The sequence below is a fragment of the Helianthus annuus genome, chromosome 1 (genome assembly GCF_002127325.2).
Source record: "Helianthus annuus cultivar XRQ/B chromosome 1, HanXRQr2.0-SUNRISE, whole genome shotgun sequence".
In the NCBI taxonomy this organism is placed as follows: Eukaryota; Viridiplantae; Streptophyta; class Magnoliopsida; order Asterales; family Asteraceae; genus Helianthus; species Helianthus annuus.
The window spans coordinates 83466501-83538589 of NC_035433.2; the positions used below are offsets into that span (position 1 = coordinate 83466501).

Genomic DNA, 72089 nt, shown 5'->3' on the forward strand with positions numbered 1-72089 from the left:
CCTTGGGATTATCCCCAGTTTCCGCCAGCAGCGCACGATGATCCTGATATAGTTCACGTCTTTGGGACCAGTACCCACTTCCGGGCTGACAACCTCATCGTACTGGCTATACCCAGGATCCTACGTATAATGGTAGACGTACCATACATCCGTTCATAAGGTTTCTAACGTTTTCACGTTAGCTAAGGTTTTGACATTTTCATGTCACTAAGTTTGGATAGTCGCCAGTAAGGGCCATACTCCAGTTTACATACGATCCTTTGGGCTTGTCCCCAGTTATCCTTTGGGCTTGTCCCCAGTTATCCTTTGGGCTTGTCCCCAGTGATCCTTTGGGATCATCCCCAGCTACTAATTTATCTTTTACATTGGCTTAGTCCCAAGATATGTTCCATTTTTCAGGTTCTCGAAGATTAACAAATAAGGATCCTTGATCCTTATCATCCATTAAAATTTCACTTACGGTTATCTTGATTAAAGGTTAGGATCCTAGCTTGGATCCTCAGGTATGATCCTTGACTATTTTGATTATACTAACCAACCCCTACACTTTGACAACTAAAACTATGATCCTTGAAAATTTTCAATGATAGGATATTTGATCTAGGATCATATCCTAAATTTATTAAACATGGTTTGCTCAACTCTTGTTACTCTAACAAATATGTTTCTAAAAACTGGGAAATAAGAAGATAAATAAAGGATAACAACACGAGATAAGCCAGAAAAGTTAGAGTTATATTATTAACAAAAGGATCTTAAACCCTTTCAAAAAGTTGTCAAAATTGCCAACCCACATTTCTACCAGCAAAACGTGGCCCGTCCACATGGGTTGGCAAAGGGTGTCCATTGTCTATGCGGTCTTAGCAGGTGCAGGAAATTAAAGGCGGCAGGATCACAAAGGCTTCATCCCCCAAACAGAGGATCCCTCCACCTTTTGTGATCCTACCTATTGTTCAAAGGATCCAGGATCCTTAACCCTAAAAACTATTGTTCAAAGATTACAAACCATAATTGTTTCAAACCACAAACAAACCACTGCCAAACTCAAAAAATTGGGCTCCGGCCTAGTCTCGAAATATCCATCATCGCCCAATCCAGCAGCTCACACCTTTGCTGCTCCATCACCACCAGCTTCTCCACCCTGATCCTTGTCAGCATCACCGCCCTCTAGCATTGGGATCTCCTCTGCTTCGTCCTCATCCTCCAGCTCTGCCAATCTTGCCTTCCAACCCTCCACGTCCCATGAGCTCTTGTCAAAGGCAGGATCCTGAGCCTCCGCAGCCATTTGTAGTTGTATCTTGTACATAGCAGTTGCGGCAGAGACCTTGGCATCCTGGATGATCTCCTGCTTCTCGCCATCCATGTCAATTAGCCTTTGAGCAGCCTCATCCTTTGTAGCCCGGAGTTCCTTCTCAAGATCGGCTATCTTGAGATCCTTTAACACGCCCATTTGCTGGAGGTCGGCGATTTGGCTCTCCTGATCCTCGACATGGCCAAGATAGGTCTCAATCTCAGCAAGTTTCTGCAGAAGAGAAAAAAGGTAAGTTCAGGATCAGGTGATCCTCAAAAAAGCAGGATATACAGGCAGAATATACAAGCAGGATATTCGAGGAGGATAACCAACAGGGGCAATGATCCTTACCTCATTGACATAGTCAAGGAACTGTTGGCGGATCAGGGGAAATCCTTGGAGATCCTCAGAAGTCTTCCTCTTCTTCCCCTTACCTCTAACAGGTGCTTTAGGAGCTGAAGCAGAGGGACTGGCAACAGAAGCCTTCTTTCGTGAAGACTTGACGTTGGCAAGTTCATCAATCCCGAACTTGGAGGCAGACTTGGCAGACTTAGCAGGTTTCCCAGCGCCTACACAACCAAAACAAGATAAGTTCCCTTACTAACTAAACAGTCTTACATATAACTTACTTTTTAATAAGGATACTTACTTGACATAGTGGCAGATGCGGAGGATACTTCTTGTGAATCTTGGACGGTGACTTGAAAACTTCTGATTTCAGGATCAAGCTTCTTGAAAGCAAGAACCCTCTCTCTGGCAGCAGGGGTTAACTTGAGATGAGCAATGGAGATAGCTGCACAATAAACAAAAAACAAGACATTAGTGATCCTCATCATAAGAGACAAGTCTGATGGTGATCCTACCAGGATCCTCTATCCTACCATGGGTGGCCCACTCCTTGGGCAGATCATTCCCATCAGGGAGGGAATCCCTTCTCACAAAGAAGAAACGACGCTTCCAGTTTGTGTCATTTTTGGTAACTTTCAAAACAGGGTGATCCTCCCCGGCTTTCCGTTTCAACAAGAACCGACAAGAACCAAACGTGGTAAGATCATATAGCTCGGCCAGCTCCGACATCCCTAAGTCAATCCCTCCTGCTCAATGATCCTCTCAAGGGTACACAGAACCCTCCAGATCATCGGCATGGCTTGGATATAGGACATGCCGGTTAGAGAAAAGAATGATTGGGTGAAGGCTGGAAAAGGATATGAATATCCTAGGGTAAACGGAGTTGCAGGAAAGGCCACCCAGGCATCGGAAACGAAATCACTCAGAGCGGTGGAAGAAAAAGACTTGAAGACAGTATCCGCCGGAAAACAGTGACAGATCCTATCAACATGAGCATCGGTGAAGCAGCACCTCTCCGTCTTTGACGATCCCTTGGCTTTTCAGAGGACTGCTCTTCTTGTGATCCTTGTGAGGGGAATTTCGGAGCAACATACTCTTGGCAGGGTAAAAGCAGAAAAACAGAGCAAGAAAGGAAAGAAAAGAAGAGAATACCTGATTGATCTTCGGTTGAGATTATAAAAGGAGTATATCTTGAACTTAAATGCAGATTGATCCTAACCCTATCTCCTATTTATAATCATGATTTGCAGGGATGTCACCTCAATGACGTAAAGGTTGCAACGGCTAGTTCGAGATTAACGGCTAGTTATCCGACTTGTTTGTTGCAGATAAGATCAAAACAAAATATAACTCGCTAAATTACAATAAACTCCTTATATTTTGGGGGCAATTGTTAGGGCTGGATTTTTACAATACATGATCCTCACATGTGATCCTAACCAGTGATCCTTACTTCTTTGGCAGATAGTGATCCTCAGCAAACTCCCAGGATCAGGATCACGGACCATCATAGGATCCTCATGCTAACAGTTGCTTTCGTTGAATTTAATGTTGTTTTGCCGGAATGACTAGCAGGATCCGCTCTTAGCATCACAATTAAAGGACACGTCTTCATAACTATGGCATGTGCTTAATCGGAGATGGACGTTGTGAAGGATATGGAAACTTGGCATGATTTAAGGGCGATAATTTAGGCTAGATTTACTTTTATTTCTAAAGGGGTAATGAGCTGATTATTAGTCTTTTTACCTAAAATAGGTCACCTACACTTGTATATATAACACTCTTCCTCATTCGGAAGAACACACAACACAATTCTCACACGCTTAGACACTCGAAACCATAGTGATCCTTGTACTCAGCTCATTATCATCCGAAGTTGTAACTATATTTTTCTTATATTGAAGTTGGTGATCGGTAGTTGCCATCACCCGAGGTTTTTTATGCCGGAGATCATACATTGATCAAGGGCTTTTTCCTCGTATAAATCATTGTGTCTTTGCATATTTCTCATAAAAGTGATCCTTTACTTTTATAATTAACCAAGCATCATACCCCGTTTACATAAAGTTTGGTTGCATTATCCTTGTGTGATTTTTGACCAAAACAACTTTTATGATATCCTGAAGAAGAACAAGAAATTTGAATGGGGTGAGAAGCATGAAGCAGCACTGCAGGATTTGAAGCAGTATCTCTCAACCGCACCTCTATTGATGAAGCCTGAGGATGGTGAACCATTATCCTTGTATCTGGCAGTATCAGGGAATGCAGTAAGTGCAGTACTCGTAAAGGATCACGAAGGTCAGCAGTATCCTGTTTATTATGTTAGCAAAAGTTTGTTAAATGCTGAAACTAGATATTCTCACCTAGAAAAACTAATACTGGCTCTAGTAATGGCATCAACAAAGCTTAGACATTTTTTGAAACACATAGGATTCATGTTAAACTAATTATCCTGTTAAAAATGTGCTTAAGAAACCAGAAATGTCAGGTAGAATGGCTAAGTGGTCAGTAAAATTAAGTGCCTATGATTTAGTATATGAACCTAGAAATGCCATAAAGTCTCAGGCTTTAGCTGACTTTGTGGCTGATTTTAGTAGTGACATTCAGGATGAGGTAGACCTAGAAGTTCAACAGTTTGGAGAATCCTCAGGATCCTGGACATTATATACCGATGGTGCATCTAATGTAAGAGGAGTAGGATTAGGAATACTACTAAAATCGCCACAGGGGGACATAATACCCCAGGCTGTTAGATGTGAATTCCCTGCTACTAATAATGAGGCAGAATATGAAGCTTTAATTGCAGGATTAGAATTGGCTAAGAGTATGAATATCAAGAATTTGCAAGTATATGTTGATTCTCTGTTAATTACTAATCATTTTAATGGATCCTATGCAGTCAAGGGTGAGAAACTAATGGAATACCTCGGTATTCTTAAAAAATTAGCAGGATATTTCGATGTTTTTACGCTTGAACAGGTACCAAGAGAGGATAACGCTGAAGCAGATGCATTGGCAAATTTAGGATCATCAATCAGGATACCGGAAGGAATCCCAATATCGATATTACATATCCTGTATCCTGCAACGGATCCTCAGCATAAGGAAGTAGCAAGTATTCAAGATCCTGAAGTGGTGTATCCTGAAGAGGATCCCAAATCCTGGACAACTCCAATTATGAGATATCTCAAGGAAGGACATATCCCCGAAAATGAAAATCCTAAGGCATTTAGGATGAAGGTATCACGATTCACTATTATAAATAATATTTTATACAAGAAATCTCTTGCAGGACCATACTTGAGATGCTTGAAGGATCCTGAAGCCAAAGAAGTACTTCAGGATATACATGAAGGGGATTGTGGTAACCATACCGGGGGCAGGTCATTATTTTCAAAAGTGTTGAGGACAGGATATTATTGGCCAACAATGAGAAAAGATGCTGCAGAATATGCTCGAAGATGTGATGCATGTCAGAGGCATAGTAACATATTGCATCAACCAGCTGAACCACTATATCCTGTAGCATCCCCTTGGCCGTTCATGAAATGGGGGATGGATATAGTAGGGAAGTTACCGAAAGCTCCGGGAGGAAAAGTCTTTATGCTGGCAATGACGGATTATTTCTCTAAGTGGGTTGAAGCTGAAGCATTTGTGCAAGTTAGAGACCAGGAAGTAGTTTCCTTCATCAAGAGGAATATCCTGACCAGGTTTGGAGTACCAGCTGAAATAATTTGTGATAATGGGTCCCAGTTTATAAGCAAAAGGACTACTGACTTTTGCAAGAGTTGGGGAATCAAGATGATAACGTCAACTCCGGTGCATCCTCAAGCGAATGGGCAAGCTGAGTCTTCAAACAAGATAATAGTGAACAACTTAAAGAAGAGACTTGGAGCCAAAAAAGGAAGATGGGCAGAGGAATTACCCTTTGTGTTATGGGCTGACAGGACAACGGTAAAAAATGCAACCGGCCAAACCCCATTCTCCTTAGTATTCGGAGCAGAAGCAGTAATTCCAACGGAAATGGTGATACCTACTGCAAGATCTATCCTACAGAATCCTGAACAGAATCCTGAAGCCTTATGTCAAGATTTGGATACCATAGACGAAAGAAGAGACGCAGCAAGGCTAAGGATGGCAGCATATCAACAAAGAATATCCAGAGCATACAACAAGAATATAAGGACTAGGAGATTTCAAGTGGGTGATTGGGTGCTAAGGAAGGCTTTTCAGAATACTACTAATCCTGCCGATGGCAAGTTAGCTCCAAAATGGGAAGGACCATACGAAGTTGAATCAGAAGCAGGGAAAGGAGCATATAGACTCAAGAATATGGAAGGGGATATGCTACCAAGGTCTTGGAATGCTGTACACTTAAAGCTCTATTTCAAGTAAGAATAGAATTTAATTCCTATCTCAGAATGGTATGTATCCTATCTCTTTTAAATATATATGTTTATTATCTTGAACCCAATACTGACTTAGGCATCGGAGGGGTGTTAGCCAAGCTAACACCCACCTTAGTTTACAATTGTTTTGCAGAATATGCTCCAGGATATAGCTCCAGGATGTGTACTCAGGATAACTCAGAAGATTAGAGGATTGGCCCCCTCTCTCACGTTTAAGGGATACTGATCCCTTCACAGGTTTAAAGGTATTCACCTTTCTCCCGAATTGGGTTTAAACACCCCGCCTGGAGCGCAAGTTATTCAGGGATAGTTCAAGGTGGCGGGACCAGTCCATGTAAAAGTGGCTGACAATTCCGTTACTGTTGGCTATATCCTGAATTCTAAAGGTATATGAGGATTGATCACCCTCTCTCACGAAAGGGTATTTTCATACTCTCTAAGGTTTAAAGGTTTTCACCTTTCTAAGTCTTGGAGTTTATACACTCCCGCCTGTAGCGCATGAAACTCAGGGTTTATCCCCAGTATACTAAGGGTTCATTTCAGGATATCAAGGGTTTTACCCTGAGGTATGTGGAATTCATTCGAGTCAAGAATACGAATACATTTGTGTTTCTATGTTAAGTACAGGGGACATACGTCATACTATTCTGAAGATGGATTCGAGTTTATAAGTGTGCACTGGGGACAAGCCTATAATGAGGAATTGAAATCGATTCACTAAGAATCTCTGGTATGATCTCTCCTTTTTACTTAGACAATTAATAGGTTGTATTTTGATATCTTTATCAGCATATCTTTCAGGATATCTACCAGGATATATCTGTGATATGTTCTCAAAAATGTTTGAACAAAACAATTTTCACAAGAGAAATTTATAACAATAATAATAAAGTCTAAGGAAGAGTTATATTATTAACATACCAAAAGATGTGCTCTTAGTTTCACCTAATAACAAGGCCCATCCACTAAGAGCACTAATAGTTCATCACCATATTTACCCAACAGTTGAAGGCTTCATCTCAAACCGAGACCCATCCACCTCCAACTGTTGTATTGTCCAAAATAAACCATACTAACTGATGACCAAGGGCTTCGTCCTGAAACTCAGGATCCCTCCACCTTTGGCCATCATATTGTCTACGTGCAGGAAATTAAAATTGTTTAACAGACAAGAAAAGTAAATTGTTCAACACATCAACCATCAAACCTAACAAAAAAAGTGGGCTCTGGCCTAGGCATCAATATCCATCATCGCCCACTCAGCTGCCCTCACACAGCGGCATCCTCTCCTGCTTTCCCCGGCTTCTCAGCACCGGCATCCTCTCCAGCATCTTGTCCAGCATCCTCACCAGCATCCTTCTTGTCTCCAGCCTGATCCGCCACCTCTGCTGACTTGGAAGATTCACCGGCTTCAGATGGGAGTGGCACAGCCTTGCCTCCGAGCTCCTTCAGCTTGGCTACCCAGGATTCAATTGGCCAGGATGGACAAACAAGACCTGTCTCCTTGGCCTCATAGGCCATCTTGATGCGTGCTTGTAGCAGGGAGACAATAGCGGAAGTCTTGATTCCTTCCCGGAAATTGATCATGGCCTGATCATGATCCATTTGCATGGTGGCCAATTTGAGCTCAGCATCCTGGGTGACCTTTTTCAGCTTATCCTCATAGTGCCGGCTCTTTGCCTCGGCGATGGCACCTTGGTCGGCAACAGTGGTTTCAAGCTGCTTAATCCTGGCTTCATGAAGGGCGACAGTACCACATGCATCGTTGTACAAGTGGAACAAATGCTGGAGGCCCTGTGCATCAATAACAGGTATGAGTTAGAATCTATATATCTATAATGACCTAGATATCCTATCAGGATATCCTGTTAGGATATCCAGGCAGGATATGTGTGCAGGATATATATGCAGGGTATGCGTCAGGATATTACCTTGTTAAGGAAGGATGTCATCGGCTCTAAGGAATCGGTGAAGCTGAGATCGTCATAGGAGAACCCTCCTGAGCTTGGAGCACTGACCTCAAGGCCCTTCCTCTTTTTCGCTGTGGTAGCACGAGTCCTTGGGTTGGCCTTGGGAGCTGGAAGTGGCTTGGAGCTGGTGGCAGTAGGAGCCTCCTTCTTGACTAAGGTTGGAGTTGGATAGCTGTCGAGTTCGTCAAGGTCTAGATAGACTGGAACTTTGCTGGAATCTGCACACAGGGAGTAAAATTCTAAACCTTCCCTAAAGATATCAAATAAAAAACATGTGTCTACGGGATATCTTGCAGGATCCTTACCAGACATGGTTGCGCTTGAAAGAGGGCTTGGAGTTGCTGGAGATGGGTTGAAACTTCTCTCTGCTTCCGGAAGGAGCCTGATAGCGTCTATTCTTTTCTGAGAATCTGCAAGGGGAGGTGCTAGCTTCCTAAAATCAGTTGTACAAGAAAACGACAAAGTCAGTTCAGGATATAGAGCAAGATAACAAGCAGGATCATCTTTAAACCCTAAATCCTACCCTTCTTCAACCAATGCACCGGATAATCCACTCCACCAGGGATTGAATCTCTTTTTACGAAAAAGAATTTGGATTTCCATTCCTCTTCATTCCTGGTGGCTCGGAGGATTAGTGGGTCACTGGAAGTAGAATAAAACAAGAATCGACAAGAACCGTGGCACCTAAGTCGGTAGGCTAGTGGGAGATCATGAACAGAGAGATCAGGGATGTGGTTGTTCTTGATTTGATCAAGAACGGACAAGACTCGCCAAAGCATTGGCATCGTTTGACTAAAACAGATTTTTGTGACGTCAAAGAACTCGGTGATAAATTCAGAAAAAGGAAATTGTAGCCCTAGAGTAAAGGGGAAAGCATTGAAACACAACCACTCGTCGGAAACCATGTCTGATCGGATTTCCCGATCAAACGGCCGGAACACTGTCCCTTTTGGGAAAATGCCGGAGGTTTTAAGGGCCGATAAGTGTGCACCGTCGAAGGTGCAAATTTCTTTCTCCGGATCCTGGAGAATATTTTGGTGGATGAACGTGGGAGCGGAGTCGCCGGAACTAGACCTGGTCTGCCTTGTCATATTGTGGCCGGAATATTAGAGAGAATAAGAAAAGAAGTTGAGAGAGAAGTCTTTACCTTTTTCTCTTTGGTAAAAGCTAAATGGAGATATACATGAGAAGATATAGGGAGCAATGAGTAAATATAGGCTGATCGGTTACAAGTAGTCATATCATGGGTCTTATCACTTAATTGCCTCGTTCTTCGGGAAAAAATATAACTGTTAGTGACCAGGATACTTAACGGTAACATTTTTTGGGGACAATTGTTATGGGTGAAATTCTGAGCCTATATCCTGGAAAATATCTTGATATATATCTTGTTTATTGTATGTGTTTACATCCGGGATGCTGACTTAGGATATTGGTAACATCCTGAATGGTATCCTCAGGATCACTAACGGAATTAAATGCAGGTACGTGGGTTAGAAGCTAGCAACGTTCATGAAGACTTTTTCTACTGAAGACTCGGTCCAAGTCGTTCACAAGAAGCCGTTGAAGCCGCATTACTCGGTCTACAACGTTCACATTGGAATATTCGGAGCATCCCATGTTTATAGGAATTTTAGTTTGTAATTCGTTACTATAAATAGTGGGTATATCAGATCAACTAGGACATCACAATCACACTCCCTACACACTCAACACTTGCTCTCTCGCACCTTTCACAAAATTCATTGTAACACTTAGCGATCTGATCTATATCCTGCAATGTATCCTGAAGTTTAAAGCAATAAGAAGAACTAGGCAGCTGCGATTGTCAGCTCCCGAGGTTTTATGCCGGCGATCTAGATTGATCAAGGGCTTTCCTCGTACATCTCGTGTCATTTACTTTACTTTATTGCTCATTGTTTGATCGTAGATACAGCTCAATATCCTGAGCCGTATCCTGAACACTGTTTTCCCAAAGAACCTAACAAGCATATTTTCAACACACTTTTCAGCACACTACCTCACTTAACTAATTTGATCACTAAATTGCTTCGGTAATTTTTGACCAAAACACTTCTATTCTGGAACAAAGGTTTATATAACCTATTAGATTCCTAACGGATCTTTATTTAAGCCTAAGCTTAGACCGGTTAGTTTTAAGGACGACACGGTTCAAACGCACGATTAAGCGAAGACCAGATAGAACGTGATTTAGACCCGACAAGTTTGAATACTTGTATAATATGGGTATGCTAAATACATTCTGGATTTTGAAACAAAAATGATAATGTTTGACCCGTTTCGGTCAATTTATGCAAACTAGTTACATAAACCGAACCGAACGCTAAAAGAGTGTTACGGGTAACCGTTAGAGTCATATGCAAGTTCCCTGAGATAATATGCTCTAAATATGTCATAATATCAGTAAGTTATGTTCTATTATGCCCCGAATGAATTTAAACTCAACTTATGCCTTATAAGGGCATTTTGGTCATTTTAAAAGATTATAAAAGAGTTAAATTTGTGATCTGAGTTGTAGGTCTGATTCTTACAGTAAAAATACTTAATTTAACATATTATAACAGTAGGGTATGACCCATATATGAAACTTATCATTTAAAATCAAACTATGCACCTTAGGGGTATTTTGGTAATTTCACAAGGGCTAAAAGTGTCAAAACTGGAAACCTGAGTTCAAAAACTTATACTTACTGTTATTTTATAAAAATATACTAAGAATATCAGTAGGTATCAACCTTATATGTTTAATATGGTTATAGTGCATACTAGGCGTTAAAAACGCTTAAATAGGCGATTTAGAGCCGTTTCCGGATTTTCAAAAGAAAGCTGATATTTTTATATTTCCAGAATGCTCAAAATAATTTATTTAACAAATGAAATCAGTGGAAAAAGGTTTGGGGTCAAAAAGATTTATAAAACTCATTTTATGGCTTAAAAGGGTAAATTCGGTATTTACCGAATTAAACTTAGAGACCTATGATACGATCAGCCAAAAATTAAATAAAAATCTCCAAAAATCCTAAAATATTATATAACATCAGTGGGTAAAAAGTTTTATATCAAAAACTGGGTTTAAATAGGCTATACGCTAATTATGCCAATTACTTAACACAAAGCTTTCAAATTACGATATTGAGCATAACTCTAAATCTGGACCTCAAACTGATATCAAATTTTTGGGTGCAAGTTTATAAATCAATAACAAACGTTTCTACTCTTTCACTTTTTCAAAAATTGCGTTTTATAGCAAAAAGGGCAAAATAGTCATATTTAAGCATAAACCGGTAACATGCATATGAATCGGACAAGTGTAGAACTAAGTTGTAAAATCTCAGAGAGTTGTACATATATAAAGATGGTCCAAAATAAGCTCTAAGGCAGATCTCAAACATGCATGCACGGATCCGAATCGAGAGTCAAAGAAAAAGTCATTTTATAAGACTTTCGGTTCCGATCCGGGTTTAAACTGAAAATTGTCGAGTTGATCATGATGAAACATGTTCTTACATTAATTACAAAGTTATTTTGATGATCAAACAGGTTGCATGTAACCTACATTACTATCTATGCTAAATTTTGCAAAAACACATTCTGTTGACTTTTTAAGAAAAGCTTTGACTCGACAATCATCATGCTTAGAGTGAGAATCTGAAAATACCCTTTTGAGGGTTTGCTACCTACATAAATACCAACTTGTAGGTACTTTCAATTCGAGAAATGACTGAGCCATTTTCGTTTAATCGTAAAGTCAAACTAAATTTACGACGGATTGACTTTCGGTTGAATAACTAAGCTAGAACGAATTAGAGCAGGTTATGAACACTTACAAGAGTCCTAATAACAAGTACAAAGCCCTATGAACCCTTGATGATGACCAGAGAGCTCCAGAATTGCTCTTGTGAATTTTTGAAGATGAAAGTGTTCTTGGTTTTACTACTTCAAGACCCTTATATGCAGAATTTGATCTCATTAAAGGGTGCCACAGAAGTCTAGAGGTGTTGTAAGAAGGTTACAAGTGCCCCTAGATGCATGTAAGTTGATTGGTGAGGCTTTAGAGTGGGTAACAGCTGGTTACAACTCGGAATCAGGCCCTTAACTGCAATAATCCGTTTTCTGTCGTTGGGCAGGCCTCGCGTCACGCCTAGGGCCCTAGGTGTGACACCTAGCCCCATCTGATCCTCAAATCTCTTTTAATGTTGAAGTTTTGGTCCTTGGTCCTTTATTACGTGGTTTTGGCTATCAGTCTTGCTCATTAGACCCTCAAACTTGATTTTTATGGATCTTGGGACATTTACAAACATGGTAAAGTCCTCGGTTAACTTTGTGCTCACCCGAAAAGTCATGAAACTCGACGTTGACGCATTTAGCCCTTCGTGCACGGTTTTGATCATAACTTTCTCATACGATCACGAAACTTCATGAAATTTTTACCACATATTCTAGTGAGTATATTTTAGCATTACAAAGCTTCGGGTTTGCCAAAAGATCACTCAGAGGTATAATTTCAACATGTTGACACGTTTAGCCCCTGTAGTTTGTAACTCCTCACTTTCTTACATTTTCCGCTTTGTATGATCCATGATTTAACCGTTTGAGACTATAAACATTATGTAGGGTTATTTTAGAGCCTATCTTTCCATTGTTGACACTTTGGACCCTTATAATTCCATAGTTTCACTGTTTGTCAACTCTAGTCCCTCTAAAGTATGTTTTCACATATCCAAAGGCTATGCCACGTGTCTATGCATTATTGGACGTAAATTTCCGAGGTGTTACAGCTGTGAACTCGCTCAACTTTGTTGTTGACTCGTTGTTACATGCCTTGCAGGTCAATAGGTACTCATGGAGCTTGCACTGGGAAGCGCAGTCGTTGTGGGGCATAGATCGTGGATGCCACGTTAAACATTTATGACATTTCAAACTTATTGCTTATGTTGGGTTTTTACATTATTGCTTCCGTTACACACTTGATTATGTTTTGGTTTTTGAACACCTTTCGTATTGATGAATGACTTTTACTTATTACTTATAATGTTCAATATGATTGGTGGCTTGATCCTGGTCATGTCACGCCTCCATGCGGTGATACTCCGCGGGTGGATTTTGGGGGTGTGACATGTATGTGCATTACATATCCAAAACGGGCCCAAACACAGCAGGCTTCGTTTGGGTCATGTCTTCATGTACAAGGAATAGGAGTCTTGGGCCGAGATATAATACAAAAGGGATACGGGTGTGGGTCTAGGTGCGTATATGTGGCCCATTACAAGAATGGCCCAACTAAACAACAATCTAGACACTAAGGACGGCCCAACCAAGCACTCGAACATACTCTAACACGTTTTACGCTCGACAATCATATCATAGCAAAATGTTTAATAAAAGTTTAATATATCAAGGACGTGAAATGATCGAATTATTAAAAGTTAGAATCACAGGTTAAAACAGCACTGACCTTAAAAGTTCGGGTTGTCACATACTCGGAGTAGAAAGGCGTTTTACGGGGTGATATTACAATTTTCTGGAGTATTTGGAGAGCGAAGAACGTTCACATTTTCAGTCACAAGTAGGTTTCGGTTGGAAAAATCTTTGAAGAAATCAAGATAATGAGCTACTTGTGGATTAAGAATCGCGGGAAGATGTCAAATATGTCTTGGGAGTCATGGTGTAGATTTGATTTGACAAGAATGGGGTAGTGTCGGGTAGTTTTTTACCGGATTTCGTTGTTTGTTTTCGGTTGTTTGGTTCCGGGTCTTGTTTCGTATTTTGTTGTACTAGCATCTTGTTAGCTTTTGAAATAAAAGTTTCGTTGGTCATTAAAAAAAAATACCAAGACACTTTGAGAGGCGTCCCCAAGCATTTAAATGCCCTATCTGAGCCATTAAAAATATGTCCCTTAGGCTATGCGGTGTGCGCTTCGGCCTTGGATGATCGAGGACCGGCGCCTAACCCAACACCACCCCCCCCCATTCGGCGTCCTCTCTGTCTGCAAGTAGACGTTTGAGCCAGCCCACAAAAAGAAAAAAAAATTGACCGTTGTGCACAATGGACCATTCAAAAAAAATTTAAATGCCTAAAATATAAACCAACGACTAGTATTCAAAATCCCACCAAAATCCATAAAGTTTTTATGTAAATTCAATCTCTTTACCCCATTTTTAACCCACTACAACCCCATCTCTCTCTAACTTTCTATAAAATCTTCTACTTTTTTTATAAAACACTATTCTACTTTTTACAATGGATGCATATAACCCGAACAAACCAAATCCAAACCCGAACTTTTTTTCGGTGCCCAGGTATTATCCTACAATGGAACCGAACGCTTTCTCGCAATTTTCCGTCAACGCTTTTTCGGGTTTCCAACAATCTTCGAACACTTTTTCGAATACGCAACAAATGCAAGCGCTACAAAACTTGATGATACGAAACTCGTTCAACATGCAACCCGTTCAATCTTCTCAACCACCACAACCCGTTCAATCTTCTCAACCAGTAGAACCCGTTGATGATGACATTGAAGTCATTCCAGAGACGAAACCACAATCTTCTAAACGTAAAAATCGAAAGCAAGTGGCGGTTGACCAAAATCAACCTTCGAAACCGAAGCCAAAACCGTGGACGCGGATCGAGGAGTAGGCCTTAACGAAGACGTATATTAGCACATCCACACACCCCCGTTAAAGGTACGTAAAGTTAAAAAAAATTAATATATACTTTTTAATATAAATTTAAAATTTTTTTAATATATACTTTTGTTAAATAGAGATAACAACCAAACCGACGAGCGGTTTTGGAAAGCGGTATTATCAAAGTTCCTTGGGATAATGGAACAAGGACAATATCGAGATGTCAACTCGATATCTTCGAAGTGGCGAAAGATGAATCCGGCCGTGAACCGGTTTGCGACGATATATAATAATTTATATACAAGTGGGCGCCGTAGTGGGATGAGCGACGAGTATGTTTTTTAAAGCGGAAATGGATATATACAATTCGAACCATTAAACCGCTTTCCCACACATTCGGGCTTGGGAAGTTTTATGAACGTCCAACAAGTGGGCGCCGGTTCCAAATGAGGTTGAGATAGCAAAACGACAAAAAACCTCGACGACTGGTAGTTTTAGTGCCGACGGCTAGGACGTAAGATGTCAAATTAATTTAAACGACAACGCCGAATTTGACGAAGAAGAGTACGCCGTACGGGAGGAGAAACGTCCCCGGGCCGGGACAAATCAAAAAAGGAAGCGGCTACAAAGAAAAAAACGAAAAGGGCGGCGATTCGAAGATTGTGTCATTTATGGCCCAATTCAAAGCGTATACGGAGGTCACGGCCCAAAAGGCAAGGGCGAAAAAACGCGTGGCGGAAGAAAAAGGTTCGGGTGAACAATGAATAAAACCAACTAAAAGAATGAGACATAATGACAGCCGACGTTGAAAGTTATCACGAAGAAAAACGAGCTACTTTAGAAAAATTGTAAGAAAGAATCATGAAAAAGTATGAAAGTTCTTAGGATTTTTATTTTTTTAGTTTATTTTTTTTAATTTATGTAATGTTTGGTTTTATAATATTAATGAAATTATTTTTTTTAACTTATGTAATGTTTGGTTTTTTAAAAAAGTTAGATAAATTTAAAAAAAAATAACATGATGAGGTAGGATCATCCTCTATTTCCAGTGTTTCTACCTTGGAGGGGCATCCTCCAAGGACTATGATGTGGCGCCTACGTGACGGAACATCCTTCAAAGGAGGGCCATCATCTTACCGCATAGCCTTAGATGCATATTTTTAAACTATTTTTAAAAAAAACAATTATAATATAAATATAGAAATTAGCAAAATTATAGTATTAAATGGGCCTACTTTAAAATCTTGAATGAATCGTCTAAGGGTTTTCTATAAAAAAAAAATACAATATAATATATAGGAATTATTTTTTTTTTAAAGTGTACCCCGGAAAAAACAGGGTAGTGGCTACGAGCAGTGGCGGACTTATAGTGTGAGTAGGGGTAGCACGGGCTACCCCTCAACCCCGTCTCCGTAGTGTAAAAATACCCCTTAACTCCATTTCTGTAGTGTAAAAATACTCCTCAACTCCGTTTCCGTTATATAAAGGATACCCCTAACCCTAAAAAAATAGGATACCCCTAACTTTTCGGGCTATTTCCGCCACTGCCTACGAGTCCTCCCTAGACACCCCATCATCATTGCCCCTGAGTTTTTTTAATTCTTTTGAATTCTTTGTGACAAAAGTATAAAAATTATTAACACAACAACTGTGTTTTACATACCTTTGGTTGGAAATAAGACTTTGCCAACAGTTGCATGTAGATAAACAGACAGCCCCAAAGGATTTGCAAACTGTAACAAGTCCGTTGCGCTATGCCTAGCCCATTTTCATTGAAAGTTGTACCACCAACTTTAGTCCCAGTGACATAATCATAAGAAAAACCTTTGTATGGACTTACTCCAGCTTCCAAAAGTGCATCTTTCCATGCTTATTGCCCTTCCCCACGACCAGGCTCAATTTCAAACAATAACCTTTTCCACAAATTCATATGATGCATGATCAAATCATAGAATTGTTTTATTCAATTTTCCTAATTACAATAGTTTATATAGATGACTAAATTATATTTTAATACCCTCTGTAAACTAATTATATCTAGACCACTAGTCTATTATTCCCCCACAAGTTGAGGCCAGGAACGACCAGCAACTTGCACCGTAGTGATAGAACCTCTAAGAAGATAAGGGCTTGATAAAGACGTCAGCAATTTGCACATTATTTGCAATGAACTTGACATTTAACTTCCCTTGAGGAACTTGTTCACGAACAAAATGAAAATCAGCTTCAACATATTTAGTACGTGCGTGGAATACCGGATTCGCAGAAAGATACGTTGCACAAAGATTATCACACCAAAGTGTAGGCGACCGATTCACTATTTCAAGTTCTTGAACAAGAGATTATTTCAACCATACTAGTTCTACAATAGCATAACAATTGCTTTTTATTCTTACTTTGTGGAATATCGAGACATAGTTTGTTGTTTCCATGCAGTCCATGAAATAAGATTAGATCCCAAGTATACAGCAAATCCCCGGTGGATCGACGATCGACAAGGCAACCATCCCAATCCGAATCTGAGTAAGCCAGTACATCTTGATGCCAATGGGAGTTAGAAAAAGCATGTAGTTTAGAGCTAGAGTCGCGACGGAAAAGTAAGCCAAGTTGAGCCATGCCATGAAGATGTCGCAAGATACTTTTAACCGCGGCCCAATGATTTTTGGTCGGTGCATGCATGAATTGACACACTTTATTTACCGCAAAAGCAACGTCCAAGCGAGATAAAGTAGCATATTGAAGTGCACCAACAACCTGACGATACCGTGATGGATCATTAAAAAGAGGACTATCGTCAAGGAGTAAAACATGAGAGGTAACCATAGGAGTGGCGATTGGTTTGCATTGAGAAAGACCTACTCAATGTATGTCATCCAAATAAATATATTTTTCGTTGCAAAAGAATCAAGTTGTCATTATAATGTACTACTTCAATACCCAATAAATAATGCGACATGTCAAGATATTTAACTAAAAATAATGAACTAAGCCGATTGATGATATTAGTAACAACTTGTGATTGATTACTATGATTCTTACAACTCGTAGTGGTTATTAATTGAACTGAATCTCCTCTCTCTCAATATTATGTATAATCCTCCTAACTTTTTTCACGCATTCTTTATTGATCATGTGAACGTGTGTCACATTTCTCAAATAATAATAACTTTTAAATTTCCCATGCTTCCTTTTAATATATTTTGATATTCAAACAAAAGTTAAAGTAACCATTGCAAAAAAAAAAAAAAAAAGAAAAAAGAAAAGAAAAGATATGCTGTCCCACAATCATGACATGTGGGTAGAAAAATAGAATATATGTTTTTTCATTATATAAAAAGAATTTTAAAAGATATGATATGTCACAATAAGGGATATACGGAGTGGTGCGGCAAACTGGTTCGGCAAAGGGGTTATCGTGCGGGAACACCGCCGCCAACCATGTTTGCCACGCGGTGAAGGTGGAGGTGCGGCAACCTGTTACCGATCGGAGAGAGGGAGGGTAAGAGAGAAAGGGGGTGTGTGGGGTGGGCTCCATGCCATCTTTAACCAATCACACATTTTCCCTTTTTTAAATAGTTTATCAATTCATGAAGTGTCTAACCATTGTCAACACTTTTGAGTATAGTTTAAACACTTTTCATTGAATGACATAGCACACTCCCATTGGTTGATTTTGAAGTTTACCACTTTCAAGTGTCTAACCACTCCCTACACCCTAAGCATGTGTAACGAGACACTATGATAATGCTTCTTTTCTTGGGTATGTTTTAACATGTGGCATCTCAGTCAGCGTAGGGCATTATGAAAGGTGAAAATTCAAAATTGATGTAGTGGTATAATAATTATCCAATTATTTATTTTTAATTTCTTTTCTTATTTTTAGAAAATACTTCAAATAATATTACATTAAACTTAAAAAAATACATTAATATTATACCACGGCCAACGACGACAATCTAAACTCCCAATCATGCTTGGTGAACCATGTTCTTGTGAATGCACCTCGGAAATTTGTTGTAGATCATACCAAGTGGGTTTTCTCAGATAACGCGCACCGTACAAATTTATTATTCTTTTATAAAACAATATATATATATATATATATATATATGTATAAACTAACTAAAAATATATTATGATTAAATAAAACCAAAAATATAATTTTTAAAAATTTGTAGTGTAACGTGACAAAATTACTCCAAGGTATCAAGGTATCGCGTGCTGTTTTCTTAGTCATCTCGTCGTTGATAGCGCTCGTGTTTCCGTAGACAAGCACGCGTAGCATTGAAGTAAACATTTAAATAGCGGTAAATTCAACCGTCCTTATGGCATCCGGGTTTTGCTTAAAGTAATCAAACTTGTTTTCCAAGTCCCCTGTAATGCGTAGAAATAAACGTTTAGTCACCCGGAAACGACGTCTAAAAACTTTTGGGTTTGAGTATGTCGGCGCTTCGCCAAAGTAATTTTTCATCAAACGAGTGTTCGCCATAAGTCGGTCTCGTTCCGTATACTCTTTTTACAAAATTGGGTGTGGAAGCTGACTAAGTGAGAGAGTGTTTAGACATAAATTTTATCAATAATCATTTCATAGATCATGTAATCTATCATAAATTTCACAATCTATGTATGTTATAACAATTTAGAAAAATGAGTTATTTTATAATTTAGGAAAAACCAACTTCTATATATTCAAAACACAATCATCCCAAAATCGTTAATCATGTTACACCAATTCAACATAACATATTATATGTCACGTGGTATTCAACAACATAATATTTTATATGTCACGTGGTATACTCCATAAAGATTTTATCCTATGGTAACTGGTCATGGTTGTTATATTGCTATTGTTTTCTCTTGTTAACTAATGTATTAGGTGTTTGCTTTGGTCCAGTCCCTAAAAGTTTGTTTGAATACACTTTTGTCTGGATCAAATCCATTCTTCCAAACTGTGAAATTATCTTATCTGTATGCACCTCTAGATGTTTTTGAAACCTGCAAAAGATGAGCACTATATTGCCTATCATACTATGCTCACTAGTTTTTTTTAACATACAAACCACGCTTTCGACGAACACCTTGATACCTCACCAAAGTTTTGTTGATGGCTTCACATTAATTTCCTCCAACCAAAGATTTGAATTTGGCTTCTTCAGTCTTGGCAATAGTTCGTCTCGCAATCTTTATCTGGGAATTTGGTATTACAATCTGCCTCTCACGGTGGTTTGGGTGGCCAACAGAAACAACCCGATTCGTGATTCGTTTGGAGAAATATCTTTAAAAGAAAATGGAACTTTAATCCTTTATAATCGCTCAAAGGGTATTGTATGGTCCACCGATAATATAACCATCACGAGTAACTTCACTCCTGTTCTACAGTTATTAGATTCGGGTAATCTTGTAATTAGAGATGATGGAAGCAACAAAACCATCTTCTGGCAAAGCTTTGACTTTCCAACTGATACACTTTTACCAGATTTGAAACTGGATGTTGGATTGCACAGGTTCCTTAGATCATGGAAGAGCAGTGAGGATCCTTCGGATGGTGTGTATTCGTTTAGTCTGGAACCACCCGAAGCACCACAGTTGGTTCTAAGAAGTGGTTCGCGAAAGTTGTTCCGTTGGGGTCCGTTTGATGGGACCATGTTTAGTGGTGGCACTAGCCTAACATCAAGTCCATTGTTCCAAACTATTTATGCTTCCAATTCTGAAGGGTTCTACTTCAAATATGAATTGTTGGATGAGTCCATTTTGTCTAGATTGGTGATCTCACCCACAGGTTTGCTTCAGTATTTTACTTGGAGGGTTAACAACAGTAAAGAATGGAATCTATTGTTAACATTCAACAGTGATCCTTGTGATAACTATGCAAAATGTGGACCTTATGGGAGTTGTTATTCACTAAGTAGTTGCAAATGTTTAAGTGGGTTCACGCCGGATTCACCTCGCGATTGGGGTTTATTTAGTTATTCAGGTGGCTGCAAGAGGAAGCACGAACTTAGTTGCGGTCATAGAGATGGATTTGTGAAATACAACGCGTTGAAATATCCTGATAATCCGGTTGTTTGGGGGAACTACTCCAATCATGATTGTGAAGCGAAATGTTTAAAAAATTGTAGTTGTATGGCATATGCTAATGTCAATGTTTACGGAAATGGCAGTCGATGTGTGGGTTGGATTGGTGATTTGCTTGATTTGAAGTACATTTCGATCAATGGTGGGGAGGAGATTTACATCCGAATGGCCCACGCTGAGATAAGTATGTCGTCGTAACTACTCATTAGCTGCATATAGTTCCATTTCGCATTCATGCACTACTTTTAAGATATATAAATCCATTGTCTGGTTTGTTGATATCTCAGAATCCATTGCTGATGCTAAGAGGAAACGTTTAACGGTAAAGATTGTCAGTGTAGTCACAGTTATCGTTGTACTACTTTTATCGGGTGGTGTTATATGGTACCTCAGTTGGATTATCCGGCATAGGAGAAAAGACCAAATAGGTCGGAGCTCTAAAGGTACTATTTCAATCAATGCATTCTTATAGGCTCCCACTATTCTCACATCCCTATATCTTACTTTCACATCATTTTTCACTCTATCTCTCTCTATATATCTATGTATAAATAGAGAGAGATAGAAGGGAGGGGTGTGTGAATATTAACTCCTTTCTTATAACTATTAGATAGGATGTAGCAGTTAGTATTTATTGTAATCACCTTTACCATAACTAATCGAGCTGGGGGTCTCAGGAGCAGCCTCTCTATTCCTACAGGGTAGACGTAAGGTTGTCTACATCTACCCTCATCAGACCCTACCTTAGCTTCGCTATTGGTAGGATTTACTGAGTATGATGATGATGACCTTTACCATAACTAAAACACATGATTTTATTAGTTTTTCTTTGTTAGTATTAATGTTGTTTCATTCATATATACACATATGATCTAAAAGTACTATTCCAATCAACGCATTCTTATATATTACTATTAGATAGGATATAGTGCTTAGTATTTATTCTAATTACCTATAACCATAACTAAAACACATGATTTGTTTAGGTTTTCTTTGTTAGTATTAATGTTGTTTCATTCATGTATATCTTATTTTAAAGTAACATATTTCTTTTTGGCGAGTTTCAATCCAAGTATATACCCTGATAACAATTGCTTTAGATGATTCACTACATTAACTATTTTATTTCGTTTTCTCTAAACTAGAAAACAATACAATAACTCTTTATTTCAAGCAGATCATCTTCCGCATATTTTTCTTTATTTCATTATTAATATTGTCTCACACCTGCTTATTGTGCTTCTTCATTTGTAGCAGCTCAACAAAGTGGGAGTTTTCAGTACGTGGATGATAATCAAGACTCGGGATTTCAGTTACCTCTTTATGATCTTGAAACCATTTTGCTTGCGTGTAACAATTTTTCTGAAAGAAACAAGATCGGGCAAGGCGGTTTTGGTTCTGTTTACAAGGTATATTCTTTATGAAGCACTTACATGTAAGGTGAAATGTGGTACAAATAAGGGTTAACGCAAGAATCGTACGAATAACTAGAGTAATTATACTTGAATTATATTTGAAATAGGGTGAATTTGCAAATGGACAAGAAATAGCAGTTAAAAGGCTGGTAGAAAAGTCGACGCAAGGCGTTGAAGAATTAAAGAATGAGATTATTTTAATTGCCAAGTTACAACATCGAAATCTTGTCAAGCTTTTGGGTTGCTGCATTGAAGGGGAAGAAACTATGCTGGTCTATGAGTATTTGCCTAATAAAAGCCTAAACAACTTTATATATGGTACATACATAACACTCCCTCATGCTCACAATTTTGTTATTATGTTATCAGGTGATTATAATTATCCTTTGAGGGTGAGGTTCTAGAGTGCACACTAGTGTATTTGCGAACTGAATGAACAAATCCTGGCCATTGATCTACACTCGTGTATTGCCAGGATCTCATCATCAAATCGTAAAATACACTAGTGTATTTCAACATCAAATCCTGGCCATTGATCTACACACGTGTATGGTCAGGATTAGTTCACTCAGTTCGCAAGCTACACTAGTGTTCACTCTTGAACCTAATCCTATCCTTTGATAAAAATACATCAATGGTAGGCTTGTAGACCATAAAAAACCATTATTGATTTGTACAATCACATCTAGACAATGTTTAGGGTTTTTCTTAATACAGTTAACTTTATACACAGATAAACCTACACGAAAATTATTGACTTGGAGAAAACGCTACCATATCATTAAGGGTATTGCACGAGGGTTACTTTATCTACATCAAGACTCGAGGTTAAGAATCATTCACCGAGATCTCAAAAGTAGTAACATCTTACTTGATGGCGAGTTAAACCCGAAAATTTCAGACTTTGGCATCGCTCGTATATTTGGAACAGATCAAATACAAGAAATGACCAAAAGAATTATTGGAACCTAGTAAGTCACCTTGCATAAAAATATGAATTTGACTGTACTTCACTATTTCAGCTTTGCAAAAAAGGTACGTATACAAATAAATATATATTTCCTGTTATAGGTTTCAAAATGGGTGGGCTTGAACTCATTGGACAATAATTCAAAACAAACATTTTCTCTAAATTTCACCAAGCATAATATCAAATATAATTTCAAAAAATAGTCAATAAATACTTGCAAACACTTGAAATGCCCATTATGGTGTGGACCTGTTTTTTCTTCTTCTTCTTTTTTTTTTTTTTTTTTTTTGTTATTAGTTTATTAATTACTTTTTTAGCCGTTAGCAATAAAAAAAAGTAACCCAATTTTGCCTTTCTCACATAATAATTAATATTCTTCCACCTGGTTAATATGTAATACTCCATGCGGCATGTGAAATAATTTCACTAGTCCACCTTTTGAATAAGTAATACTCCATGCGGCATGTTGGAAATACTCCATGCGGCATGTTTTAATTTAGCGTTCTATAGAGTTAGCAACAATTTTTTTCTTTAATGTTTTTAATGTTAGGTATTAATATTTGTTGCAAGAAGTGTTTTGTGATGTGTTTTTGGGTTAGCAAGTTTACATTAACACAAAAATTGGAAGAAATCTTATACATTTGACTAAGTGTTCGAATTAAAATATATGTCAAGAAAGAGGATATTATATAGAACGGGCTAATGTCAAATTGTCAAAATGCCAACTTTAGTTATTTATCAACACCAATTGCTGCCATTTTTATGTAGAATAACTCTTTTTTGGTGCAGTGGCTATATGTCTCCAGAATATGCAATGAACGGCCATTATTCTGTGAAATCAGATGTTTACAGCTTCGGCGTTATCGTGTTGGAAATTATAAGCGGCCAGAAGAATTGGGCATTTCATCATCCTGATCATGATCTAAACCTTTTAGGACACGTAAGTTACAAAACTACCCTATTTACGTATGCTTTTCCATGTTCACTTGTTAGCGCCGTTATTTATAAGCATAACACCACTACAAGAAATACGAGTAATAGCGGCGACCTCAATAGCGGCGACCTCCAACATGTCGCCGCTATTGGTCCAATCCGCACCCGGTGTCCCATCTTTAACCCTGGCCACACGATTGTTGTGATCATCCAACGGCTGGGGCGTTCCGTTGTTAATAGCGGCGATGAGCATCAAGCAATAGCGGCGACATGTGTCGCCGCTATTGGTCCAATCCGCACCCGGTCCCATCTTTAACCCTAGCCACACGATTGTTGTGATCATCCAACGGTTGGGGTGTTCCCTTGTTATATAACATTACATGGTCTCCTAATTACCACCGTAAATGCACATGTTAGTGTTTTACCCATTTCAAATCAATTCCTTAGTGGTTTTAGTTATCTTAATTATTACTTGATAGATTACTATTACAAATAATAGGAATGTATTAATACTAAAATATAATAGCACCACACATTTTTTTTCAAGTTGTTAAAACCACTTAGAAAGAAATGTGTGGTGCTATTATATTTTAAACAAAAAAAGGTTATCATCGATCATTTTGAATATAAAAGTTTAGGCTATTGTCTATATCTAGGTACGAGAATTATGGGTTATGTGTTAATGCTAGGGGGACAATGTTAGATGTCTATATACTTGATAGTATTGATTCTCATTAGAACACACGATGTGGTAGGCGTGGAAGCCTCCACCACGCAGGCATACCGCCCCGTGCCATGGTGTGGTGGTGGCGTGTTGATGGGGGCGACAAGTTTTTCACCGGCGTGGAGGGCATAAGGGTGGTGACGTGGAGCGATGGTATTGGTTGTTGTTTATTTCAGTTTTTTAAAGCTCTTTTTCAAACCCCTTCCACCCCATTTTTACCACGGCCCCCTGCTAACGTGGCTGTCACTTGACACTTCATGCCCCTCCCACACCATGTAGTCATAGAAAATGGAAAGAGAAATATAAGTGACTATGTAAGCAACCATAGATCTAAAGTTGTTGAATAAGTTACTACCCAAGTCAGGCCTCAAAAAGGAATATAGTCCTAGTAAAACACCTTTGTGTGTGTTAAATTGTAATTGTATTGAAATGTTGTAAATGAGATATTACAAGAGGAGGGATATTTATAGGCCTAACATTTACACAAAGATCTAAAATATTTGTATAATTAACCTCTAACTATCCATAATTACTTTGTTGTCTAATATTCCCCCGCAAGCTAAGGCCGGGAACGACATGTAACTTGGATTGTTAAAAGGTGAATCTATGAGTAAGAAGAGGCTTTGTAAAGATGTCCACAATCTGATCTTCCATAGATATGAACTGGACCTTCAATTTGTGTGACCTTTTCTCGTACAAAGTGAAAATCAGCTTCAACATGCTTTGGTCTGGCATGGAGGATAGGATTCTTCGACAGATATGTATCGCCAAGATTATCACGCCAGAGGATCGGAGCAGAGATTGTGTCTATTCCAAGTTATTTTAATAGGGCTTCTAACCATTTCAATTCAGCTACTGTGTCAGCTAGAGCTTTGTATTTAGACTCCGTAGATAACCAGGAACCGTTTTTTATTTTCGCGCATTCCATACATCACAAAGCATAAAGTAACAGTGACCATCAGAAAATAAAACAAGTGCAAGCCCCCAAACATCACAGTATAGTAGATCCAAAAAATGTGCACTACGAAAATTAGAAACCGGTAAATGCATCTTTGTCGACTTGCCCAAAGGACAAGCGGTACAAGAAATGGAACTGGATGTCTTAGTTGCAGGTAAAGAATAAAAGGAAAGCATAAAATTGAATAGATTCTCGTGTGGATGACCAAACCTCAATACCAGACATCAGAAGATGTACGAGTGGCAGATAATGCGTGCTTATTGATGGATTGGAGAAGCAGAAGACGAAGGGTATAGAGACCATTTTTACTAGGGCCCGTAAGGAGGGTAAAGCGTGTAGACTCTCCTTCATAACAACAAAAAAAAGAAGAGTGATATTCAAAGAAAACATCGTTACCTAAACAAAATTTTTGGACAAATAGAAGTTTCCTTTTAAGTTTAGGAAGATGAAGAATATTAGATATGTTAAGAGATTTGTTTGAGGAATGAATTTTTGATGGACCAATATGAAGGATAGGAAGACCATTATCATTACCAACACGAAGGAACTCATTACCATGATATACCTCAGAATGGTTTTGACTTGTCAAAGTTAGAGTGGCATGATCGGTGGATCCGGTTAGGAAGCCACGTGTTGTATCAAGAGGAGCTTGATTGGTGGCTCCGGTGTCAGGATGCCATGTAGTCATGGTCTATAATCAGACTAAGTATCTCATTAGAGGCCAAAGGAGTTGGATGAGCCAGAACATTTTTAAGGTCATTATATTCATCATGCAAGTCATTTATCATGTGTAGGACCAACTTTTTGTCTTTTGTTGGTTCACTGGCAAGAGCATATGTTTCATCACCTTTCATTTGTTGCTTATGAAGTTGTGTCTTAAGTGTATATGTCACACCCCGATTTTACCACGTGTCACCGGTGGGCCCGGTGGGGGTTCCGTGACGTAGTTGATATCATCATAGTCAAACCACACAATTTAAATGCACAACGGAAGCAAAATATATTACAATCCGATATGAAGTAATATCCAAGTATTACAAACGGAAAGTAAAAGATCCACAGGCGGATCGCAAGATAAAATGAAATATTGTTCAACAGACTTCAGGCATCTAAGCTTGCAAGACTTCTATTTGATGCTAGGAGAAACCAGCCTATTATGCGTAGTACCTGCACTTAGTCTTTTTGGGAAAATACGTCAGTTTTCACTGGTAAATACAATTTAACTGACTCATTTTGAAAAGGTTTTAAAAATTGATTTGAATGCCCGTGGCACAAAACATTTTATAACTTGGGACAATTATTTGCCTATAATCTTGTAAAAGAATTACATGTTTGTTAGCGTTCAGTATCCGGGTCGTGTCGGATTAAAGTTTAATAGACACACCACATAGTATAGTTCCGCCGCGAGATTTCTTCTCGTACCGACTGTTATACTTTATTTAATGCACTACGGGTGTATGCCTACACCCGTATGCTAAGGTCGTGGCCATTCTTTGAATGATGCCAAGGATATCCGGGACATGGTCATTAAGCCCCCAAAGGCGTTATACAAACAAAACAGCATTTTCAAACGGGTCACATTGATAATACCCAACTACTAATGAGTTAGGGTCAATTGCCCGACCAAGCGGTATTTTATATACCGTACCCCAAGCCCGTATAAGGGAAAATAAGTTAAAAGTATTTACCTGAGCTAAATATAAATTTAATCCCAGCCGTATACCACCAAGCAAGTACAGATAGCTTTTACTGGGCTCCTAAATCTGGAACGAAGGTTTTTAATAACCTATTAGATTTCTAACGGGTCTTTAATTTGGCCTAAGCCTAGACCGGTTAGTTCTTAAATGAAGATTACGGTTTAAACGCACGATAAGGCGAAGACCGTTTTTAGAATGTGTTTTTGACCCAACAAGCTTGCATACTTGTTTAATATGGGTAACTTAATCACATTCTGGATTTTGAGACCGAAATGATATGGTTTGACCCGTTTCGGCTATAATGGGTAAACTAGTTACCTACGTCGATCCGAACGCATAAAGTGCGTAACGAGTAACCATAAGAGTCATATACAATTTTCCTAAGTTAATATGCCTTAAACATGTTGTGATATCGGAATGATACCTTCCATCATGCCCCAAATGGTTTTAAACCCAATTTATGCCTCATAAGGGCATTTTGGTCATTTTAAAGGGTGTAAAAGGGTTTAAATAATAACCTGAGTTACAGGTCTGATTAAATCAGTAAATAAACTTAATTTACTAAGTTATAACAGTAGGGTATTAATCCTTATGTGAAATTTATCAATCTTAATCATTCTAGACACCGTAGGGGCGTTTTGGTAATTTCACAAATGCCTAAAAGGTCAAAACAGAAATTCTGAGTTTAAGTTATCCTCCTACTGTTAAAATATAAAATTTTACTGAATACATCAGTACGTTTCAATCCCATATGCTTAAATAGGTTCTAGTGCATACTTATGTGCTAAAAACGCTTAAAAAAGGCGATTTGGAGCCATTTCCGGGTTTTATAAAGAAAGCTAATATTTTTAAAATTCCAGAAGGCTCAAAATAATATATTTAATGTATTAGATCAGTAGAAAAAGGTTTGGGGTCAATCGGATTTATAAAACTCATTTTATGGCTTAAAAGGGCAAAACCGGCATTAGCCGAATTAAGCTTAGAACACTAAGTTATGCTCAGCCTAAAATTGAATAAAAATCTTTAAAAATCCCAAAATATTATTTTAATACAGTAGGTATAAAGTTCTATACAAAAATTTGGGTTTAGATAGGCTATATGCAATTTACGCTATTTAATTACTAAAGAAGCTTCTAATTACGCTATTAAGCATAACTCCTAATCTGGACCTCAAACTGATGTCAGATTTTATGGACAAGTTTATAATTCAGTAGTGAAGGTTTCTATCCTCTCACATTTTCAAAAATATTGTTTTAAGGTCAAAAGGGCATAACGGTCAACAATTCGGCATATAACGGAAACTTGCAAATGAATAGGATAACTAAGGATTCAGGTTGTATAACCTCAGAGGGTTACACTAACCCATAACATGATCCTAAAGGAATCCTAAGGCATATCTAAATAAGTCTAATTCGGGTCAGAACTAAAAGTCAAAGCAAAAGTCAACTTTCGCGACTTTCGGCTCCGAACCGGGCCTATACTTAGAATTGTCGGGTTGAATCATGCTTAGACATGTTCAACTAATATTTACCAAGTTATTAATGTGGCAAAACTGATTTTATGACTTCTAATTTAATAGTTATGCATTTTATTTAAAACTAACCCGTTTGACTTTAATTTGACCCGATAATTAAACTAAGTAAACGTGGTAATTAGGAGGCGCCCTTTTGAGGGTTAATCACCTACCTAATTACGGTCACGTTGCCATGTTCGTTCCGAACCATGGCTCAACCGATTAAAAGTCAAAGCGTTTATCGACACGTTTGACCTTTCGGCTATAACCGCTAGAAATTTAAACTAGGCACGAAAGGGTACTTACAAGAGGTCCTATGAACTGAAGGAGGTTCTCAAAAAGGGTTCAAGACCCTCACAAATTAGAGATCATAGCAGATTTGAAGGAAATGGTGCAAATGAGAGCCAAATTCAATGGGTATATATAGGTTTTTGAGGACCGTTAGGATCGTTTCTTGATAAACGTGATCACATCTGGACCGTACACCTTTACCCCTTGTTTTAGCAATCTATGGGCTGCCCAAGGACTGAAGAAAACCATTTGCAATTGATTAAAACAGCTGTAACAGCTGGTAACAGCTGGTAACAGCTGGAAATCAAGTTTCTAAAATGGCAGTTTTGGTCCCTGCATGCTTCTAGCCCCTTTCTGATGCGTTTGAGGCCCGTTAAACCATTTTTAAGGCTATAAAATGATGCCTAAGCATAGGGAATATGAAACATGCTAAAAAATATACCAGATGTCGGTTCGTTTGGTCGTACGGTCACGTTGTTCGGCTAATTACGACGGAACACGGACGGACGCGAAAAATGATTCAAACGACGCGACGAATGGAACTTTATCATGGCGATCACTAAAATAAAATATTTTAGTGCTTACATAAATTTTTGGGTGTCCGGGGATATTCAGAATGCGAGATATGCGCAAAAGTGCAAACTTGTGCACTTTTTGACACTTTTAGTCCCTGCATGACATAAAAGTTTATTTTTGCGCACCAAACACCTCTAATCCTATACCTAAGCTATATAAAGGATAAATAGGGTATGTTTAACTTATGAACATATTCCGGAAGGTCTGTTACCGTACGATTCGACCTCCTTTTGCAGTTTGACGCAATTAGTCCCTTAATTGCGCAAAGTAGCGCGAAATGCCGTTTAATGACATCTAAGCCTTCCATGGCCCATATTAATCATTCCCAAGCATATACTTAAATATTAATATGCTCTCGTTCGCTTAAATGGTCACCGAATGGCGTAGATTCAAAAGTTGACGCTTTAGGCCCCTCTATTGCGCAACTTGCGCATTTCATCATTTATTAGCATTGAAGCCTCATTTAATCCATATTAGACATCCTTGATAGTATTATTAAACATCACGATACTTTGGGTTCACTAAAAGGCCATTCAGAGGTATAATTAAACATATTGACGCTTTTAGTCCCTCTAACTTGCAAAGTTGCGCGTAACTTTACTTATAGGCATAAAAACCCTTGTTGGCCATTACTTGGCATTCCCGAGAGTATAATTAAATATCATGAAGCTCCCGGTTTGTTAAAAGGTCACTCAGAGGTAAGAATTAACATGTTGACTCTTTTAACCCTTCATTGCGCAAACTTTCAATTAATTACGCAAACGGCCACACTTTATCATCAAGTGGCACATTTGTGAACATCCCCATCGTGAGAGGTTATTTAGAAACTTATTTTAGGTATGCTAACACTTCCAGTCCTTTCAAAATCAAAGTTTTCGATTTTTCAAAAAATTAGTCCCTAAATTTCACTGTTCGACTTTATTAGGGTTTATTACACGTGTCAATACATCATTGGACGTGATTTTTACGAGGTGTTACATCCTCACCCCCTTAAAAGAAATCTCGACCTCGAGATTTGCTAAAGTGCTGGAAGTTTCTTTTGTCGCATAACGGACTTAATCTTTCATAGCATGTCTAGAGTCTTTCCAAGCTCCCAAGTTGACCTCTATCTTAGGTACATGTATCCCTTTCGAGTATTCTTAACCTGCCGGTCCTTAATCGATACAGGTTTCTCATCATATCATAGATCTGCCTATCATATGAGTTAATGCTTCTTGACTTATTGGTGAAACACATCCTTAAATCCTTAATGTGTAACGTATTGCGAGAACCGCCAAGCTCCTTAAATAGGTTTTAGCTTATAAGCTATTTGATCTTGATACATTCGATTCCTTCAAATGATTTCGTATATTCAGAGCTTAACTAGCCTAACAATTAACAGATTGGCACACCTTTCCAGGGTGATATCTTTTGTTGAACTTTATTTCTTAACAAGAACTTAGGAGGTTTGCTATTTCCATGAATCCTTGATTCTCTGCCGAATACTGGCAACTTATAAATGATTATGGATTTGCACGATCTTATTCGTTGTTTCCAAGGCAACTTTCAGATCCTGATAATTGGACTTACCAATTTTCTGTCTAACAATAGATGTTTAACATCTCATCTATACAAGGTCTTCGAAGGAGCAGCCTTGATACTTATATAACAACTATTATAGAAAAGCTAATCTTAAGGTGAGATGGTTATTCCAATCACTGCTTACAACTAACCTTAAGGGATAGCTAATCCTTTAAGTCAGTCGAATAAATCGACGATCCTGGGCGGCTGATGGAAATTCTTAATTGTTGTCTAATTAGGGTTGCGGTAATCAATGCATAAGCAAAATGAACCGTCTTTCTTAATTAACTACATTGAATCCTCATAATATTGAGTTAGGCTATAAGAATCCTCTATTTCAAAACTTACTTAATCAGGGTTTCGATTCATCCAATGATGGTACTAGCCGTCTTGGAGATTTCATATTAATACAGCCCTAAATGGGATATAAATCTTAACTCTACTTGCCTCTCAGGAGGTAACAGGGTAATCTTAGGAGAAGAAAATTCAAGATACAAGGCGGTTGTAGAGATTTTCCAAATTTCAGGCTCCAGTTTACCCATTATTTCTCGTGTCAAATAAATGACACACTCATGTTATAAGTCCACGAATTCCTTAATCGGGAACATTTGCATGAAAACTTCCATTCTGGATATCTTCTTTGAATACCATTAGTTGACTTTAGTACCATATGACCATCGGGATATCTTTGTGGTCCCATGCATTAAACCTCCATACTGATCAGGCATGGAAGCAATCTATGGAACATATTAAGATCCATCAATCCTCATATGGCGCTTTTATCATACTGTCTGGTATTCGCAATCAATTGAGATCAAGGAGATATCAACTGTATATGCCGACGCACTTCCTCTATAGAGAAGATACTTCAAAAATTTACGGCTGAAGGTTTCTGATGGGAACAGAAGAAACGGTTCTTATGATTTCGCTTGTAAGTTTTACCTTACACTTAATATCTGGGGTTCTTACGGAATATTTTCTAAAAGTTTGCTAAGCTTATGGTTTTATGAGAAACTTATCAGTACCCGAAACCAAACGAAATTCTTAGTACTAAAATCACAATAGGGGGGTTTATCTAATATCATTATTAATGCGAACTGCCTCTAATCATTCATCAGGAGGGTTAAACGCCTCTATTCTTAATCCTTTTAAACTCAGCTGCAGAATCTTTAACAATTTCGAGGCAGTCTTAGCTTTGACTGGCTATTTCTTAATCTATATAACATGAGTAGCTGAGGTAGATCCTTACTGGACTTACGATGAGCAGGTTTTGAGAACTTTTCATGACTTTTCTTATATCCTTTCAAGTAGCTGTGTTAATTTTAGTTTTGGAGACTAACTTCATTAACGTTGAGGCTCACATCTGTTGCGCCATTAACACTTGTCGCATCTCTAGCATCACGACTGTTGTTTGTCCTTTCCGAGTTTTCCATACTCGAAGCTTTGGTATTAAATACCAATTTCAACAAGTGCTCAGGCAGTCCTTATCATGTTTCTTCCTTGAATTGCCAAGGGCTTAACATAAAAAGTCTTAATAACCACTTGCTTCTTATTACCCACAATATGGGTTTAGCTATAAGATGACCAATCCATTCCTATCACTATATCGAATCCCTCTATTTCAATGGAAACAAGGACAGTGGAAAAGAATGGTTCCTAATAACATCCATCTAATATTGCTGAAGCAGTTTCTAGGGTACCATTGGCCAATCCTACTTTATACTTAACGCTTAGAGTTTTTAACAGGCAGATTTAAAGATTTACAAAATCCATTGTCTACAAAAGACTTATCTGAACCTGAATTAAGTAATACTCTAGCATGAGCGTTATTGATAAAGAAAGTACCTGTTGCGATGTTGTCATCCTGATTAGCTTCTTGAGCATCCATTTGAGAGTTTTCAGCGTTGGTCTTCTTAGCCTCCCTAGGCTTCTTGGTTTTATTTGGGCAATTAGTCCTGATATGCCCCTTCTCGTTGCAACCATAACAGGTTGCATCTTCCAGCTTCTTGCAATCCAACGTCTTGTGGCCTTTGGTCTTGCAAATTCCACACAATTTAGCACGTGGGTCTATCGTGCATTTTCCAAAATGTTGCTTTCTGCAGTTACTACATTTGGGTTTTGCCTTCTTTGGCTTGGACTGGTTTGAACCGGCCTTACCCTTTTTGCAACCTTTATTTGGGGTGTCATCGGACTTTCGCTTATGATCCTTCAACGCACGGTCCACAGCGTTGTTTACAGCTACATCTATCATAGCCTGTAACTCGGTGCCCGTTAAATTCAGTCTTGCATCATCATTCTGATTAACTGGATGATTGGGAGTTTCGGAGGGGTCGGCCATGATGATGCTTCGAAGGCTACAAACTAAGTGGTAATAATTTATTTAATCATATAGGGAATTGTCAAACTTGATAATTAAATAGCCATGGTGCGAACAAACCATATAGGCCAATAGATAGTATAAGATTTATTTGATTATGTTTTGCCTAGGTTTTTAAATAAACCATCTTTGGCGTTCACACAGAATCTAGTCCTTCTTATTAGACAGGGGATATAAGTCACAACTGTCAATGTCGTACAGACACTTTATACAGCACAAAGGCTTTTTTTTTAAAGGATTCTTTAGATGGCACAAAGCCTTGTCACAAGGACAATCTAAAACATAATCAATGATTCCTTTGGATCGGAAAATTTCATAACTCATTACCTTTTGACAGGAAGTTATGAATAACTATCTTTATCATAAATGCATCTTTGCCCGTAGGCATACATCTAAAAAGGATGTTTTGACATATACATCATGTTCGATGATTATTAGCCATGATTCCTATTGACCATTTAGGCTAAAAGAAGGGTTGGAAGATTTCTAATACAAGGATGACAAGTGTGATTTCATCGCATCACCCATTGTCAGGAGTGTTAACACGTTTTCAGGTGTTTAACAAGGATCTGAATCTCTTTAAACAGGTCTTACCATCGTAGCCAGGTCCCTAACGACATTCAAGCTAGGTTATACCCTTTGAGACTCTATTTAATATAAATACTGGCAGGAAAGGAATGATATTTATTTTATTCAGGATTTTCATTATAATTATCCTAAATTTATTTAAAATATAACTATGGCACAAAAAGTCTAGTCACGTAGACAAGTTTAATTTATAACCAGGATTTTCACAGAATCGAGGTATTTGGGTCTGAATCACAGTTCATTACCCTTTCTTGACAGTGAGTTGCAGACTTCTACTGTCTCTTAGTCCCAGAGGACGTTATTTATTACCCGCAGGCACTTCATCCTTAAGGGATGGCTATTTTACTTACAGGGAATTTTAAATAAATCCCAATTTTCAAAGATGGCCTGTGTGATTTATACTGCATCACAATTTGCCCAGCATGTTAACATACTTTCAGATGTTAACCAAACTTTTGGAATCTTTTGAACAGGTTCTACCATCTTGGCCATGTCTATAATGACTCGTGGCTAGGTTTTACCCCGAAGATTCTCTTTTAATATTAAACGCAGAACAATCCTAAGTTGAGATGTTAATTATGGATCTGAATCTAATTATGGAGATACCATCTTGGCCCTGTCTTATATGACACCTGAGCTAGGTCTTGTCCTTTTTAGATTTTGCCATCTTATAATAATGGCAGATCCTATAATAGGAACGTTATTTTAAATCTAACCGTCCCACTAGAATTCATACAGGCACATGGTTGCCCTAAACGGGACTTCTAAGGAGTGATGCTGTCCTTGAAGGGACAGAATGATAAATATGCCTTTAAAAGGTACTAAGGAAAACGAGCTTTAATAAAAAGGAGTTTATTTTTCATTTTATTTCTGAATGCGTCTCCTTGGCTTCACGTTAACCCCAGTCGCAGCACGAAGCTCGGCCTTCCCTAGGCTTCTAATGGGGAGAAATTCCATTACGGCTTCTTTGCTTGGCGACGGATATAGAATTTAAAGCAACAATTCTCCGAATACAGATGAAAATATTCCTATGTTAAGTCTAGACTCAGAAGGTCAAGGAATGTGCTATTGTGTCATTGAGATTAAACACAAAAGGCTAGTGTTTAATTCACTCAACGTTGGCTCTGGTACCAACCTGTCACACCCCGATTTTACCACGTGTCACCGGTGGGCCCGGTGGGGGTTCCGTGACGTAGTTGATATCATCATAGTCAAACCACACAATTTAAATGCACAGCGGAAGCAAAATATATTACAATCCGATATGAAGTAATATCCAAGTATTACAAACGGAAAGTAAAAGATCCACAGGCGGATCGCAAGATAAAATGAAATATTGTTCAACAGACTTCAGGCATCTAAGCTTGCGAGACTTCTATTTGATGCTAGGAGAAACCAGCCAATTACGCGTAGTACCTGCACTTAGTCTTTTTGGGAAAATACGTCAGTTTTCACTGGTAAATACAATTTAACTGACTCATTTTGAAAAGGTTTTAAAAATTGATTTGAATGCCCGTGGCCAAAACATTTTATAACTTGGGACAATTATTTGCCTATAATCTTGTAAAAGAATTACATGTTTATTAGCGTTCAGTGTCCGGGTCGTGCCGGATTAAAGTTTAATAGACACACCACATAGTATAGTTCCGCCGCAAGATTTCTTCTCGTACCGACTGTTATACTTTATTTAATGCACTACGGGTGTACGCCTACACCCGTATGCAAAGGTCGTGGCCATTCTTTGAATGATGCCAAGGATATCCGGGACATGGTCATTAAGCCCCCAAAGGCGTTATACAAACAAAACAGCATTTTCAAACGGGTCACATTGATAATACCCAACTACTAATGAGTTAGGGTCAATTGCCCGACCAAGCGGTATTTTATATACCGTACCCCAAGCCCGTATAAGGGAAAATAAGTTAAAAGTATTTACCTGAGCTAAATATAAATTTAATCCCAGCCGTATACCACCAACCAAGTACAGATAGCTTTTACTGGGCTCCTAAATCTGGAACGAAGGTTTTTAATAACCTATTAGATTTCTAACGGGTCTATAATTTGGCCTAAGCCTAGACCGGTTAGTTCTTAAATGAAGATTACGGTTTAAACGCACGATAAGGCGAAGACCGTTTTTAGAATGTGGTTTTGACCCAACAAGCTTGCATACTTGTTTAATATGGGTAACTTAATCACATTCTGGATTTTGAGACCGAAATGATATGGTTTGACCCGTTTCGGCTATAATGGGTAAACTAGTTACCTACGCCGATCCGAACGCATAAAGTGCGTAACGAGTAACCATAAGAGTCATATACAAGTTTCCTAAGTTAATATTCCTTAAACATGTTGTGATATCGGAATGATACCTTCCATCATGCCCCAAATGGTTTTAAACCCAATTTATGCCTCATAAGGGCATTTTGGTCATTTTAAAGGGTGTAAAAGGGTTTAATAATAACTTGAGTTACAGGTCTAATTAAATCAGTAAATAAACTTAATTTACTAAGTTATAACAGTAGGGTATTAATCCTTATGTGAAATTTATCAATCTTAATCATTCTAGACACCGTATGGGCGTTTTGGTAATTTCACAAATGCCTAAAAGGTCAAAACAGAAATTCTGAGTTTAAGTTATCCTCCTACTGTTAAAATATAAAATTTTACTGAATACATCAGTAGGTTTCAATCCCATATGCTTAAATAGGTTCTAGTGCATACTTATGTGCTAAAAACGCTTAAAAAAGGCGATTTGGAGCCATTTCCGGGTTTTATAAAGAAAGCTGATATTTTTAAAATTCCAGAAGGCTCAAAATAATATATTTAATATATTAGATCAGTAGAAAAAGGTTTGGGGTCAATCGGATTTATAAAACTCATTTTATGGCTTAAAAGGGCAAAACCGGCATTAGCCGAATTAAGCTTAGAACACTAAGTTATGCTCAGCCTAAAATTGAATAAAAATCTTTAAAAATCCCAAAATATTATTTTAATACAGTAGGTATAAAGTTTTATACAAAAATTTGGGTTTAGATAGGCTATATGCAATTTACGCTATTTAATTACTAAAGAAGCTTCTAATTACGCTATTGAGCATAACTCCTAATCTGGACCTCAAACTGATGTCAGATTTTATGGACAAGTTTATAATTCAGTAGTGAAGGTTTCTATCCTCTCACATTTTCAAAAATATTGTTTTAAGGTCAAAAGGGCATAACGGTCAACAATTCGGCATATAACGGAAACTTGCAAATGAATAGGATAACTAAGGATTCAGGTTGTATAACCTCAGAGGGTTACACTAACCCATAACATGATCCTAAAGGAATCCTAAGGCATATCTAAATAAGTCTAATTCGGGTCAGAACTGAAAGTCAAAGCAAAAGTCAACTTTCGCGACTTTCGGCTCCGAACCGGGCCTATACTTAGAATTGTCGGGTTGAATCATGCTTAGACATGTTCAACTAATATTTACCAAGTTATTAATGTGGCAAAACTGATTTTATGACTTCTAATTTAATAGTTATGCATTTTATTTAAAACTAACCCGTTTGACTTTAATTTGACCCGACAATTATACTAAGTAAACGTGGTAATTAGGAGGCGCCCTTTTGAGGGTTAATCACCTACCTAATTACGGTCACGTTGCCATGTTCTTTCCGAACCATGGCTCAACCGATTAAAAGAAAGCGTTTATCGAAACGTTTGACCTTTCGGCTATAACCGCTAGAAATTTAAACTAGGCACGAAAGGGTACTTACAAGAGGTCCTATGAACTGAAGGAGGTTCTCAAAAAGAGTTCAAGACCCTCACAAATTAGAGATCATAGCAGATTTGAAGGAAATGGTGCAAATGAGAGCCAAATTCAATGGGTATATATAGGTTTTTGAGGACCGTTAGGATCGTTTCTTGATAAACGTGATCACATCTGGACCGTACACCTTTACCTCTTGTTTTAGCAATCTATGGGCTGCCCAAGGACTGAAGAAAACCATTTGCAATTGATTAAAACAGCTGTAACAGCTGGTAACAGCTGGAAATCAAGTTTCTAAAATGGCAGTTTTGGTCCCTGCATGCTTCTAGCCCCTTTCTGATGCGTTTGAGGCCCGTTAAACCATTTTTAAGGCTATAAAATGATGCCTAAGCATAGGGAATATGAAACATGCTCAAAAATATGCCGGATGTCGGTTCGTTTGGTCGTACGGTCACGTTGTTCGGCTAATTACGACGGAACACGTACGGACGCGAAAAATGATTCAAACTACGTGACGAATGGAATTTTATCATGGCGATCACTAAAATAAAATATTTTAGTGCTTACATAAATTTTTGGGTGTCCGGGGATATTCAGAATGCGAGATATGCGCAAAAGTGCAAACTTGTGCACTTTTTGACACTTTTAGTCCCTGCATGACATAAAAGTTTATTTTTGCGCACCAAACACCTCTAATCCTATACTTAAGCTATATAAAGGATAAATAGGGTATGTTTAACTTATGAACATATTCCGGAAGGTCTGTTACCATACGATTCGACCTCCTTTTGCAGTTTGACGCAGTTAGTCCCTTAATTGCGCAAAGTAGCGCGAAATGCCGTTTAATGACATCTAAGCCTTCCATGGCCCATATTAATCATTCCCAAGCATATACTTAAATATTAATATGCTCTCGTTCGCTTAAATGGTCACCGAATGGCGTAGATTCAAAAGTTGACGCTTTAGGCCCCTCTATTGCGCAACTTGCGCATTTCATCATTTATTAGCATTGAAGCCTCATTTAATCCATATTAGACATCCTTGATAGTATTATTAAACATCACGATGCTTCGGGTTCGCTAAAAGGCCATTCGGAGGTATAATTAAACATATTGACGCTTTTAGTCCCTCTAACGTGCAAAGTTGCGTGTAACTTTACTTATAGGCATAAAAACCCTTGTTGGCCATTACTTGGCATTCCCAAGAGTATAATTAAATATCATGAAGCTCCGGGTTTGTTAAAAGGTCACTCAGAGGTAAGAATTAACATGTTGACTCTTTTAACCCTTCATTGCGCAAACTTTCAATTAATTACGCAAACGGCCACACTTTATCATCAAGTGGCACATTTGTGAAAATCCCCATCGTGAGAGGTTATTTAGAAACTTATTTTAGGTATGCTAACACTTCCAGTCCTTTCAAAATCAAAGTTTTCGATTTTTCGAAAAATTAGTCCGTAAATTTCACTGTTCGACTTTATTAGGGTTTATTACACGTGTCAATACATCATTGGACGTGATTTTTACGAGGTGTTACAGTATATTCCCTAGAGGCAGCGTGTGGAGCATAGGCTCGAGCAAGGGAGTCTCATAGTTCTCTAGCAGTAGATCCTTGAACATGGGCTTCCGATAGCCATAGTTTGTTTGAGAGAGAGTGAAAGAAAATTTGTGTGAATTGTTTGATGTCATTTCAGTTAAGGTAAAAGTTGTAATTGTTGTTATTGTTTAAGAATTTAGTTAAAAATTGTGAGTGTCGTTGGGAGTGTCGCCTAAGAGTGTCGGCGTCACAACGTTTTATTTCTAGTCTACGATGCCAAGCAATTTTTGGCTTTTAAAGAACTTGAACTTGTGTTCAAGATTTAAGTGTTGTCAGAGAGTGTCGACAGCACAACGTTTTGTCTCTGATCTATGATGCCAAGCAATTTATGGCTTTTAAAGCACTTAAACTTACGTTCAAGATTTGAGTGTCTACGGGAGTCTTGCTAGAGAGTATCGCGAATGCATGTTGTGAGCGTTTGTGAGTGTTGTCGACGCAGTTGTTGTGAGTGTCCATTGGTGGTCGGACGATGGTGGCGAAGCTGAGATGGTGGCTTGGCTCTAATACCACATAAAACACCTTTGTGTGCATGAAATTTTAATTCTACTGAAAGATACGTCTAATATTTACATAATTATACACTAACTATCCATAATTACTTTGTTGTCTAATAGTCCTTTATTATGAGAAATATAGTTTAGTTCATGACTTAAAACATTAGTCTTTAACACTATAACAAAATGTGTTTAGATGAGATATAACTTCATCGAAAATTGGAAAATGATGTTTAACATAAAACTTAGGATATGATACGTTAGACCACTCATAGTAGAGTCGCTATTCACTTCCTGATACTCATACATTGGAGTCTCATCTGTATACCGTATACCACAGGTTATGTTGAAAACTAAAGTAAACCACCATATTTTGGGGTTCATTATCCATCCTTATCCTATACATTTTAATGATTATGAGTGAAAAATGTATTATTAAGATAATTAGGAATATGAGGAATCCGATGTGGGGACGAGACGTGCTGCGGTGTGTTTATAAAAAGATGGTTATTTTTAGTTGTTTTATGCACAACGTCAAGTTTTAATATTTGTAAAAACATGATATAATACTATCACACTACACTTCATGTTGAGTAAGTGCACCCATCGTTGGCGTGATATAGTTATGGTAAGATACCGAGGTCGTCCAAGTATACAAGGAGTTTTAGTACCGAGTCTTCGTTAGCGTCTAGTCAAACCCAAAAATAAAAGTTTTTAAAATGGATCAAGAGAAAATGAAGAAGAAAATAAAAAGGTTATAATCAATGATAAGAAAAGGGGTGTTTAGGATCAACATACCTCTTGATGCTTCGTTAACTAGCTCTTACCATGGGGTAACAAGGGCTTGATTGTTAGACGATAAACTAGGTGTATTAATGTGTAATGTTGTGCAGTATTTGGGTCAGAATCCTTACACACTCGAACCTGTCTCTTTGAATCAGCAAGGAAACGCCACTCGAGGCCAGAGTCAAACCATAATGCTACCGCCCTATCAGTAAGGAATGTAAAAATTCGGGTTAGGTAGAGTTAATGAGATTAAATCATTTCCTTGGGGTGAGGTGGGGTGAAATAGGAAAAAATCGATGATATGACCCATAGGTGGAGTTGAGGATGATTAAAATATACCTTAAAGCCTAATCGAGAATAGTTCAGATTAATTGATCAAATATATATAGTTCGATTTCTATAAATAATATGTGGTGAATACTAAAAGCTATTACCCGAAGTATTTTACTAGCTTAGCATTCCAAAGAGGAAATATCATAAAAAATCAACGTACTTTCTTATTTTTCTCATAAAAGTCCTTCAACAATTTTTTGTATATGAAAAACCAACATACTTTTTGTTTTGTCTCAGAAAAGTCCCTCCACAATTTTTTGAACATTAAAGTCCCTACACATTTTAAATTTGAATAAAATTACACCGAAAATAATTTAAACAACTTGGAACATACAACTTGGAAACGTCAGAGGTGTCCATTGGTTCTTTTCCTTTTATTCGAATATTTGGTTCCTTTAATTCGGTTTGAAAATTTTCGGGTTAAACCAAAAATTGAACCAAACTAAACGAAATTTAAGTACTTAAAAATTGAATCACATACGCATTAGAGTTTGGTTTGGTTTTCAATTTCAACCGAATACAACGAATTCATATAATTGGGTTTATTCGACGAAATATAAAGTATGATTTACTTTAGTTACTCGGTCTATTAGCCTATATATAAACCGAATTCATTTTATTCAGTTCAGGTTTAATCTCTTTTTGTTCGATTTTTGTTTTAACTGTTTTCGGTTCTGTAGCAATGACCTATGAATTTTCAAACATATCTTAGGATGAAACATAACATTATATAGCAAGTTTTAAAAAAAAATTGTCATAATTTTGTTTAAATTTATCATACGAAGAAACTTTAATGTTCAAAAAAGTGGTTGAGCAACTTTTGTTTAACAGAACAGAAAGTTTGTTGGTTTTTTACTAAACTGGAACTCTTGGCTTAGGCATGGATGCTTTGGAACAAAAGACGACCATCAGAGATATTAGACCCGACTGTCGTAGAGCCATCTTACGGGGATCAAATGATAAGATGTATTCACGTTGCTCTTTTGTGCGTCCAACAATATCCTGAAGATAGACCAAAAATGTCTACGGTATACGCTATGTTAAGTTATGAGAACATGGATCTACCCGAACCTAAGGAACCTGGTTTCTGCAGAGAAAGTCACAAGAAGTTTGACACATCTGCTAGTGATTCAAGTACAGTTAATGATGTTACAATGACGACCTTGGGTGGACGTTAAAGGTCAGTGTATGCATGCATGCTTTTGTTTACTTGTACCATAATTTCTTGATCTAATTTGCAGTATGAAATTATTTTTAGGTCAGGTTAATAAAGTAGGTTACATTACCCTTACTTTAAATTTGTATACATTAATAATAAATAAATTAATGGAGTAGGCTCATCGTATTTTTCTTTTTTTTTTATTTTCTATTTGATTTGTTATGGTTGCGTGTTGGGTTTTGTGGAAAGCTAGAAACGAGAAAAGATTCGCTAATAAAGGATTTAAAAGGAGATAAACTTGGAGGATATCAAAGCCTTAGCTTTTTCTGGTTCCATCATAGATATAAGTATAAGTCGGTTTCGTGGGATAATTGGTGTAAATTTAATTTTGTATACTACGATGTTGTAGTTGATGTGTTGTTATTGCCCTGTTTTGGGGAATTATGAATGAAATTCTCCTCAAAAAAAAATATATATGGGTAAAGCATTTTTTAAACTCATAAAAACTCATTTTTAAACTTGAAAAGATTAAATTAATCATTAAAAGCTTGATTACACTAATGATCTTGAGTATTTCTTAATGATTAAAATGATTAGAGATAGTAGGGTAGAAGAGAAGTGTGTAGTAGAGAAGAGGGGAGAAGATGAGCAAGAAAAGTGGTGGAAATGACCTCTATTTATAGGCTGCTATGACTCGAGGCATGGGGCGTGCCTGGATGGCATGCTCGTGTCTGCCTATGTGACTTGCTACAACCGGTTCGCGAGGCACGAGGCGTGTCTGCCAGGCACAGGTCGTGGTCCCTCGGATCTTTCCAATCTTCCAAAAGTAAACTCTTGTCTGCGTGCCTTCAGGGTATGGGGCATGTATGGGTTTTTCTTGACTGGACTTTGCTTTGTGATTTTCTGGAGGTGTCTGGCAGTTTTCGGAGCCGAGGCACGTGGAGGAAGCCCACGCCCCAGGACATATTGGCGGCGCAAAGATATATGATCACCTGATGACCACCTGATGACCCTGGGGTACTATTGGCCAACTATGGAGTGGTAAGACATGGGGGTGTGTCTGGACAGTTTTTATTTTTTTCTCCAGTTCTTCGCCCGGATTTGCTTCCTTTGTTCATTTTGGGTTAGTTTTATCCTGAAAATCCAAAATAAACCAAAATAAGCCAAAATAAGCCTATTTTAAATATTTATTTAACAAAACACAATAACAGGTCGGTCTAAATTGATACTAAAACATGTGTACTTTTACTTATATTAGAGGATTTTATTAAAAGTAAACAAATTCTTGTGATAAATGTGTATTTTAGTCAAACTAAATGGATGGAGAGGGGAATTCAATTGTGAATGCTCTTAATTTTGTTATTTTGTTATGATAATTACTTATGTCCATAGTATTATAAGTTTGTATGGTACTGGTCAAGAACATTATGGTTGAAACGGGGTTACGCAAACCATCTTTATACACATTAGCCCATTGTGTGTAACCGACACAACGGTTGTTTGGCTCAACTAACACATGGCAACTACGAACCATAAATTAACATAGTTCGATCCAATCATGTTGACTTCATGTAAAAGTCCCGCCTAGGCTCCGAGTACTCCCCGAGTACTCGCTACAAGGTAGGCTGCCGAGGCCCGAGTATTGTTCGCTTAGGACAATTACTCCCCGAGTAATCTCCACCTAGGCCGAGTACTCCTGAGTACTCTCAAATCTGACTAGGGAGCGCCTAGCTACTTTTGCAACCATGATTGACCAGGGCCGGCTTTGGACCTGTACAAGAGGTGCCATCGCACAGGGCCCAAAGCATTTAGGGGCCCAAAATCGTTTAAAAGTTAATATATATTTTATATATAAAGTTGCTGTAAGAAATATTATACATGTTACTCCTTTGACTCAATGGATGCAACAATTAATTTTAAAGTGGACGTTCCGGGTTCGATTCCCCCCCTCGGTTCTTTCATATTTTGTTTCTCAGTTCTAATTGATGATTTATTTTTCTTTTTTTGTTTTTCATTTCTAATTGATGTTTTTTTTTTGGGGCCTCAAAGGGCTGATTTAGCTTGTTTTATCAACAGGGGGAAAAAGTCCTATGTGCTCACACCAATTGCAACTTTGCAAGTCTATTTTTTAGTTTTAATTTTGATTTATGCTCACACCAATTGTAACTTTCCAAGCTTATTTTTTAGTTTTAATTTTGATTTTTCACATCTAAATTTGGGCCTTCACAAACTTGCAAGTTCATTCATTTTTTCTTCTCATTTAATCATTTACGTAACAAACTTTACATGTTTTCTTGTACGTTTTTTATTTCTCATTTAACCATTTACAATATAAACTTAAAAGAACTCAGTATCTAGTTCTATTTTTTTATATATGAAAATGTTCGTGTTGTCAAACTAATTTGGGTATTTTTAGATATATTCAGTTCTTTTTGCTACGCTACTTTTGTTTTGTTTATTTTATAACAAATATAGTCGTATTGTGGTTTTTGATATATGATTGGTGAGTTTATATTATAGGGAGGGGCCCAAATTTTTTTTTTTGTTTCGTACAGGGCCCAAAAGTATTTTATTATTCTCGGGGATGGCCCTGTGGTTGACTTTTGTTTCGTAGTCACTTGCCCAACATAAATACATAAATATAGTTAGTTTAGTTTATCATTTCAAGACTACCCCGAAACTAAACTTAGTTTAGGTAGTTCATTCATGTATAGGTTGCTTGTTTTCCATCCTCATCTTTTTGCACTTGCTGTTGTTTGCTTTCTTTTTGCACTTAGTTTAGGTAGTTCATTCATGTAGAGGCTCTACATAAGCATATTCTCTTGTTTTTGGCCCCATTGTAGTAGTACCATCCAAGAATGTCAATGTACTTTACGTAGATGATTCTCAATTGAACTCCTGCATCCCAATCGAAGCCTAAGTCTCGTGCGGTGAGTGACGAAAGATTTCTTCTTGAAGTACACCTATAGCGTCCTCTACTTTTATCATATATGAATAAGTCAAATAAATCAACTTCACGACCGTTTTCTAGCCTTGGCGGAATTGGTCACTAAGGGTCCTTGGGGTGTATCATAACACCACCTGGGGAATTAAGGATGACATGGAATGTTAACTGGCTTTGCTTATCACTCCCTTATTGGGTTAAGGAGCGTTAAAAGAGTTATTTCTTTTTTTTTTTTTGGGTAAAAAAAAGAGTTATTTCTTAACATGATGTTAAGAGTTTAATTAATTATTTTTTTACTTTTTTAAACAAAAAAAAACTAAAAATTTGGGTTAGGTGAACTTAACGAGATTAAACCATTTCCTTAGGGTGAGGTGATGTGAAATAGAGAAAAATGGATGATATGACCCATAGGTGGAGTTGAGGATGATTAAAATATACCCAAGACCTAATCGAGAATAGTTTAGATTAATTGATTAAATATACCTATAATTCGGTTTCTATATATAATGTGTGGTGAAAACTAAAAACTATTACCCGAAGTATTTTTCTAGCTTAAGGGGAAATATCATAAAAAACCAACAATACTTTCTTAATTTTATCATAAAAGCCATTCAACATTTTTTTTGAGTATGAAAAACCAACATATTTTCTGTCTTATCTCAGAAAAGTCCAATTTTTTGAACATTAAAGTCCCTTCACATGTTAAATTTGAACAAAGTTACGACAAAAATAATTTAAACAGCTTGGAACCTACAACTTGGAAACCTAAGTTGTGTCCATTGATTCTTTTCGGTTTATTCGATTATTTGGTTCCTTTTATTCGCTATGAAATTTCTGGGTTAAACCAAAAATTGAACTAAACTAAAAGAAATTTAAGTACTTAAAAATTGAATCACATATGCATTCGAATTTGGTTTGGTTTTCGATTTCAACCGAATACAACGAATTCATATAATTGGGTTTATTCGACTAAATATAAAGTATGGTTTACTTTAATTACTCAGTCTATTGGCCTACATATAAACCGAATTCATTTTATTCGGTTCAGGTTTAATCTCTTTTTGTTTGATTTTCATTTTAACTATTTTCGGTTCTGTAGCAATGACCTATGAATTTTTAAACATACCTTAGGTTGAAACATAACATTATGTAGCAAGTTTTAAAAAAGTTTTTGTCATAATTTTGTTTAAATTTATCATATGAAGAAACTTTAATGTTCAAAAAAGTTGTTGAAAGACTTTTGTTTAATAGAACAGAAAGTTTGTTGGTTTTTTTACTCTGTTTTACTGGAACTCTTGGCTTAGGCATGGATGCTTTGGAACAAAAGACGACCATCAGAGATATTAGACCCGACTGTCGTAGAGCCATCTTACGGGGATCCAATGATAAGATGTATTCACGTTGCTCTTTTGTGCGTCCAACAATATCCTGAAGATAGGCCAAAAATGTCGACGGTATACGCTATGTTAAGTTATGAGAACATGGATCTACCCGAACCTAAGGAACCTGGTTTCTGCAGGGAAAGTCCCAAGAAGTTCTGCTAGTGATTCAAGTACAGTTAACGGTGTTACAATGACGACCTTGGGTGGACGTTAAAGTTCAGTGTATGCATGCATGCTTTTGTTTACTTGTACCATAATTTCTTGATCTAATTTGCGAGTATTAAATTATTTTTAGGTCAGGTTAATAAAATAGGTTACATTATACATTAAGAATAAATAAATTAATGGAGTAGGCGTATTGTATTTTTCTTTTCTTATTTTCTATTTGATTTGTTATGATTGCGTGTTGGGTTTTGTGGAAAGCTAAAAACGAGAAAAGATTCGATAATAAAGAATTTAAACGGAGATAAACTTGGAGGATATCAAAGCCTTAGGGGCTGTTTGGTAGCCTCTTAGTGACCATTCAGATGCTACCTCTTAATGGTTTAAAACCTCTGAATGAATAAGAAGTAACCTTAAGTCTGAATGGTTAAGAGGTAACCTCTGAATGATAAATCACCACATGTCACATTCTTCTACCTTCTCATTGGTAAAATTCTTAATGGTTTCATTAAGAGGTAGCCTCTTAATGACCATCCAGAGGCTACCAAACAGCCCCTTAGCTTTTTCTAGTTCCATCATAGATCTAAGTATAAGTCGGTTTCGTGGGATGATTGGTGTAAATTTAATTTTGTATACTACAATGTTGTAGTTGGTGAGTTGTTGTTGCCCTGTTTTGGGGAATTCTGAGTGAAATTCTCCTCAAATATATATATATATATAGAGAGAGAGAGAGAGAAAGTATAATGTATTTCACGCCTTAACGTACATTAACGTACTTCATGAAATATATAACATGCGTAATTATTTTTTGACCAAAATAACGTGCGTGATTTTGGATCCCATGCGTGATTATGTGGTCCCATGGGTGATTATATGTTCCATGCGTGATTATACCCCTGATCCAACGGTAACCATTGTCTCCTACGTGAAGTATGATAAGCCGTGAAGTATGTTAACTTCTCTCTCTCTCTCTCTCTATATATATATATATATATATATATTATATATATATATATATGGGTATAAAAAAAACTTTTACCTAATTTTTTCGAGGCTAGCAAGAAGTTGTTTTAATATAAAAAAAACAAAAAACGAAAAACAAAGTTTAAAAATCAGTTTAAAAAGGTAAAAGCATATATATTCACCAAGATTGGTTTTTTTATATGAAGCTTTTGCATTTGTTTATTTGTAAAAGCTTCAAAAAAAAAGTTTTATAAAAATGATTCTTTTAATAAACAAAAATATTTTTTAATGAGTAACAAGATTATAATAATTCAATGTCATGGGCGTTTGAATTTCAATTCATGACCCATTATTATGTTTATAACTAAACTTATAAATTTTACTCATTTCATATGCTATAAGAATTAAAAATAGAATATGTAACTTGAAATTGGAACCAAACACCAACAATCTATATGTCACAACATAATCCCCTATTTCAGTTTTCATCATCAAATAAATTTCTTTCTTATTTTTCCCCTAACACCATATTATTCTTATATTAAAAAGTTCGTAATACGTTACGTTACAAGCATGTTAAACCGGTTGACAAGATTTTCTTATATACTCTTTCCCTCCAACCAACGACTATAAAACGCCAACGCTTCCTTAGGTTTGTACTCAGGTACCGTGTGACCCGATCCCTACATCAAAATTAACATAAAATTAAATTCAAATAAACACACGACAAGATACCTTAAACAAGATACCTCAAACCAGAACCACGAGAACCACCTAAGCACTTCTAGATAATGTTGACCAGATATTGCGGGAGAGAGAGAAGTAGCGCTTATATAACACACCTTATTATATATCACAGTTAAAGCAATATGTAGATGAGGTCATGGTGTTTAAAAGCAAAATGTACATGTATTTATGCAATTTTAGCAGTTCTTTACTTAAAATCGGTTCTATATTAACTCCCCCCCCCCCCCCCCCGGTGATGCTCGTTGATCATAAAGATATAAACAAAAAATGCTCGGAAACAAGCACTTCAAATGGTTCCGACATTTTTGGAAATTCTTTTCCAAAATAATGTTTTAAAACACAAATTAAAAGCCACTTAAGAGTGCATATCTTAAAGCATCAATCCGATGTATGTATGACAAACCTTAACAGTGAGAAACGTGAGGTTGTTGTCGTATCCTTGTATGAATCTGCAAACACAAGAAACATATCTGCATGAATACCTTTATTTAAATAAAAAAAAAAGTAACCTTTTTTATATTTGATATAAAAAGTAAAAAACATACCCGGAGACTTGACCGTCGACGCGCCATTTCCTCCACTCATCGATAACTTTGTAACCTAATGATCGTGTCCACGCTTCAGTTCCAGTGAAAGGAACACACATATCATGATCCCCGCTGCACGAGCATACAAAAGTTATCATCATAAATTTAATTTCTTAGAAAAATAATAGAATACTTGTGGTCTCATTTATATGAAGATTAAACAAATTCATGAAATTCATTTGTTGTAATGTTTTTACCAGCATTAATTCATGAAAAATGATAGAATACTTGTGGATGTAGAAAAATTACTAAACCACAAAAATCGCTTTCCCGTTTTATTCATTTGTTGTAATGTTTTAACAGGTTGACCCTGACCCGTGTCATTCAAGTTGACTTGAAACACTTTTTGCTACTTTTTTTGTTAAATTCGATTACGAATAAAATATTATTACAATCGTAATTAATTATACTAACAAAGTGATTTAGTATGTTTTGCATGCACCGATAACAGATGTGAACATCTTTTGACCCCAGTTTGACCCGTTTTCTTTTTAACAAGCTGCTTTTTACATGTTTGACCCGTTACAAAATTATTACCTGAATCAAACCTGTTATAAGTAAACGGGTCGAAAATGCCACCTCTATTACAAGTGTTTAATTATTAATGTTTGTGAACTACGATTACATAAGAGATGGATATACCTGAAAATAAGAGCACGGTAACCTCGAGCAGTGAGATTTTTATGGTAAGGGATCATGCTTCCAGCATCATGATAGTATCGTATGTTATTAGTACATAGCTCCCAATCACCCACGACACTAATCTGAAGAGTCATTTTAATTTAATTTTTGCCAAGAAGTTAGTAGGAGGAATTTACCAAATATTAAAAATATATTATGTCTTACCGGGTCCGCATGAATCGCCTTCCGGACTGCTTCATTGTTTAGCCATATGGTTGCTACTTCATCATCCTACAAAGAATCTTCCTTAGATGTTTACATTTATGTTAATATATTTAACCTTTTTAAATTAATATTCTTCACATAAACCATACCTTCTAATCTATATTTATGTTTCTCCAAAAATTTTATTAAAACATTTTCTTTTAGAAAACTTTAAAAATCATTTAATTTTTATGTTAAATTTTGTTATTTCTTGTAAGCAATGGATAAATCATTTCAAAGATAAATAAAAAAACATGTTAATGTTCTTATTATAAATACTTCACATTCAAGAAAAAAATTAATAATTCCTAAATCAATAGATATAACAAACATAAAAAAATGAACTTTTAGGTTGTTCGGTTCGGTTTTTATAAGATGCAAAACCGTAACCGAACCATGAATTTCGGTTTGGTTAAATCGGTTTTCTGCTCACCCCTACTTACTAAAGCTTGAGTGTATTTTCAATGACCTTTAAACTGTTTGACCCGTTATCCATATAACACAATTCAGATTGAGATAACTTTACATAAATGACTTACGGTACATGGGACATTTTCCGCACTGTTGAGAAGCTCGGGCCAAGAAGGAACATAACCAGCCTTAACCGGGGCTCTAAAAGGCCAAGCGCGTCCAAACATTCTGGTTCGAACCGGAAGCGGTCTTTCGGTCTCACCTAATTTCCGGAAGCTAGCTGGAAGGTTCGATGTTCCAAGTCTAATTTTACTTGAACTATCACCATGATAACACGGTTCTAGAATGTCGTAGATGTTTATACCATCGATATCCTGAATTCACAATAACAAATTCAAGATAACCAAGGATGTTATAAAGTTAATGTGAAGTTTAGGAAAAATAATGAACGGTAAGGAAAAAAATTACTTCGTCAACTTTTGAAAGCTTGCTTTCACAATCGTCGTTTGCGGGATTGTAATAGTTCCCTTGACATTCTGTGGTGACTTCCTGCATGTGTTTATGGTCAATCTTTGTTCATAAAGATACACTTTGACTTTTCAAGTCAAACAGACAAAAATCCTCAAAATCTTGTACCACTTTAAGCCCTTTAGGTTTGGGCTTTTTATTATATTTATAATTATTTTTAGTTAAAGATTAAAAAAAATAAAAAAATAAGTGTGTGTATATATATAAATGTAGAGAAAGTATAATGTACTTCAAGGCTTAACCTACATTAACATACATGACAAAAAATATAACATGCGTTATTATCATAGAACGTGCGTGATTATGTGGTCCCATGTGTGTTTATGTGGTCCCATGCGTGATTATGTGGTCCCATGCGTGATTATACCCCTGATCCAACGGTTACCATCGTCTCCTACGTGATGTATGATAAGGCTTTTTGTATGTTAACCTTACTCTATAAATGTATATGTGTATATGTGTATATTTATTATATTTATAATTATTTTTATTGTTTTTTATTTAAAGATAAAATATAAATTTGGAAAATAATAAACAAAAGAATAAATTGGTTAATTGCCAAAATCATCGCCGAGGTTTGCGAATTGCCAAAATCATCCATGCGTTAACGATACATTTTAACTGAGTTAGTGATTTGGATGGAAATGGCAACAAAAATGAAACGTCGGGGGTCCAGTTACAAAAAAAAATATTATTTTAGATGAAACAGGCAAAAGTGCCCAAACCTTAGGGACGATTTTGGCATTTTACTCAAAATATATACAAAAATCATTGTGGGTGTTGACCTTTTAAGTCAAAGGTCCAACGCATAACAATTTTCTAACCATGTCTCTATAACATTTTATTACAATCATTCTGGGCGTTGACCTTTTAAGTCAAACAGACTGGATTTTAACTTCAAATCTGATACGAAAAGTCGAAAACCATGAACGAATGGATCCCAAATTTGTAAGTAACAATACTAATATGAAATGTTGACCTTTTACCATTGACCTTAAAAGTCAAAGTGTACCTGATAAAGTTCGTCTGAAATGAGGCCCATCCCATGTGCAAACGGAACAAGAGCGTTGCCATCAAACACGTCATCTGTAACTCCGTTTCCTACTATGTATCCCTATAATTTTATTAATGAAACTTAGGCAAATAGCGTTTGAAGTTGTAATAATCATATAATCGTTATTGTGGTTCTTTTAATGAGGATGTACCTTAAAGTTAAGAGTAGGTTTATCACCAGCATCGAGTCCTGAAACACACAAACAAGGGTATTATAGTAAATTTCTCAAGCTTGTGTTACTTCGGGTTTAATAAGAGATATTTATTTACCTTTCACCACTTCATAAGACAATGTAGGGACGTAAACTCCAGCGTACGACTCACCAGCAATGAAAAATGGATTTGAAAGGTATTCCGGATATATCTTAAACCACTAAAATCAAAAAAAAAACAAAAAAAAAAAACAAAATGTAAGTATGTTTATTGATTTAGAGTTTTTGAACAAATTAGAGATTGTATGCAGGGGCGATGCTTTGAAGGGGCCGGGAGGGGCGCCCGACCCCCCGAACTTTTCGGCAAGTAGTGTTATATATGTAGTTTTCGTATAGAAATTTTTGGGTCATATACGTTTTCGACCCCCCCCCCCCCCCGCGCGTAAAAAATTTCAAGCTTCGCCACTGATTGTATGCATAAGGTCACATTTCGGCATTTTAATATGTTTTCTTTGTATATTCCTGTTTTTCAAGAATACCTCAAGGAGAAATTTGTGCGAGTCTGAAGCCGTTTTTGTATCCCTAGTGATATAGTCGGTTTTATTCGCAGAATATGACATCCCAACACCAGCCGGAGAGTCCAAATATATCACGTTCGAAACCTAAACAAATTTTAATAAAAAACGGCAACCAAGATTATAATTCTTGCTAATGATCCAATTTACGTAATTAGTAGCATATCATACTGGTTTTAACAACTCAAGAACAAAGAACAAATATAAACCTTGGTCCATGTATATGGATTGAGGTGAAGCTTCGGCATGCCTCCGTTTTTTTCAAAATTAAAAGGACCTGCAAAACAACATTTGACATGTTCTTAGACCCAATATATATAACCCCCTAAGTGGTGATATTTTTTTATTTATATAGATTTTGTAATTGATTAGGGTCAAATAATCAAATTTGGATAACAGGCTGGTTAACTAACTGGATTATTGAGATAAATGTAAAATTATCTACCTAATCCATTTTAGTCAAGTGATTATCTTATATTATCCTATTCTGATTCTTGAAATATCAAATTATCAATAGTCATTTTCAAAAGGCACATCCAAATACCTCTAAATTCAACAAGTTGTTACGACTTGAATCAAGTTGACCAAAGTCAACTTTGTACATCTATTTGCTGCAAAGCTATGCAGTTAATGACGGTGATATATCGGTTATTGGTCTCCATGTAAAATATCGGTCAGAATATCAGTACCGATATTATCGGCGATATTGACCTCACCGATTTTCCCGATATCAGTACCTTTCTTCTTAGTTCTACCGTTCATGTTTCTTCTTATTGCTGCTATTAGTGTTTTAAGTCTTAATTGTTAGTGTTTTAAGTCTTAATCAGTTCCTACTTGCTACAATTATTAGTGTTTTGCAAGTTGCAAAATGTTAACTTGTTAATGGTAGGAGAGTATACTGGTTTGTTAGTGTTAAATTGCAAAATATAAAATTCTGCGTGATATTAAATAACCGATAACCTATATCTCAAATATCGGTCCTTGACCGGTATCCGATTTTTTTACCGCGTTAACTGCATAGCTGCAAAGTCCTATATCAATTCAAGATTACAAGCAAGCACCCTTTCTTATTTACCTACTTGAGAGAATTCATAAAAATAAAAAAAAAATAAAAAACAGGTGATGCAAATAAAACAGTAAAGAAAAGTAAAGTATACCATGTTCATAAACAAACCCATCAAAACTAGAACAACCAGGGCCACCATTGAGCCAAAGGACCACAGGATCTTCAGAAGGGTTTCTTTCAGACAACACATAATAATAATACAATTTCTTGCCATGATTCTCATCTATTGTCACATACCTGCAAACCCATTAAAGATCACACAAAATTAAAACAAACCCATCAATAAAAATCAAATCTTTTCACTAAAACATCATCAAGAAAGTCAAGATCAAGAGTACCCAGCATAGTGTTTGGAAGGAAGAGTTCCATTAAACCCAGGAATTTGAGAAATTGCAGCATTTTCAGGGGCGGAGTGTGCCAAGAAAATGGTCAAAGATATACAAATTGAAAGAATAATTATGTTCATGTTTGGGAACAATGAGTTTGGGGGTTTCAAGGAGAGAAATGGGTGAAAAGATTCTTGATTCTGTGTGGATTTGTTGTGGGAGTGTGTGCTGAATGAATATATATACACATATAGATCAGATGGGAGTATAGAACAGACTGATGTTTGTCTCTTGTTTGGAGTTTGCTTATAAGGCAAGTGAAACATAAAAGAGGACAAGTGGAGGAATGGGTTCCAACAAAGCAATCAACAATGAAGACTTTTTTATTTACTCAAAGTCTCAAAGATAGGCACTTATTTTAGGGCCCAAATTCACAAATGGGTCCCACTTGTGGCTGCGACAACGACGCGGTGGTGCTGGCCGCGCCATAGTGGAAATGGTGGGGTGGTGACGAGGAGTCGAGGAATAGGTGGTGGTGATAAATAATGACGATGGGGTGGTGCTGACCCACTAAGTGGCTAGTTTTGATACATATGATTTGAGTAGACAAAATTGACTCGCATTGTTTGATTTGACCTAAATTGACTCATATATATAAAAAAAATAATAATACCTTGAACGAACAAACAAACAAATGTAGTCAGTAAAATTTTACTCATAGCAAAGCTATTAGTAGGATCGAGAAAGGGTGCGATGAGGGCAAACATGTTTCTATCCAAGGAGATAAAAAGATACTTCCACTAAGTAGGGGTGTTCAAAAAACTCGTGGCTCGCAGCTCGCTCGAAAAAAGCTCGAAGAAAGCTCGGCTCGAAATTGGCTCAATTGTAAACGAGCCAGCTCGGCTCGGCTCGATTTGTAAACGAGCCGAGCTCGAGCTTGGCCTGGCTCGGCTCGTGAGCTAGCTCGATAAGGTTTACATCCTTTAATTTTTGTCCCACATCGCTTAGAAAACAAAAAGTAAGGGAGTATCTCCCCTATAAAAGTAGGTAAAGACAATGGTGAAAGTGAATTAACTATTTATACTTGCATATTTAGCTATATGGTTAAATTAAATGGCAATTATGGCCCTTAGGCTATGAAGAAATTCATTTTTAAGGGCTTTTTAAGTAATAAATTTTGCGGTTCTTTGTTAGTTCGAGCTAGATCGAGCCGAGCCGAGCTAGCTCGAATTCTAATCGAGCCGAGTCAGCTCGAATCGAGTTCGAGCTGAGCTCGAGCTAGGTCTAGCTCGGTTCGACTCGGCTCGTTTACAGCCCTACCACTAAGACACCCGATGCTAAAAATGTAATCCAAATAATAGTAGTAACAGAAAGTAGCGAGAAGCTATAGTTTTAATAGATAAAAGAGCACATAAGCAAGTAAAAAAGTAGCAAGAACCCTCTTGAAAGTATCTATACGTCAAAACAACGATAAGGTTAAGGCAAACAAAAATGTAGGAAAAATTAAGGTCGCAAGACAAAGCTAAGATAGCCTATACACTCCTCTCTAAGACTATAATACATTTTGAATGTGTAATTGATAATTTTCTTTTATGCTACGAAAGTGGTTGAAAGTAGTAACGTTTTTGACCTCATGATACCTGAATCGTTACAAAATTATTGATTTGGTCTCTAAATTGATTAATCAACTAAAGCCGGTCAATTACAAATATGGGTTCAAGCCAACACAACACCAAATCAACCCATGTATAAAAAAAAATAATATCTTACACTATATGTGAATTCAAAAGAATAATTATTACATGTATCTTGATCCCTTTTCATACATAGACATGTACTAATTGCTAAAAGTGCCTCTTTCTTGCCGTTGCTTAGAAAGTTTAAAATTTGTGATTTTTGTCATTCAGTTATAGTTATAGAATTTGAGAATATTAATAGGATGTCTTTGATCTGAATAAGCTTAAAGACACGACACATCCATTACTTGTACCATGTTGCAAACGAACTGTACACGCATATGTTGTTACGGTTATTATACGTTTTACTTAAAAAGTATATAAAAAAAATGATTGTTAGTGGGGGCTGTATTTTAGCATCCTTAAGGTATGATGGACCTAGCTGTAGACATCCTTAAGAACCACACGCAAGCACTTATCAACTTTAAAGACAAAAGATCAACCACCAAATATGTAAATGTCGTATTTACCCTTATTTACCTCTTATATGGTGGTTGTATCATTTGTAGTTTTGTACCTTGAAGTTATATTAATAACATTTATATTCTATTTTGAAATTGTATAAATAACTTCTATGTTAACTATGGCTGTAGTATTTATTTTACAATAATATATAAGTGTGTGTTCTATATAGCATTGTTTTCAAAACATAAAGAAATTACTGTTTTGTTTGTTTAATCATATTTTAAGATTTTTTGTTACAAAAGTAGTATACTTGGTGGGTTTTTATTCTTAGCTCATAGCTTACTAAGCCTAATATCTAATTGAGTTTTTATTCAAAATTCAAGACTAAACAATTAGGCTTTTATGACACATTCTATGGCAGTTTTGTAGGTTGGTTTTTGGAATTTTAGATCGTAATATATAAGTATTAAGTGCGCATCTTTCTTGCCGTTACTCTAGAAGTTTAAATTTATGTTTTTTTGTCATTCGGTTATAATCATAGAAAATTAGAATATTAAAATTATATCATTGCCCTTAAAATAGAAAATCAGAATATTAAAATTGTATCCTTGCCCTTCAATAAAGCTTAAAGACACCGGATCCATTACTTGTACTATGTTTAACAAACTCCCCATATATCGATATAGTTATTCACACGTTTTACCTAAAAATATATTAAAACTATAATTTTTTAAACAGCAAAAAATCTAACGTGTAAACTCACCCTACCGCCATGAGATCGTACCCCCTGATACGCAAGAACAGGATGGAATCCGTAAACTCTTGCCCCCCCCGGGTCATGTTCGAACCCGGGATTAAAGTCCCGATTCGTCCCTTCACCCAGATGTCAATCGAAAATAGCCTAAGCAAGAATCAAACCTACGTCTCCACTAAAGAGGGCAGGCTAAATAACCGCTAAACCAAATTATCAAGACTACATTAAAACTATTGATTGTGAGTAGTGAGGCCCACCTTTTTGTTCTTTAGTATCATTAGAAAAACATGAACCCAGTGGCGGATCTAGAAACGAAACTAAGCCGTAACGTTTTATAAATAAGCCGTAATGAAATCGAAAAAACGTCAAATTTTTCCAAAATTTACACTAATTTTTTCAATTTTTTCCGCGCCAAGCCGTAGCGGAGGTTGCCCCCCGGTAAGCCTTATGTCCGCCACTGCATGAACCCAAATGTAAACATCCTTAAGAAGCACAATCAACCGTTCGTCCTTAAAAAAGGACACAATGCTCACCTAATTTGTACTGAAGCCTCATCGTGGATCTTGTATTAACCCGTATTTAACCCGATACTAGTTGTATCATTAGTATTTTGAAATTATATTGATATTTTGTGACAGAAGTAATATACTTGGTGGATATTTTATTCTTAGCTCATAGCTTACTAACCCTAACATCTATTTGAGTTTTTATTCGAATTCAATCCTAAACAATTGGGCATTTATGGCACATTCTACTCTATATGGTAGTTTTTGTATGCTGACTTTTGGAATTTTAGCTAGTAATATATAAGATGCGTGCACTCTAACAAAATATTTGCTTGAGTATCCAAGTCCCTCATTACACCTTGTGTTAACGTACATGTATATGTGCTACACCTATAAGATTGACCATCTAAAGTCTATACACTTGTACTTTGTAACAAACTAGTTTTATGCCCGTCCGCGTTACGGAACGCTAGGCCGAATATTTCTCAACCAATTAAAAAACACTACCATAGTTTTGCTAGAAAAAAAAAACTAAAACGATAGCAATACTGTAATTTGAGCTGGAGCAAAACTGAATTTATCAGGACCAATGAGCGAGTGTTAGGCAGTCGGCAGACACACACAGATAATAATTACATCAAGTCAACCAATTAAAAAAACACTTACATTGCAAAAAAAAAAAAAAAAAAAAAAAAAAAACCAATAGCAAGACTGTAAATTTGAACTGGGGGCAAAAATGTAATTTCGTACCGGTAGTAAAATCATAAAGTAATTTTTAACATGAGTCATATTCGTAATTTTAAAGTAGGGGTAAAATCGTATTTTACTCAAGCAAATAGTGAAGTGTCAGACAACAACAGCATGACATTATTACGTAGCATGGAGAATGTACTGTATATAAATAAATGGATAGAGTATATTAGACCATCTAAAGTATAAACACTTGAATGTTGTGACAAATAAATTGGAAAGAGTATGTTAGCAAAGATGCGTGTCCTATAAAACATGTACATATATAGAATTTTAGCCTAAACACGAATGCTTTTATTCATCATCTATGAACATACTATGTGTAACATTTCCACACGTGTATGTAATATAAACATTAAACAAAAATACACCCATGTCAATGTGAATTGAACAATATTCTTTACATGTGTGTGACCAAAGATATGTGTGTACATAGAATATTAGCAGAATCAATAAATAACTAGATCGGATATGGTAATTGCTTTGGGGAAAAATGAAGAATTAAATAATTTACACTAATAATTATATTTCTATAATTAAAGTGTAACCTTGATTAATGGTAATAGTTAAGTTTAATGATTTTCATTTAAACCCCCTCTATTTTAATCAACTTATTTTTTCTTTTCTGTTTTTAACTGTTTATAATTCTAAGGGTAAATTACTTTTTGAGTCCCTGTGTTTTAGTAGTTTTAACTAGTTGAGTTCAAAAACAAAAAGTTTAACGACCTGACTCCCTATAAACATTTTCTTTAACCATTTGAGTCATTTTGAGTCCAAATTTTAACATTTTGAGTCCAATTTTTTGGACTCAAATCGTTATAAAATGAACAAAATTGGACTCAAAACGTTATAAATAAATGACTAGGGACTCAGTACGTTAAACTTTTTGATTTTGGACTCAAGTGCTTAAAACCACTAAAACACAGAGACTCAAAAAGTAATTTACTCTAATTCTAATTCTAAACTTTAATAAAATTATAATATTGCCCTGACACTTTAAGTTTCATTTACAATTCTTATTTCTAAACTTTAATAAAGTTAACATAGATGCTCTAAACTTCAATAAAGGTTTTTTTTTATTAATTTACACTAGAACACCTGAGTTTAATAAAGTTCCAACTTTTTGAGTTTTTAAAAAATTTCCTGCTGCGACTTTATGATTTTTTTAATGGCATTGTCTTCTTTTTTATATATAAACTTTCGAGTAATATTAAAGCCCTCGTCGCAACGCCTTCTCCCAACTTGATTTATGTCAACATTTCATTTTTCATAAACATAAAGATTTGAACACCCTCCCACAATGTGCGAGTTTGTGTTAACATTTCGACGTTACTTTTTTTCACGATTTAACGCCCCAACTGCAACACACAGCTTGCTCGTCGATGGAAGGTCTGACCGAAGATTGATCGTAAGATGTAAGATCAGTTTTTTAAGTTACAATTGATATATGAATTCAAATCTAATATTATTTCAAACATCATTATTGTTACTAGATTATTAATTGTACCCAATATAACTTCTTTAGTTTACTGTTTCTTTTGTAACGTGGATTTTGTTATTGTTTTAACTTAGTTATTATTTTATAATAACGTTTATGTAACATTTCACAACACACGTACATTATTTAACGTTTCTACGTCTAACTTTTTTTGGTTCAACGGTCCCGCTCTGTAGTTCCTAAAAACTATATTAACTATAAAACACTTTGAGGAGTTGCTAATGGTCTCTTTTACCAAAGGACATCAAATATCCACAAGTGTGACTACGTATAATAGCATAAAACCTTTGTTTTCATTCTAAAACCTTGCAAAAACCAACTTTTTCTCTCTCTTTATATATGTTTAATAAAGGAATATTGGATTTTAATAATTCTAAGTTTCACCTGTTGGCCGATAATAATCTCAACTTTAAAAATTCTCTTTAATAATCACAACTTGTAAAAGCTTGGCCGCCATTGATTCTTTTCTAACATAGGTGCACTTAAATCAATTAAGGAGTCTCTAGGTGTAATTGAATCTATTGAGGAGACCAAATTCTTATATGTTTGAAAAGGATCAATGGCGGCCAAACTTTTACAAGTTGGGATTATTGGAAAGAATTTTTAAAGTTGGGATTATTATCGGTCAACAAGTGAAACTTAGGATTATTAAAATCCAATAACCCTTTAATAAACGTTCCTTTTAAGATAAAGTTATAACCTACTAAACCAAGATGATTAATCTTTTTGCTTAACAACTTCAGCTAATAAAATATATACGACTTTATTTAATTAGCTCAGCTATAAGTTTTATTTGACAAAAAGACATATGCAATAGTTTAATAACATTCTATAGACTATACACCTTAAATACCAAATTTATTTTGTGAGAGGGAATCTACTCTTCCATGTTTAGTATTTTTTTTAACGAATGTACAACTAGTTTTATGCTCCGATTGCTTTGCGGCTCGCTAAACCGAATATTTCTGGTTTGATACATGTACGCTTGTGTTTCGCTTACTTGTAATACGATCTCAATAAAAATTACACTGAGACGAAAATAAAACAATGTTAGTAAAAGAAAAAAAATTATTAAAGCTTATAAACTATCGAGTATTAAAGTTCAGGAGCAATAGCGCGTAAATCGACTTAAGAAAAAGATATGGAAAAAATTGAGTAAATTCAGGGACATTAAATGTAATATCTTAAAAAAAAAAGAAAAAAAATCGCACTACCCGAGTTTTGAACGTCCATTGATTAGTGATACCACATAATATCCGATATTTAGTTGGCCGTTTTTGTTCACCAATAGCAAACAATCACTATTTTCAGCAGCCATAGTAATTGTATATATTGGATTGGTAATGGTAATTATATATATAGGTAATTTCAATTCACGCTACCATGTTTAGGGTGTAAGGAGTGGTTAAACACTTTGAAATGGCAAACCAAAAAACCGACCAATCAGAGCACGCTATGTCAATCAGTCAAAAGTGTTTAAACTTTGGTGAAGAGTGTTGGCAATGGTTTAGACACTTGGTAAAGTGGTAAACTATTTAAAAAAGAAAAAGAAAAAATATATGATTGGTTGAGATAGGAATGGACCCCACCCACAATACCCTCTCTCTCTCTCCTTCCTCCCTTCCCCGAATCGGCTAACCTTCACCGAATTGGTGAAATTTGGTGACTAAAGTTTTGTTGGTGGTGGTGTTACCGAGTGGCAAACTCACTTTGCCGAGTGAGTTTACCGCCCACTCCTTACACCCTTACCTTCTAGAAAAAAGGTAAAATAATAGTTTTACCACTTATTTAAAAAAATATTTATCAACTTTTCCTCTTCACTGACTTATTCTTTAACCAACTTCAACTTTCATTAATTTATTCAAATCATTTATTTTATTAATTTCGCTATAAACTCATCCAAGTTACAACATAATACTGGACTACAAGATTTTAAGTTATCATGATAGAAGATCAACTTTTTGGGGGTCATTTTTGGACATAGTTTTGTACAAACAACAAGATTTTGTAAATATGGTGATAAAATATGGCTTTATCATGAAAGAATATCAATTTTTTTTTTTTTTTGTGTGTGTGTGTGTGTGGGGGGGGGGGGGGCACTTTTGGAATTTTACAATCACCAGGATTTTATAAACATAGACTGATGAAAAATCATAGCAAACACTCTGATGTTGGATTGCAGATGTAACACTTGTAAACATGTTTTAAAGAAGTTGGTAACTTTGTTATCTACAGTGTTTGCCATATTTGATGGCTTTATCCTCCGTCCCAACCCAACTAGGGGTGTAAACAAGCCCAAAGGCTGGAGAGCTACTCGTTATCGGCTCATTAAAAGCTCCAACGAGCCGAGCTTTAACGAGCCCAAGCCCGAGCTCGAGCCAAAAATAGAGCCCGAGCATGAAATACAAAGCCCATTTAGGCTCACGAGCCCAAACAAAATTTTATTCTTTTTATATATAATATGATAATAATGATGATAACATTGGCGAGCCGAGCTCGGGCCGAACTTTGGCTCGTTTAAGCGATACTGAAGCGAGCTCGAGCCGAGCTTTTAGCTAGTTTGAGGTTGTTCTCAAAATAGCTCGAGTCGAGCTTTGGGTTTTACTCACGAGCCGAGCTCGAGCTCAAATAAGTAGGCTCAAACTGAGCCGAGTTCGAGCTTCATAAAAACACGACGAGCCGAGCTCGAGCCTAGTCGGTATCAGGCTCGGCCCGGCTCGTTTACACCCTAGCTGTAACGCGTGGGTCATTTTTTACTACTTAAAAGTACAATTACCAAAATACCCTCAGAATAAAAATAAAAACCTTTAAACCAGATATTTTACATCAAAAGTTGCATCCTCACTAGAAGAAAATGATATTGAAAGATTGCTGTTGCTTTTCTCTTAAAGAACCATGGGCCTCTACAATTATTTTTTCTTTCCCAATAAGATAAGAGCTTTTTGTTGTTTTATGATGCTGACAATATGCTTTCTAGATTCATCACATTATCTTATCTTCAACTGAAATACCTAAAGTGCATTTTACAACAACTTTTTTTAACGGCTAATTTCTTTAATCCTCTGTCGTCGTCTGTGGGACGTTTACAACAAGTGATTTGTACACACATTTTGCACAATGTACAACTTTAGTTCACAAAAAGACTCGAAACAAAAGCAATGAACATATAGTGATGACTTTTCAACAAGAAATGAGCTTTTACAATCTAATTACAGTTACACTAAAGAATACATAATTAGTAGTATTCATGGGAACAATTATATCTATATTTTTTAACCTATAATTGTGTCAAAACTTAGTTCTTGATGATGTTTTAACCCCTCAACCATGGATGCCAATGGTGTTACCTCGTGGAAGCTCCAACAAATGCGATGATGAATGCTATAAGGACCGTTGTAATTATTATAGGAATCGGGGGTGCCCCGGAAAAACGAACTCTTTGAGCCTGGTCCCTGCATTGGATTTATAAAGTTTCAAAGGTCAAATGGGTCGAAAGTCGCCCAAAGTGTATTTTTAATACATATGAACTAATTCACTTTAGCAAGAAGTTAGATTAATATACTAATAATATTTAAAACACAATATTTTTTTTTTAAATTTGGACAAAAAGTGTTCTGGGTCAACCCAATCAGTAGCAACTAGACTAATATTGTAACCATATTTAAGATACTAAACTTGGTTTTAAAATGTGCGCACGCGAGAGCGCATCATCACAGCTGATGCGTTGCGTTTACGTGATGTGAGAATATTGCTCCGAACCACTTGATTTGGACCATTATGGTTCCTAAACACTTTTATCTTCTTATGGTGCCTAGAAACATTTTAATATGCTTGATTTGGACCAAAAGCACAACTCTTATCTTCTTATTACGTCAGTTGTTTTAGTTTAAGTATGTTTTTATAAGTTTTTTATGTACAAATAACTTTTTAGTTTTTTTTTATAAAGAGTGCATCGCATAAGTGATGGGCACGCATCGCACGTCAGATTTTTGGATCAAACGCATTGTTTTAGTTTACGTATGTTTTTATACGTTGTTATGTATAAATAATTTTTTAGTTTTTTTTTTTTTAATAAAGAGTGCATTGCATAAGTGATGCGCTCGCATTGCACATCAGATTTTTTTTGGATCAAACGCATCGGAGTGCATCACGCAATTTAAAACCAAGATACAAAATTTTTATAGAAGGTTCAAAATTTTGGGCTAAAAATGTTTTGGGTCAACCCGATCCGTCCCAAAAGGTACTTGTTTTGACCATTACGAAACCAGCCCAACCCGCCCATTTTTCCTCTATGGAAACATCATAGTTTTAATATCTTACTTTTGTAAATTTGAAAGTACCCCACAGTAGATGGTATTCTCGGGCAAAGGAAGCTCGGTTTTTTCAGGGTTAATCACACTCAAATAAACTTCTTGACCAAGGTACCATGAATCTAGGTTTTGTGTTCTAAGGTTCCATAAGCCAGCATTATCAAGATAAACCAGAATAGCAGTCCATGCTCCCGGAAAAACCTGTTGAATCACCAACATATTGCGAGTTTAATTTTCGTTAGTAAAACTATTATCAAGTGTGATTACATGAATATACAAAACTACAAAAGTCCAAGTGTGCTAGTTTAAAACTCGAGTCTCAAAAGCATAGTTGTCAATAGCGGCTATAGCGACCGCTATAGCCAAGGGCGGATCTTAGTGGGCTAGTGGCAGGGCCACGGCCCTGGCAAGTTTTTCGGCCGTAGTGCTAATTTTCCGCATTTCGATCGAAATTTTGAAATTTTGTATATATACTATGTTCGGCCCTGGCAAGTTTTTCGGCCGTAGTGCTAATTTTAGTGCCCGTGTCTTTCGGCCCTGGCAGGTTCAACGGGCAAGATCCGCCACTGGCTATAGCGCGCTATGTAGCCATGCGACCAAGTGTCGCTATATGGGTCATAGCGACCAATAGCGTATTTAGCGACAGTTAGGTTTTTTTTTGGATGTAAATAGCAATTAGATATAGCTATAAAATAGCTGGATTTATAGGTTTTTGTTAAATATGCATGTAAAATAGCATATATACAAGGGTATTTTGATGTAATATACATATAAAAATTTGCAAAATTCTTTTTCTAGTGTAATCGCTATTTATAAAATAGCCGTCGCTATTTGTCACTATTCGCTACGTAGCCTATAGGTGCCTTGTCGCTATTTGTCGCTATGCTATTCGCTATCGACAACCATGCTCAAAAGTCAAACCTGGTCCTTCCCAAATGATATTATGCGTGTAATCATAATTAATGCAATAATTATTTAGATAAATATCAAGAATATACGAAAAAGAAGTTCATGAGTCAACTTGACCCGGCTCATTAAGCCCATACTAAAAATGACCTGCTTCGACCCACACATGTTTTGACCCGTTACACAACCCACCCATCTTGCCATTAATAAAAAATTCAAGATAACATAAAATAGATAATCGCCGAGTTTAAACAACTAGATTACCTGAGTAGTACTACGTGCCACCCCGTCCCATTTATTATAAACACTTCTACTATTTTCCGTCCATGTTCCATAATCCATCCTAACATAATCATACGAAGAAATTATTAAGCCCATTAATCTTATAAAATCATAATAAATTAAATACAATAATAAAAAGTTATAAACATACCCGACTACAAAAAACGCATAACCATCCAAATGGTAACTCTGAACAGTAGTATCATTGTTTTGGAGTATAATTTCGATAAATCCTTTGTATGTACCGTTAATGACCGATGTGTCGATTACCAGGGGCCGGTTCATAGGTCTATTCGGGAAATCAAGCTTGTATATTCCCAAAACTTTATATTGTTGAGCAAGCTTCAACGGTGTTGAAGGGGTAAAAAACGAAATGCCGTTAAGCGTAGTACGCGTTTTTCCGTTTATAAGTTCGGGTGGTCGATTTTGGAGCAAATATACATCTGTTACTGTAATTTCACCGTATTTGAAAGATCCTTGTGGATTCGGACGCGCAGCACCAGCGGTAACATTCATTCTAGAAAAATAAACATAAAAGGTTATAAACATAAGAGCGAAATGGTACTTTTGTCCTTGAGGTTTGGCCAGTTTTGCGACTTTTGTCCAAAGGTTTGAAATCTTGCCATTTTCATCTGGCCCGTTAACTCCATCCATTTTTCTCCGTTAAGGCAGGGGTATTTCGTCATTTTTATTAACTTAAAGGGCAATTTGGTCTTTTTCACCTTATGTACAAGCATTTAGCATAATGTACAAGTATTCAAAAAAGAGGAAATACCCTTAAGTTAACAAAAAAGACAAAAATACCCCTGCCTTAACGGAGAAAAATAGATGAAGTTAACAAGCCAGGTGAAAATGGTAGTTTTTCAAACCTTTTGGATCCAAATGCAGAAAAACAAACCTTTGGACGAAAGTAGCAAAACTGGCCGAACCTCAGGGACGAAAATGGCATTTTACTCTAAACATAAATATATAATATAATCAAGAAAATCTTGGAAAGAAACGAAAATGAAAAGGTGTTGTTAAAGGTGTTTTGCTATAATAAAACCTTATGGATCTTGCTTGATTCATTGAGAATGACGGGTCGGATTCGTTAGGAATATCGGGAAGCGGGCCAGAAGCGGGACCTTGAGAATTCGAGTAATGCAAGATGGCAACTCCTGCGGCTTTTGTCGATTTTAAAAACCGCGGAGACGCAACGATGTAATAATCGTTGCTGCCGGTTTGGTCCATGGTCACCAAGAAAGAAAACGATTGGCCAACGTGTATATCCATGTTTGTGTAATTTTGTTGTACGGTGTATGAACCTTCGGTTTCTACAAGAAGCAAATTATGGTTTTGAATTCGGAAGTTTAAAGTTGTAGAGATGCCAACGTTGTGTACGCGAAAACGGTATGTCTTTCCTGTTCCAAATAAAGTAAAACAATAATCACATGAGGGAATATCATAACTTTAAATTCATTTCAAAATCTGCTTATTTTGACTAGGAGTAAAATGCCATTTTCGTCCCTGAGGTTTGGCCACTTTTGCGACTTTCGTCCAAAGGTTTGTTTTTCCGCATCTGGATCCAAAAGGTTTGAAATCTTGCCATTTCCATCCAACTCGTTAACTCCATCCGTTTTTCTCCGTTAAATGAGGGGCATTTCCGTCTTTTTTAGACATTTTTTACAAAAACAAAAAACCCTATTAGAAATAAAGATCCACCTCTATTGACTTTCTCCCCACCCAAACCCTTTATTCATCACAAAAATTATCTAGAAAGACGAAAATACCCTTGACTTAACGTTAAAAAATGGATGGAGTTAACGAGTTGGATGAAAATGGCAAGATTTCAAACCTTTTGGGTCCAGATGCGGAAAAACAAACATTTGGACGAAAATGGCATTTTACTCTAGAAATGGGAAATTGGGTTTATTTACTGACGAACGGGTCAATTCCGATTACATGATATCTAGCAGATCAAATGGGTAAAACCAATGAATAGGTTAAAAGGAAACGGGTCGAACGTGTTGAAAGGCAGAATCACTATTACCTAAAGTCCTAAACACGTAAAGCTGAGTATTGTAACTTCGAGTCGCATTAATCAATTTAACGCTCATCCAGACACCCAAAAGTTTTGAAGTTTAAACTTAAAGAACCTCAATAACATACCTGGTTCAACATTTATCACCTGGTATGTAATACCATCGGGAACAATGGTACTATCATATCGATACGGGCCAAGCCCGTTAAACAATATTCCATCAGGGGATCCAAGATCATCTCCATTTTCAACGTTCTTTCTAAGGTCCTGTTCACAAATTCAAATATTCCTTCGTTATGAACTACACGTATGCAATTTCGGCCCACTTAAATGGATCAATCCAGGTTACGTTTAAACTCCAACAAGTTACAAACAATGAATAAAGTTATGACTTATGCTAACCTTATGACTCTTCACAAACCAGTCCCCAATATTGAGTGTTATATCTCCATCGGGAGTCCCAAACGGTACCGGAATCACATCTCGATTATTGATTATAATTCCTCCATACCCACCTGCAGCTCGTTGGAAGTTTGTCGAAGGGAAATAAAAGAAACTGCCGATTTGATCTTTGACTTGAAACGCATATGTCCAGTTCCATCCAGCTGGAATCGGACAGTTTGTCCCCAATACGCCATCTTGCCATGAATTCTTTCTGTGTTGGATCCCGTTCCTGTAACGAAAATCGGAAAATCCTCTAAGAACTTGTTATGATGAAAATGTACATTTTGAGGTCTAGAAAATGTACCATGTGAGAAGCATAGGCTCGTCAAGATCGTTTTTTACGTTGACGACAACATTCCAGTTTGTTGTTGCTTCCAGAATCGGGCCCGGAAAGTGCCCGTTTATTGCAATCACCTATAGAGGATTCACGGGTATGACCGACCGTATGAGTTACAAATCTTGAAATTGAGTGGTTTATATTTTGAATTTTTGAATGATACCGCTATTTGCCCGCTATGGAGGCACCAAAAATTAATTAGCAACACATGAGTGGTACGTTACGCTATTCGCTATAGCGCTCACTATGAGCACTATTAATAACTATGCAGTAAGGTATGGGTTAACCCGGGTTACTTTTGATTTCAAACTGGTTGAAACTAAGGTCACCCACAGTGCACTTTTAATGCATAATACCTCCAAAATTGCTATATATATAAATTCTACATTATATTAATATTACCGATATCTCACCGAGATAACCTATATCTCAAATATCAGTCCTTGAGCAATATCTGATATATTACCGCATTAATTGCATAGCAAAAGATTGCTATCCTTCAAAAAGTTGCACCAATGCACCCAAATTCTTCTACCTAATACTCATTTAATTCTAGGTAATTCTAAAGCAGCTGTACAAGCCCAATTTAATAAATTAATAATCTTATAAAAAATAAAGTCCCCCCCCCCCCCCTCAAAAAAAAAAAAAAAAAAAAAAACTACTTTCTTGAATCATAGCTCAATTATGCCTAACACCCTCTGTTTCAGGCCATCATTAAATTACATAAATGACAAACGAATCAGTACTTTAATCAAGACAAAGATCAAAGTACTCACAACCCACAAGATCTAATCAAGACAAAGATCAAAACTATAACAGATTGCAACAATAAAAACAGAAAGAAAACCTGTTGTTTAACACCAAGCGGTGAGGCAGTGATGTAGGAGACAGTCCAATCATAATACACAAAAGGGTCTTCTGCAAAAGCAAAATTAACAACACCCACAAAAAGATTCAAGAAAATCCACCATGATCTTGATGGCATTTGCATAAACACTCAGTGAAGGGGTTATGGGGATCTGGGATTTGGATTATTATTGTTGTAGGAAAGTAACATGAAACGAGAGTGTATGTACAGATTGATGAGTGAAAGATGTGAATAGGGTTGCACTTTTTGGGGTCCATTGCTGACAAAAGTTTGAAAAAATGAGGCAAGTTGTGGTTTTTTTATTGTTGAGAAAGTTGGGGAATCTTCTTATTTACAGTTTCCATTCCTGTTTTTCTTGTTGTGTTGAGCTGGATGACAATTCTTTGGCTTAAAAGTTGTCTTATTAAAGTCAAAAAGTTGCCTAATCATCAAGCAAATTCTGTGTTCAAAATGACCAAAAGTTTTAGTCCACAATCATGTCATGCAACTCATTGTTAACCTGTCTGAGAGCTGGTTCTTTTCCGGATCGTCTTGATAAGGGTATACGGGGCATCGCCGCCATCCTTGCGGTGACCCAATTCGGTGAATGGGATCGGTGGGAGGTTATCGCGTGAAGGGAGAGAGGGAGAGGGTGGCCCACAAGCTTTTCAACCAATCAAATTTTTTTTTTTTTCTTTTTGAATAAAAAAGCAAGTCCCCTTAGAGAGGAGTGCCGCCATCAAATTGAGGGTGTGAGTGGAGTTTAAGAGGGGAGTTGACGTGGCGCGTGCTGATTGGCCATGCGTAAGAGAGGGGACTCCCCTAAGAGGGGAGTGCACCTCTCACCCTAAAGAAAAACATGGAGAAAAGACCTAAACTTTAACGTGTGCTACGCAGTGGCGAACCTTGAGATTTTCGATTGGGGTTGAAAACGTATATGCCTAAAAGAACTATAAAACCGGGGGTCGAAAACGTATATACCTAAAAAATTCTACACGAAAACTACATACCGGCCCCTTCTATCCTGCGCCCATGGCGGAAGTCACCGGACCTAAAAATTTCTATAAAACCGACAGGTCGAAAACGTATATACCCAAAATTTCTATACGAAAATTATATACTCTCTACTATTGAGCGGAAAGTTCAGGGGGTCGGCCGCCCCCTCCCGCGTCCCGCCCCTTAAAAGCTTCGCTCATGGTGCTACGGTTGAAATTACAGGGCTCACAAGCAGGCGGCGGAACGGTCTCGATGAGCCGGATCACATGACAAACAACCATAGGTGTTTGGACCCAACTATTAGACCCGATATCCTTGATTTAAGGCTCTAATTTCATCAATCAAGAATTTTCACCAATTTCGTCAATCTTCCGGACTTTAGTTTTTTAACTAATAACGCGTAAATTATTTATTAGCATAATTTACGTCCATATTTATGATTTTATTTTGGCACCCCTGTTAATTTTAGAAAATCCCTATAAAAAGGGTTTCTCATTTATTGTTTTCTTTTTCATTAGAAATTATTCAACTTTCTTTGAGAAACAATCTTATAATTTTAACCCTTTGTGTCATATACGGTAGGAAATGGTTAAATAGATACTCACATCCCATTTGGTAATTATTATTTTATCTTTATATTAAAAAAAAACACTCTCCAAATCTAATAATTTTAACGCTTTGTGTTGTATATGGTAGGAAATGGTTAAATAGATTAGAGTACTCACATCCCATTTGCTAATTATTATTTTATTTTTATATTAAGAAAAAACACTCTCCAAATCTAAGGGTGGGTTAGGCGACGGACTAAGGCCCAAAAATTTTCAAGTGTTGTCGGGGACACGATGGCTCTATCGATCACTCCTCCATCCCATTCTTGAAAGTAGTAATTATATTTATAACTTTAAGGTAAGTTTTATAGTATGTATAGTAGTTTCTTATATTTACCAATTCATGTAGAGATGCCCTTCCAAACGGCAACATTGAAGTTGGGCGCCCTTAGTGCATACAGAGTGACCTTGACATTTTGTGGAAGGGGAAAAAGATCGCCTAAACACTGTGACATTTTGTGAAAGGGGAAAAAGATCGCCTAAACACCGTTGTAGGTGCCAGATACCAACCAAAATTGATCCTTCCTCAGTAGAACTCTCCCGAATCTCATCATGTTTTTCATCGTTCAACGGCTATAAAACAACTAACTTAATAAAACAAGAACAAAAAAACAACCCCTATATATAGCATTTAATGTATTCATATTTTTCACATCATTCTTAATTATCTCTCTCAATATTCTTATAACATTATTTTCTTTCACTAGTTCAATGTATTCAACTCAGGGTAATGTTAAGAAAACGGGTTCAAACCGATACAATAAATAAATAAATAAATAAATAAATAAATAAATAATAAAATTCTTGTGGCCGTGTTAATGGTGAGGGTGTTGGTGGTAATGGAGTTGATGAGGAGGTACTGATCACAACATAGTTGAAGGTGTAAATACAACCAGCATTCAAATTCCTTAATCTTCATATTCTTTTTAACAATTACGAGTTTATATGAATTTATTCCAGATAATGTTGAAATCCTGGATCATACACTTCCTTCAAGTGATGATGAATGAATATAATCATATATTTTGAATACAAGTCTATTTTAATATAGCCAAGTGTGTGATTGATAAATTTTGAATATTTACTACGTTAGGTATATGTGTATTACACGAAGCTAAATAATGTAAAATATATAACTCAAAATTCTTTTGAATTTATTTTTATAAATGAGATTAAGTTTTACACTATAATAAAGAAACAAAGTGATAGCGTATTAAGTAGTGGGGTGTGGGAAGGGGGTTGGGGAGCCTATGTGGCCTCGGCATTGATGGAGAGAACCACCCCCTCCTTGGGTGTTCGGTGAAATCGAAAGGATTCCCCCGTCCTGTCTCTCTTGGATTGATTTTTATGATTTTGAAGCTTGAAAGTAGAGGGGAAAGGAAAGAAGGTGAACACCATCACTTAATAGGAATGAAATGAAGGATGATGACATAAAC

General features: G+C 36.6%; 4 protein-coding genes across 5 annotated transcripts; 1 reads left to right on the top strand and 3 right to left on the bottom strand.

Moving 5' to 3' along the window:
• Positions 1-7198: 7198 nt before the first annotated feature.
• On the bottom strand, positions 7199-8107 carry LOC118490254. The gene is made up of 2 exons (XM_035987734.1): positions 7983-8107; positions 7199-7845 (listed from the first exon to the last, which is right to left on the bottom strand). Exons 1-2 carry the CDS (start codon positions 8001-8003, stop codon positions 7321-7323), a joined length of 546 nt encoding a protein of 181 aa, XP_035843627.1. The 5' UTR covers positions 8004-8107; the 3' UTR covers positions 7199-7320.
• An 11414-nt stretch (positions 8108-19521) lies between these two features.
• LOC110870777 (G-type lectin S-receptor-like serine/threonine-protein kinase At4g27290) lies at positions 19522-42672 on the top strand. 2 transcript variants are annotated; one of them, XM_022119927.2, is made up of 7 exons: positions 19522-20933; positions 21037-21192; positions 22004-22158; positions 22272-22482; positions 22898-23135; positions 23924-24074; positions 42193-42672. In XM_022119927.2, exons 1-7 carry the CDS (start codon positions 19679-19681, stop codon positions 42490-42492), a joined length of 2466 nt encoding a protein of 821 aa, XP_021975619.1. In that variant the 5' UTR covers positions 19522-19678; the 3' UTR covers positions 42493-42672. The 2 variants fall into 2 exon arrangements, with proteins under 2 accessions (XP_021975619.1, XP_021975623.1); XM_022119931.2 differs by having other exon boundaries at positions 19524-20933; positions 22007-22158.
• A 5645-nt stretch (positions 42673-48317) lies between these two features.
• Positions 48318-54605, bottom strand: LOC110870764 (serine carboxypeptidase 1). The gene is made up of 14 exons (XM_022119921.1): positions 54267-54605; positions 54020-54165; positions 53072-53139; positions 52827-52949; positions 52406-52508; positions 52288-52325; positions 52095-52196; positions 51023-51103; positions 50683-50928; positions 50105-50170; positions 49901-50022; positions 49217-49330; positions 49075-49120; positions 48318-48607 (listed from the first exon to the last, which is right to left on the bottom strand). Exons 1-14 carry the CDS (start codon positions 54578-54580, stop codon positions 48524-48526), a joined length of 1653 nt encoding a protein of 550 aa, XP_021975613.1. The 5' UTR covers positions 54581-54605; the 3' UTR covers positions 48318-48523.
• Positions 54606-63034: 8429 nt separating this feature from the next.
• LOC110870755 (monocopper oxidase-like protein SKU5) lies at positions 63035-69314 on the bottom strand. Its single transcript, XM_022119912.2, has 9 exons — positions 69050-69314; positions 68170-68279; positions 67824-68094; positions 67550-67688; positions 66447-66801; positions 65553-65918; positions 65384-65462; positions 64224-64414; positions 63035-63355 (listed from the first exon to the last, which is right to left on the bottom strand). Exons 1-9 carry the CDS (start codon positions 69191-69193, stop codon positions 63247-63249), a joined length of 1764 nt encoding a protein of 587 aa, XP_021975604.1. The 5' UTR covers positions 69194-69314; the 3' UTR covers positions 63035-63246.
• Between the last annotated feature and the right edge of the window lie 2775 nt (positions 69315-72089).

Excerpts from the sequence above, each read along its gene's own strand:
- LOC118490254 (XM_035987734.1), bottom strand. The coding sequence starts at position 8,003 with ATGACATCCTTCCTTAACAAG. Across the intron at positions 7,846-7,982 it reads TGACATCCTTCCTTAACAAG|GGCCTCCAGCATTTGTTCCA; the intron begins GTAATATCCTGA and ends ATTGATGCACAG.
- LOC110870777 (XM_022119927.2), top strand. The coding sequence starts at position 19,679 with ATGAGCACTATATTGCCTATCATACTATGCTCACTAGTTTTTTTTAAC. Across the intron at positions 20,934-21,036 it reads AATGGCCCACGCTGAGATAA|AATCCATTGCTGATGCTAAG; the intron begins GTATGTCGTCGT and ends TTGATATCTCAG. Across the intron at positions 21,193-22,003 it reads AATAGGTCGGAGCTCTAAAG|CAGCTCAACAAAGTGGGAGT; the intron begins GTACTATTTCAA and ends CTTCATTTGTAG.
- LOC110870764 (XM_022119921.1), bottom strand. The coding sequence starts at position 54,580 with ATGTTTCACTTGCCTTATAAGCAAACTCCAAACAAGAGACAAACATCA. Across the intron at positions 53,140-54,019 it reads TGGGTTTGTTTATGAACATG|GTCCTTTTAATTTTGAAAAA; the intron begins GTATACTTTACT and ends GTTGTTTTGCAG. Across the intron at positions 49,121-49,216 it reads GTCGACGGTCAAGTCTCCGG|ATTCATACAAGGATACGACA; the intron begins GTATGTTTTTTA and ends TTGTGTTTGCAG.
- LOC110870755 (XM_022119912.2), bottom strand. The coding sequence starts at position 69,193 with ATGCAAATGCCATCAAGATCATGGTGGATTTTCTTGAATCTTTTTGTG. Across the intron at positions 66,802-67,549 it reads GGTGATAAATGTTGAACCAG|GAAAGACATACCGTTTTCGC; the intron begins GTATGTTATTGA and ends TATTTGGAACAG. Across the intron at positions 64,415-65,383 it reads TGGCACGTAGTACTACTCAG|GTTTTTCCGGGAGCATGGAC; the intron begins GTAATCTAGTTG and ends GTGATTCAACAG.